This window comes from Myripristis murdjan, chromosome 12 (assembly GCF_902150065.1).
Source record: "Myripristis murdjan chromosome 12, fMyrMur1.1, whole genome shotgun sequence".
Taxonomy (NCBI): domain Eukaryota; kingdom Metazoa; phylum Chordata; class Actinopteri; order Holocentriformes; family Holocentridae; genus Myripristis; species Myripristis murdjan.
The window spans coordinates 10,264,838-10,336,926 of NC_043991.1; the positions used below are offsets into that span (position 1 = coordinate 10,264,838).

Sequence of the window (72,089 nt, forward strand, 5' to 3'; positions counted from 1 at the left end):
GTCATTAATTAAACAAAATGTTAAACAATTAAAAAGGGGCTCATTAAGTTTCCATTTTAATGCCGCTCACTTTTTTAATTTTTTAATTTTTTTACAATTTGCTAATTAGCATTTTCACCATATCTATGAATGAAATGAATTGAAATGTTCACACTGATGATTCATGCAGGCACAGGTATATTTGTATTTTCTGATCCACCATGCAGCATTCTTTTTTTTCGCTTAACTTTTCTAACTTAAATATTACCCACGGCTTTGCCTATTATTATTGCCACTTTCTTTTTTCCCCACCAAAATTACATCACAGTAGGATGCAGAGAGCAATGTGAGCCAGCTTTACAAGGTGACATTTTAATGATATAAGCAGCTGCTTGCAGGATTACAACTATGCCAAGTTAATGACTGGTTCCTGACAAAGTCCTGAGCCACATTTTATGCTGCATTTACTTTGAAAAAAAAAAAAAAAAAAAAAAAAAAATCAAAGGCAAAGTGAAATTGCCCGATTTTTTTTGATGGAGTTTGTTATGCACCAGGGCTAATTTGGCTCATGTTAAACAAAAAACTTACAAACAGTCTTGAAATTTCTGGTTAATGCTTGCTTCAAGCTGGCGAGTCAAGCTGCACATCATTCTTTATTAAGGTTTTAAGCAAAATGCCTGAGGTGGGCGGACGGTCCCAGCACTGCAGCGCCTCCTGTGTTGCGCCGTGGGCACTTCCGCCACGCAACAACAACATAATTTACTCTCTCCATCAGCTACCACTGCTGAAAACACTGGCTCCCTCACTTTTTGCACAGAGGGCAGCACTTTTTTTTGGAAATAAGCCAATCAAACAATTCTTATTCCAGCCACTTTCCACTTTAACTGAAAGAGTTTCCTTTTCTGGTACAATTCTCTCATTCACACTGCACCTTCACACATAAACCAGTGAAACATTCACACATACAGTACATTGTACAGTACTGAAATTATTGCAGTAGTGTGTACAATAGTGTTTCAGCAGTGTATCGCAAATGCAGGGATATTTTATTCGTGCGTATGAACAATCATTGCGGTAGTGTACGAGGGTTTCGGTGGTGTGAGAGGTTTTCAATACTGACTGGTGTTTACTGTGTGAGAGTTTCAGTGGTGTTAAAAGAATATTGAATTTCAGTAATGCTTATGAGAGTGTTTCGGGAGTGAAGGTGAGAGGTTTTCAATAGCTGGCCATACTGCCTACTTCTTTACATTCAAATGCGTAGAAGTGAGAGGTAAAATGTGTGTATGCACAAGGTAAAGTTTGAATAATGTCAAATATGGTGCCTCATATAAGGTTGGTTGTCCCAAGATACATAAAAGATAACAATAATTGTTAAAAAAGATACATGATTTTCAGGGAAAAAGTCACCAACTGAGTATGAAAGCAGATGTGAGACACTTCATCCAGTTCCGCTTCTCATCAATCCGGCCCAAAGTGAAACACTCCTGCTGTCTTCTAGTCTTCTTGTCTACCATCTTGTCTTTTTGAAAACTGTGCAGCTGACTGAGCAAAACTCAAACTGGGTGCAAAATTACACTTTAAAGCCATATTTATCTTAAACAAAATGGACTCAATAGACGCAGTATTTCTTCAGCCAGAGAGCATTGAGAAAATATGGGTGGAAAATAGGCCATTGAAGGGAAAAGCAGAAGAAATGCAACATGCTCAGCCATGACACAGCCTTGGAAAGGTGTGAGGCTGATGATGTACTAAATAGGGTGCACACTAATTGGGGTTAGACATTTCTATTTGCAAAGGCTAATTTTCCCATGGGTATGGGGAGGGGGAGTGGAGCTTTTGGAGAGCTGTGGGTAGCGGTGGTGCACCGCTATGGGGAAATGGGATTTTTTACAACATGAAAATATCTCCTCCTGAACTTTTAGAATGATATCCAATAAACGCTTTATAGCAAATATTTCCATGAGTTCTCTGAATATTGCAGATTACAAGGATCCATAGGTACCATTTATTACGTGTTTCAGTTTTAGATACTAAATCCTACATCTAACAAATGGGAACATTGTTATTTTGCATTTCAGTGGTGACTTTTTCATCGCTTGGGACTATCAGAATACGTTTGATAGTGGTCAGTGGTGGCAATCGATCTCCAAAGAGACACATATCAGGGTCACTTTTATTACATGCTAACAGAAATACACTGTTAAGAGAGCAATTGTTCCAACAAAGTCAAGTCGCCTATTTAAAGCCCCAGTAATGCACAATCACCACAGTTGCCTTTGGTTACCAGACTTGGCCTCCTCACTGCCTTTTATAACAAGACTTCATGAAAACCCAAGAAGTGAAGTTTTAGTGAGAATCACTGACAACGGGAAACGGGGAAATCACAGAATGATGCTGAAAGTCATCAAAAACACCTATCACTGAATCAACATGTCTAGAGGTGATGAAACATTTATTCAGTTTTCAGCTCACAGTCTTGTTTTTTTCCCCCATCAGTAAAGTCACCAAATCAGAATTATGGAAAGTTATACAGCATAGAGTGCAGTTTTATGGCAGTTATAAACGCTATTTCCACGTTTTATGTCCAGTGCTCCTCTTTATAAGCTGAAGTACCCTGAATGCATGCAATTTGAAAGCGCTTCTGTTTGGAGTTTGCTTTAAAATACATTTTATGTTGGGTTTGCCACCTCAAAGGGTACTAGTTAAACCAATCATGAGGGGTTTGCTGTTGATTAATACACTGTAACATTTCCTTTTAACCATAATCTATATGTTAAATAAACTCTGTATTTACATATTTGTGGAGCTGTTTAACTTACAGTACTTAGAAAAAATGATTTGCTCACATGATAGCTTATATTCATTTTTGTTCAGTTTCAACATGCATCCATTTTCATTTGTCAAGCAACAATGACTTTTTTTGCACATTTGTATTGTGCTACAAATGCTGTGCTAAATGCTCTCAAATGTTAAAACCATGGCAACCATTAGCCTACATAACCTAAGGTGACACATTTAAAAACAATCATCCTGCCTCTGTCTGCATCACAGGAACATTTACATTCCTGTAAGTAACTGCATATCTGTGACAGGTGACCCACATGTTTTTTTTTTTTCCTTTTCTTTTTCTTTTTTGTGTGCGAGCAAAGTGATGGTGACAAGAAACGTTATTATGTGGAAAATTCCATTGCTGCAAATGGTTTACTGCGCTCACAGTACAGACAGGCGACAATAACTGAGAGTCTGACCCAGTCATTTCACTAAAGCCTTCTCTCCGAAGACATAATGCCTCGAGAATGTCCTCGATGCATGCTGTAAACAGAAACACTCACAACGTGGGCACGCACACACACACACACACACACACACACACGCACGCAGCAATCCCATAAAATGAGGAGATGACAGCCTGCGTGTATGCTTTACTTCACATGTTACATGACTGAAAACGTCTTTTAAGGACAAGTGGCTTCAGGGTTGTCTGTCACTAATATGCACTGTTAAAGGACCTATAGAGACATACACAGTCTCATGATGGACTCCAGGGCACGGCTTTCACGAGCTCCAACTCTGTAGCCTATTACCAACCTCCAGATGCAGCATGAAGCAAAATCTAAAATAGAGTTGTTACACAGAGAAAACAATCATAATCAGTGGCACGCTTCCTGTTGACCTATTATTTCACGGTGCAGGAAAACACATACGATATCATTATTGCTTGGGAGGAAACACTAGTTCACATCAGAGTGCTGTTTCTTTGGGTAAAACAAAGAGGTTTTTGTGTACAGTGCTTCCCGGGTGCCAAAGACAATATTTTGATGTGGAAGCTGTACCTGTTTCCACACTTCCTGACTTGTGTAAAGCTAGTTTTATTTACAAGATAGGACCGGTCTGTAGTCGTTTTTGAGCAATGTGATTAATGCACCCGCAGGCTTCATCCAAGGGAGAACCGAATGACTAGCTTTAATTAAAAGGCTTCAACTGTAACTGGCCTCTGGCTATATTGTGGGGAGAAAAGTGAAGGGGTTTGTTTGGGTCTGTGACGTAAACTGTCTACAATGAAAGAGCCAACTGTGCGAGTGTTGAGGGGCATGAATTCACATGTGCTGCCTCGCATAGACACACATTCATATATCATACACAGGCCCACTTACAAGTAGATCACACTGTAAATCACACGTGCATGCATGTGAGCACGCATACACACACAAAGAGTTACGCTTTTTCTTTCAGTGTTTCTTGTAGCCACACACACACACACACATCCACGTGTGTATCACCACTTTTGCTGGAAAGCCTTGTAACTCCAAAATGTCAGCATCTCAGGAACGAAAAAGCCGCCTTGTCTTAAGCTTTACAGCCATTTTTAGCAATCATACATGAATGTGTACAAGGTCTAGTTTTTGTTTTCTGTCCACCACGATCTCCTTTTCTAATTTACTGGCACCATTTACATTTTACTGGTTATGTTTCTGCTGATTGTGTGTATTACTGAATCTTTCTCTAATCAGCTTACCTTCTATTCTTTGTTTATTTACTGTTTAAATCTCTTTTTTTTTTTTTTTTTTTTTTTTTTTTTACAAAAGCCCTTCTCGTCTTGTAGACAGGCATTGCAAATTAGCATCTGTCACAAACACTATGATAATTGCACTGGGTAGCTGTTCAGTTTGTCTGTGTACATTGTGGCAGTCCCTATCAAATAAACCATCGATAAATAAATAATCAGGTTTGAAAAGATTTCACAGATTTTTTTTTTTTTTTTTTTCTGAAACCATAGAGGAACCATATAATCATTCAATTGTAGATGACACATGAAAATCTGTAAATTTGGAGTTACAAAGTTTGCACATCACAACAGCATTATGCAGGAGCACATGCTGCCACCCACACACTCACACACAAACACACGCGTGTACGACGATACACAACCACAGAGCATATAGAAATATAACTGTAATCTATAAAATCACTACTTTCAGTGGTTGGGAAGCCAAAGTCTACCCGGAATCCCTTTGACAGACAGCTAACTTGGCTGGGCAGAACATTGCCTGTGAGTGGAAATACTCCAGTGCGTCATAACATTTACCTCAACTCATCATCAGGAAAGCGAAGGCACAATAGTTGGCAGAGCTCTCTCTGCGCGCTGTGCCTCACTCTGTTATTAAACATCATTAGACAGGCAAATATGACAGATGATGAGGAAGACAGCACAGCAAAGCCCACCCGAAAAGAAGCCTTTTAAAATCCCATCTCATTTTTTACCCACTCCACAAAAACAATTTTTGCAGCAGTATTAAGTTGTCAGTTGTGAGTATATGGCGCCACAGACTCACAGTCCGGCTCCAAAAAACGGGGCGGGGAGGGAAGTGGGAGGAGGAGGGACAGACTGTGGACCAGTGTGTTAAGCCCAAAGCACTGTTCACCACATTATGTCTTGCTGGGAATGGAAACATGAACATTTTACAATAAGTCACTCATAATTTTTACAGCGCTCTCAATTGATACATTTCCCACATGTCCCTGAGATTTATATTATTGTTGCAATTCTCCCAAGATCCTCTGTTCTTTGCTCAGTTGGCAGAAAGGGCTGCTGTCTATCAACACAATTCTCTCTATGCTCTCTTACATAAATAAATGAAACATTAATGAGGGCCCTATTTATCATTCTTTCTCTCTTCCTCCCTCTTTTTTCCTATCACATACCCTCCCCTCTCTGTCTTATTCACACTCTAACGTTCTCTCCTCCCTCCTACTCTGTTATCTTCTTTGGTGGGGATCAGTGAGAGGAGAGGCAGCAAGACAGGGCTGAGACAGCCTGCCACCGGGCTATGACCATGCCAGCAATTCATTCATTCATTCATTCATTCATTAAGCCTTGGAAATTCATACGCCTCAAAAAACAGCTGAGGATTGCTCCTCGTTCACAGTGGTATCATGTGAACAAAAGCAATTAAAACCAGTACAAGTATGAATAAAATGACACACATCAGATGAGGCGAATCTAAGACAGGAAATGAAGCAATGACAGAGAGAGAGAGAGAGAGAGAGAGAGAGAGAGAGAGAGAGAGAGAGAGTGAGAGAGAGTGAGAGAGAGAGAGAGAGAGAGAGAGAGAGAGAGAGAGGAAAAATAACTATCCTAATTACCAACTTATAATAAAATGTCTTAGTTTATTAAACTATGTCAACTGTCATCAAAATAAATGTTTCCTCTGCCAAGCAAGTAAGAAAAAGTACTGGGAGGGAGAAAAAAAAAAAAAAAAAAAAAAACATGCAAGGAAAGTTATTGTCGTTATTGTGGGAAACAGCGCCGCCTCCTGGGGATAAAAAGGAACCTCAGTGAGGGAGTGCAGTTTCAGGTCAATAGAAACTTAATCAGACACTGATTGGATAGTTATTGATTATGACGTGTTTTTAAACCCTTCAGCAGTCTCTTCAATCATACGCGAGCCTCTGGATGGGATGACTGACAGATATGAAAACCAATCAAAAAACAGTTCACCCAGCCTGAGCTGATTTGGAGCTGGACAACACAGCAGGCTGCAGCAGTATTTGTTGGATTTCATGCCCTGCGTTCCAATACTCATACTACCATACTATTTAGTAGGGGAAAAAAGAATTAGCATGCATATTACATACTAAACTACATACTTTGTAAGGGCAGCTGCAGTACATACTATAAGTAAAAAGTATAAGTATGCGATTTGGAACGCAGGGCTGGTGTTAGTTTTGTTAGTTTACATGCTGATTCACATTCATGTTGCAAACAGATAATTCTCAGTGGTTCTTTCTGAGCAGGATTCAATGAACTCCTAGTTAGCTAATACCTGATAGTTAGCTCAGGTTTATTATTATTTTTTTTTATTTATATATTTACAAAACTTTATTCAACAGTGAAAATATACATATTTCATCTGGTACAAGCAAGTATACACTGCAATACAATAATGATGTAACAACAAAAATAGCATATAAATGTGAAAATAGATAGAAATAGATACATATTTTAAATAAGTTGAAAATTAAAGAATCATAGTAATACAAAAAAATAGAAATAAATAAATAAGGACAAACATTAGAATAGAGCAATTCATTTGATTTCAGGGAGTTTTAGTAAATGTCTCTGTAATACTGATGAATGATGTGGAAAAAAAAAAAAAACAAAAAAACAAAACATTTTCTAAGAGTTTCCAATGTGAGTCTAGGTTAATACCTAGACTGTGGCCTTGCTTTTAGTAAGGCTGTGTATTGCCCTTTTACTTCTATTTAATTTACTAAATTAGTTAGTTAATTAATTAGATTCTTCATTCAGGTCATTAAGGTCATCTTCAACAGTCAAACCTTAAAATTCCTGCTTTCTCATTCAAATTCAAACCCCGATTCAAAATGCTGTTAAAGACTGATATCTTGTGGACATTTTGGGTAACTACAATGCTGTGAAAAGGCTTTGAGTCAAGTATACAAAAGCTACATGGGTGATAGAGAGAGCTGCTGATGGTGGATAGTCACCTGTATCTGCCATTCTGTGCTTACAGCGCCCCCTGCCCAAATTTACTGAAAATGTCAAATTATACTTCCATTTAAAATTGTGTGACAAATCTAGTTTCAGGTTCAGTTAAAGGTCAATCAGTTCTTTAATTAAATGACTGCTACTTCTGGACATCATAGTGGTTCAGAATACCATGCATACCATGTACTCATAACATCACGCAAGATTCAAGTACTGGACATCCTAGTGGTTATACAAAATTCCCAATGTTGTTTTTAACCTCCTCAGCGCACTAGACGGAAATTGCCTGATACAAGAATAAATGACTGACAGAAGTTAGATTATCATAAAAAGATATTTGAAAGCTGATTTATTAAATTACACTCTCTTATTACACAAACTATACCAGTGGTCAGGAGCCTAGAGCTCATAAACCATTTTTTGCCAGAAGTCATTTGCTAGAAGTCATTACTATTTAATTGTCACACTCTCTTTCTCTCTCCCTCTTGCTCTCTTCAAGACACATACACACACCACTCAGAAATGGCTGTTTCATGTCATTTTTTTACAGTTGTGACTCATCAGGCTATTTAACCTATTTTAACCCTGTTTGTTAACAGATTACAGCCTCTGACACTTTTTATAGTGTTTTTCCATGTTTGCTCATCTGTGCGTTTGATAAACTCACCCCAAAAATGCATTGCAGGTCCTGTTTTTTTTTTTCCACCTGTAATTGGAACGAACACTGCCACAGAAGGATGATGAAATGAGCGAGCTAGACAGTCAATGAGGTGAGGGACAGGCATAACAACCCAGCCTAGGTAGCAAAAACAAACGTTTTGCAAATGTTTTGAATGAGCGCAAGAGAGATTCTTCATATGTCATACCCCCAAAATTAGGCTGACCCAGTAGTTTCTGAGATTAGCTGCAGGCAGACAGACAAACATACTGGACCAAACTCATGATCTCCCCCAGGCTGCCACTTATTGGAGACAAACATGCATTGGAAATATGAAGTTCAAACTCTGCTAATGTTTTATGTCACCTGGATAGCTAATGTTGGCATGTAATTAGCTGTTCCATGGGAACAGTGCATGTTTTTTTTTTTCTTGTTTTTCTGAGCTGGAGCACATAGAGGTTTTAATTGTGGGGGCGTCAGGGATGGAAACGCGAAAAGTGGGCTGCCTCCGCTCCGCAATACCACTTAAAGCAATCAACTTTGTTGGCAGAAGCCATAATTTCCCTCAAAAGCTTATGGTCATTTTCATTCAGCCTCTCCTGCCTCCTTCACTGGTATGAAAAGGTTGTCGATACTGGAATGACATGACCTGCTTTTATCAATCACTCACATGACATGAAAATGATCAGAAGCAGCCGGGGGCGCCAATACATCACAAGCGGTAAAACAGAGGCAATAAACCCTGTTTATGGATAAGAAAATGCATACTGCCTCTCTTTACTGCTTGTAGTATATATTGGCACTGCTGCCCACCTCTGATCATTTTAGTGATTCATAGCTTTGCCATAAATAGCCTACCTACCATCCAGTGAAACCACTTAGTGACTAAACAATCTGATCCGGCTATTCAGGACAATGGACTTTTCATGTAGGCTCATGATATCTATACTAAACCAGGCTGCACCGGCTTGAATGCTGGACTCTGCTTTTTACCTTCCTCATAACAGCAGCTGACAACCAGCATTTATTATCAGCACCTACGGCTCTGCTGTGTGCATGTCCGCTGAATTATGGAAATCTCATAGCACAGTGCAACGGATGGGCCTCTTGCAAGATTTCCGTATTGCATAGGACAGACACACATTAGGATGTTTAGGGGCATAAGCAGACTGTTGCCCATACACATAAAACACCACTTAACATGACAAATATTGGTTAAGCCTACAAGACTACTTAAGCTATAGGTCAATGACTTACTGTAGCCTGCTTACCAATGCTGTCAGCAGCATCTTCTCAGCTTGCCACTTATCCTCCCCAAAATTCATAGGTTACCGCTCCACTTACCTCAGACCTATTTCTCAGCCATGTATTTTGCTTTAAAGGATTTACACTTATTGCAGGGTGTCTGCCAGGGCTTTTCCACACTGCTCTCAGACAAATTTTTGCTCATTTTTAGGAAAAGTGCTGTGGTCCATCCAGCTACAGTGGGCTACAGTGAAATTTAACTTGACTTTTTTTTCACTTTCTCAGCTTAATTTCCATATCATAAACATGATATAAATAAATACAAATACCTTCTTCTTTTTTTTTATTTTCTTGTGTTTGTATAGCAAAATCACATTAACCTCTGTTTCCTGGAGAACCACACATCTTTAAAGGTAACCTTATACTGTACCAGTAAAAAAAAAAAGAATATAAAACATCAAATTAAGGACACAATATGCTGTCAAAATGTTGCTTTTATAACTCACATCAGATAATCAGACAATCACCTTGCATTTTAATCTGCTTCTGTTAATCTGTGTCAATCTGACCTAAAGTCTCCAGTCACAGTTTTACAATGTGAACTCGGGTCCTCAGTTAAGACTTCTGAGCCAGGAGCGTGCTCAGTTTGATCTTCCCGTCCATGGAGGCGGTGAGGCAGGTCCCACAGTCCACCGCCGAGCACCAGTCGACCGTCACCACCGGCGCCTTGTGCCCGCCCAGCGACAGCACGCTCTCCAAGGCTGGATCCCCATTGGTCAGCTGGTGATTGACAGACAGGGTGGGGGGACAGGCAGATACATTAGCAAATACACTATTTAATTTCAAGTTTTGTTAGCAATGACAAGTTAATTTAAGTTACAGTTTATTACATTTTTGTTCACAAGTAACACTCCTGCTGCTTTCTGTCTCTATTCATCTTGGACTGATATCCGACAATATGGAACATCGCCATATTTATAGCCACATTTGATTCTCTCTTCATCATTGTTTCTTAAACAACTGCAGGTCATTATTTATTTATTTTTTACTATTATTTTTGCAGTGCCTCTTTCATTTCATATTTATTTGTTTCACACTGTTTTATATTGTTTTAATTTCTAACTAATTCATTGATTAAATTCATTACATTAAATTAACATAAATCAAAATTTATTATTCATTTTTGTTCATTCATTTGTTCATTCATTTTTGTTTCTGCCTGTTTCATATTATTAAATTTGAGTTTACTTTAGTTCTTACAGTAACATTTCTAATTCAAGGAGTTTTTTTTTTATTATGAGTTTTTAGAATAATTTAGAATAAAATATAAAATGGCTTTCATGAAATGGAGTGATAATATTGAATATTGTGATATATCAGATTGTGAATATTGCCCAAGCCTAGTCTTTACTGAGCCAAGCAAACCATCCACCCTGTTTTCTTTCTCTCAGCCTGATCTTTTGAAGAGATTGTCCTGTAACCTGAGAGTCACAGGTTTGATCCCTCCAGCAGTGGCTGCTGATCAAAACTGCAAAGCTGCAGTGACGTCACTTCACCTCTGGGTGTGATGATGATGGAAATGATGAAGATAGTTACCCGGTATATGAGTCCTCCGCTGCTCGAACATGTCAGTACGTGCTGTCCCTCTGAGTCGAAGGCGAACAGCCGACCTCGAGGAACCTGAACCTGGTGGGTCAATGGATCATATTATTGATAAACTCACTGACTGTGAACATGTTCTGAAAGTATGTTTTTAGAAACTTCACATTTGCTTCTTGATCATCCATGATTATTCATTATAATTCAAGCGTCACAGGAATATTTATTCCACTTACTGTCTATCTATTGACCTCTGACCTCCTTACTGCAGTATTTAAATTTGTTGTCAAAAATAAGAGTAAAAAATAATCTGCAAACATGTGGCATTTTTCCAACATAAATGACTAAAATAATTAACTGTCAAATTTATACTTTTGCTCGAATAATTGAATATTTGTTTCAGCACTAATTTGAGTCTCCTATTTTAGTGAGTTTTATTTTCATAGTTTTATCATGGAGAAATATGTGAAAAATTCATCATCTCAGTTTTCATAGTTTGTTTGCATGAACAAATTAAACATGAATTCCAGTCAGAGTGAAAATGTATCTCTGACGCTATCAAAGACATTGTTACCTGTTTGTAGCCACTGTAGCCAGACAGGATGAATGGACCAGTTGCATCCTGAGGTAAAAGCTGCTCGGACTGTTTCACTCCACATCGATGGATGTTCCACTGGATAAACTATAAATTAATACGAACACATGCATATAAAGAAGATTTATGATTTGAAAACTGGTGCAACGGCCTCCATGCAGATTGCTAAAAGGTTTTTATGTTGTTTTAAGCACCTTGAATCTCCCTTTGTGTATGAAATGTGCTTTATAAATAAAATTCCCTTGCGTAAACCTGAGTTTGCAGTTGAAATATAAGGCTTTTAAAAATTTTTAAAAAACAGTTAATAGAGTTAAAAGTCCACAGAGGATATGTATTATTTGAAACTATTCTTTTCTGTCCTATTATATAGAGATAAGCTGTTTTCTGGAAATAAGTCATCTGGAAATCTCAACCTGTTTTATCAAAATAAATTATGTGGAGATAAAAGTCCATTATTTCAAACACAGATGCCCTGCTGGGCCTGCTGGTGGCACTACAGGGCAGGTTACAGGGTCACCAACATGAACGCTGTCACCAACTTTCACGGCGATCCACCAAATCGATCTTTAGATATGCAGCTCTGGATTGAACTGCTGACAGACAGACTGATTGACAGGGTGACAGTTGGGCTCCTACTTAAAAGTTTGGGCATAAAAAACAATATATATATATATATATATATATATATATATATATAACCTTCCCTCTCTGGACTTCTGCACAAGTTGTTTTGTCAGTATAACAAAACATTTGGTTGATATCAATCAATCAAACTTTATATACTTGATATAAAGAAATGATAAGTATACATTTTAAAAACTAACAAAAACATGGAAACAAAAATGTACAAAAAAAGGTATTAAAATGTAAGATTTTAACATTTTAAGGACGCATTGATTGAGACACACACACACACACACACACACACACATATACCTTGCCATCCTCGCCTATGCTGAAGACAGTGTTCTCATCATAGCTGAACTCAACACTGTAAACCTCTCCTTCGTGAGCTCTCCAGCTCATTGCACTTTCATAACGCTGCATATCTACAGGACAGAGAGGGTGAGACAGAAAATAACAGAAAATCACATTCAGTTTATTAGTATTACAAGTTGACTTGTCTCATGGATATTAATCAGAGAATACATGTTCTAAAGTAAAACCATATTTATACATAGATAAAATATCTGCAGATATGCCATAAAACTTATAAAAACAATAAAACAATATTTTTAAAGGATTACAGTTTATTCTTCTCCAGTATGTAGTCTTACTGGTCGATTTTCATGTTTGTTATTCCTCTGTGGCAACATTAATTATACTGTCACAAACATTTACAACATGTACACCAGTGAAAAGGAAATGTACTGTATATCATCTTCAGGAACAGTCAGGAGACTTGCCTGAGGATCTCAGGATGCATCAAGCTGCGTCTTGTGGTTCACTGTTCATTTGTGTGCTAAATTTTATTTGTAGTCAGACAGATCCAATCTAAATCAGGTGAACACAAGCCTGTAGCTCTATATTGTTTAGTGAAATATCCTGTGCGTGACTGTATTTTGTGACCGAAATAGCCTGTGTGGAGCTATACTGTTCTAGTAAAGTATCTTGAATATGACTATACTGTTCTACTGAACTGTACTGCTTTAGTGAAATAGCCTGTGTTACCAGCCTTATCTTGGAAATACTGACCGAACAGCCTGATGACTCCATCAGCGGCTCCAGTAACCAGCAGGTTTCCGTTGTGGTTGAAGGCTGTGCAGTTAATAGCGACTGGTTCTGGCTCCAGAGAAAACTGCAACTGAGAGAGAGGGAGAGGGGGAGAGAGAGAGAGAGAGAGAGAGGGAGAGAGAGAGAGAGAGAGAGAGAGAGAGAGAGAGAGAGAGAGAGAGAGAGAGATGATGTTTCAATAGGGTGAATAGATTCATTGACTGTCACCACGAAAAACTTTATCAAAACTGATCAAAATGCTAAATTCAATGTATCAAGATTTCATTTACTAAGAAACTGAATTCCTATTGTTAGCACTTTCATTTCCGTAACTTAACTGTGGAGAAGTCAAGGCTTTCTCACTGAAGAGCACAAACACCAAAGAATGAGATCGCAACTTTCCAGATTGTTAGACAAATTACTACTAATGAAAGGATGAATGACAAAGATTTTTGAACAGCTGAGGAATCAGTCAAGGATGTCCACTGCCTCCTCTTTTATTCAGGTTTTACTGATGTTGAAAGGTGAAAACTTAAGAATTACTTAAAGTAAAAATAAATAAATAAATTATGAGGATTCTGAGTCAATTCAGTTTTTTGAAGACGACTGTGGTAACAACTGAACCATGGCCTAAAACTGATATAAAAACCAACTGTGGAAAATTTGAACCGTGAGTAAGTGTATATAAGTGAATGAATGAATAAATGTTATACTTATTAACTCACTAGATGAAAATTGGATGAATTATGATGAACTGGTTGATGGTGCTACCTGTTGTTTGACTGTCTTAGTGTCCCAGAGCAGCAGCTGTCCAGAAACAGGAATAGGGAGGCGAGGAACAGACTCCACGCTTCCTGACCGACTGAGAGCTGCGGCCGAACACACGAATGATGAACCGCTGGGGCTGCAGGCTAAAGACAAGATACTTGAGGAGGTGAAGAAGAGCAGACAAAGAGAGGGAAAGCCAGGAAAAAGTGAGAGGGGAGAAGGGGAGGTAAGGGCAGAACAAAGTGAGAGAGGGACAGGAAGATGAACGAGGAGGATGAGGTAAAGAAAAAAAACATGGAAAAGGAGAAGGTGGTGCTTTATTATGTTATATTATGTTGTTATATCATTTCCTCCACCAAGGAGGTAATGTAATCATCCTGTTTGCCTGTTACCAAGACATCTCAAAAAGTTCTGAATGGATTTACAAGAAACTTTGTAGAGAGATTGGTTCTGAGCCAAGGAAGAGATGATTAAATTTTCATGCTCTTCTGATGATTTTTAAGACGAAAAGTATCTCAACGTGATGACAGTAACAAGAAACAGAGAGGACGTGATGACTGTAAAGTAGGATCTTATTATTATAATGGCTGAGTTTTTCCCTTATCTTTCTTTGACTAGAAGTAAGGTGTGTTCATGGCTCAGCACTGCACTTGTTTGTTAGCGCGTTAGGCAATATACTGTGCTCCATATTGACAGTATTGTGACATTTTAAAGCTGATCTGTGATCTTGATGAATATCGCATCTGTTGAGTTAAAGGTGTTAATTCTTAGGCCAAGGTTACATTTGAAACTTTTTAATGCAATTTGTGTGCAACAGTCCATGTGTACAAGCCTCAGTGAGTTCTAAAAAGTTTTTTCTAATACTTAAGTCATTCTGAAAAAAAAAAAAAAAAAAGGCTCATATTTAAATATTTAAATATGGAAAGAACAGGCAACACCCCATTCAAACAGACAGGGGTTTGGTCTTGCTGGTTGTGATCGTGCTGCCTGGGTGTCTCTGGTTGTGAGTCAGCTCAGAAAAAAAACAAACCTGACAACAACAAACTGCTGGCTAGTGAACTTGTCAGCCGGCTAATGATATCCATGTTCACATGTTAACTCTGGAAGACACATTATCTACCATGTTAATTAGATGTGTTAACAAGACAGTGATAATTAACGGAGCAAACACTATGGCTAGGCAGCTAGCAAGCAGACACTGCTCAATCAGAAAATAAATCAGACGGATCACTGATGAAAACAAGCAGTGCCCAGTAAAAAGAAAAAAAAAAAAACAACAGCACAGAAATTAACCATGTCTGTTCACTCCTGTCGAAACATTTAGAAACACAATCAAGCGTTCACAGACGTCCAATATGGCTGCCAGAAAGTGCACATGCCATGTTAAAGCCTTTTATAATATTAATAGTACAATGCAGACAAAGACGTATACAGACAAGTGAGTCAGACAGACAGATGAGTAAACAGACAGGCTTACCGTGGGTGAGTCTCGTCGATGTTCATTTCATACAGATTCTTCTTGGCGTCGGTATCGTACAGTCGCACCGTGCCAACGCCGCTGCCAAGCAACAGCTGACCCCAAACACACACACACACAGACACACACATACACAGTGTGTGATAGTTTTAGTGTAATAATGTAATGAACTATGTACTGAAAGTTGTTAAACACAGTACGTTTTAGTATTCATGTTTTCCAGAGTTCCATTATACACACAAACACACACACAGACACACACACATTCTCTCTTTCTCTCTCTCTCTCTCTCTCTCCCTCTCTACCAGTCTGTCAGGCTTGGTCGCCCACTCCAGAGACAGCAAAGGGGACTTGGACATGATGGTGGCTTTGGTCTGCATGATGGGGTTAAACGACCACACCTGAGGAAGAGGAGGAGGACAGGTTCAATCCCTGACAAGTAGACAGTTACATTATGTATAGTTATGAGTTACGACAATCCGATATGAAGATCAATTCACCTTGATGACTCCATCTACATCCAAACTGGCAACTCTGCGACCTGAACAGTCAACCCTACAAAACACAAGAGGGAGGGAAAGAGGAGAGAGATGAGGGTTTCAGGTTTCACATTAAATCCTTTTTTGTGACTTTAAAATTAAGTTTATCATTGATAAAAACCATATACGATCACAGCGAGACAGACAAAGTTTCAAACATTTGATTAGCGGTGCCCGATATATTGTGCATGGTGTACACACAAACAAGCGTTGTAGCGCACCCTTTAGGCCAATCAGTGTAATTGTTAAAATGCTCAAATGGAGCGGTTGGGCATCTTTCCCCAAAGTTTCAACAATATCTGATCCGTGGTGCCTGAGATATTGTGCATGATGGACATATGACAGAATATTGGGTTGTGCTTGACATAACTGAACTGAACTGTAGGTCTGGTGAAGTCTGACCTGCAGTGCATGATGGACGAGTGGTGCTCTCCGTACTCTTCCTGGCTGAGTTTGATAAAAGGCTGCTCTGCTGACAGGCCTCCTCCCTCCCCTACTCCTCCAGAGGTCCTTGTGTGTGCAGAGGAGTCAGGGACATCGATGCAGGCCTCAGCTGGAGCCTCCGCGTCACTGGCCTCCCCTTTTTTCTCTGCTGTCTGAGGAAACTACACACAAAGGCACAGGTAAAACTATACTGCGCAATCTTACAATGTTACAGTGGAAGGGCAATAAATATGCTGTAGGGAGAGTTTGGTACCAAAATGTAAGCTCCACCATTTATTTTAAGTAACACCTGCTCTGGCGAAGCTGATTAAACAAAACCAAATCAAGGACAACTTAGGTACTTAGTTTACCAAGGTGGTGTTAATATGCAATGTTTGGCATCTGAGTTGGCAGTGAAAGTAAATCTAAAAGGCTGGCATATGGTTTCCACTGAGTATTGTTATAAATCTTATGAACTACATGATACAGCTCTGGTTAAGACAGAATGTAGTAGCTCCTCCATTTTTTCCCCAATAGTGCACAACAGCTGCTAATGGATGACATTAAACTCAAAACTTTTTTACACATCAATCATCCGTCAACATACAGATTCAAGCCAACTTCAAGTCAACTTCAGGCTGGTCGTGATTTTTTCCCACACCCTATCCATAACCTGAGCTGGCCAAACCAAATCTTAATCCCACCGCTAAACTGACATATAACGCAAACCATCCGATACCTGAGCAGGGGGTTTGGAGAAAAGCTCCTTCCTTTCTTTTTCATGATCCTGAATTCTCTTGTGTCTGAGATGTGTTGGCTGCTGCTGTGCTGGTTGGTGTCCCGCCTGGGACTGCGAGTTCACAGGTTCACTGGTTGACGACTGACAGGGAACAGGCTTCACCTCTTTGGGTGCGGCGGCCTCTTTGGACTTAGCAGCCTGGAATTCACACACAGATTATTTTAGTTCATAAACACAATGGTTCACACTTTTTAGGACTTCCAATATGGCCACCTTGTGAGGGGGGTGTGGGGGTTACGTCACCTATACTCTATTTCAAGCTCCTCACTCTCACCTGATTGGTCAGAGGCTCCTTCCTACCCAATGCTCCCTGGTTTGGCGATGACCCGGCAGTGCTCTGCGGTGTCTTCCCCGGAGTCCGCCGGCCCTGCGGCAGGAATGTCGAGAAGAAGTTTCTGGAAGGTGTGCTGGTGCTGACCACTCGCTGGCTCGATACCAAGTCACTGCAAGGGAAAAGAAAGAAAGGAAGAAAGAAAGAAAGAAAGAGAGAGAGATGGAGAGAGTGAGCGAGCCATGGGTAAGTACGCAACTAGATAAGTAAATGCAGAATTAATTAAAACAAAACTGGCAAATAAATAAAACAACACACTACAAATACATAGACTAGATAAATAATAGACATAGCCTGTATGGCTGGTAAGATGGATAATTTTGAAATTTATATGTTAAATATGTTTACTTGGTGATATGACTCCATATGCAACATGGGCTTCAGAATTTGATACAACCACATACGATACAATAAAGTTCAACAATAACAAACCATGACTATGAGGAAATATGTTTATTTCTGAGCCGAATGATGCTAACAATGATACTGCATTGCTAAAATGAAAATGATTTTAAAATTTATTCTTTACAAAGTAAAAATGTTGGAAAGGAGCTGGTGAAATTGTGATAGTTGAGCCATTTCACTTGTAACTAAAATAGCTGAATGAAATGTCGCTAATACCGCAATTCATTTTCTTGCCCCACAATACATAGTTACATTTTGGTACTGCAATTTGTTGAATTTTGATATGTTTTTGATATTATTTGAATTTTGTTATCCGATCCACATTGCATATTGTGGACAGAAAATGTGCACCATACTTATTGGACTGGCCTGCTACTACATTAGTAAAAGCCCAGCAATATCAACTGTGGAGCTGATATCAAGCTCTACAACTGACTGTTCATTTGATAAACAGTTTATCTCCATCAAATGTTGTATCTTCCCCCACAGTGTTTCTAAATTCGGAGTCAGACAGAGTAAAAGAGAGAGACTGATTCATCCAAATCTCATGTTATACAGAATAGCCATTTAGTGGGCTGTCAATCAGTGTAACAGTAATAAAGCCAAATAAGCTCAAGTAGTGGAAAGAGACTATTCAAAAGCGCTGCTGTGCAGTACTGCTTAGTGAGTGAACTGTTTGTTAACTCATAAAAAGATCAGGAAATCAACTTGGCCAGTGGCTGGGGGATTTAAGAAAATGATAAAAGGCATCATGTGGAAAACAGCTGATTCAAAAACTAGGCAAAAAGAGCACACTGGCCAGAGAAAATAAATTAAATGCTTTAACAAAAAAAAAAAAAAAAAAAAAAAAAAAAAAAATTCCGCACCTGCCCTTGTCATGTGTTTCCTCCCCTGACATTGACACAACACTACTCATAACCTGTTGACATGTTTAATGTTAGACTGCAATTCACATCTTTATGTATTCACATCCTCAGTAGATCAATAAATTGTGTGTGTGTTGGGTGCCAACAATACCACAGGTTAGTGGTTCAATGTCCTGTGTAGCTCAGTCATTAAAGGACTAAGTGTTTGGGGTTCAATTATTTTTCCAGAAATGTGATTGCCAGACCAAACTTGAAGATGTAACCTCCTGTTAGTGTTAAAATAGTCACAAAACAGGGTGTACAGGCGGAGAAGTGAGTCCTCATTTCGGACAATAATTCATTTAAACAGACAAATGTTAACAAACGTGAACTTGAGGTCCTCAACTTAAAGAAAATATATGGCTTAAGTGTTTGCTTTAATATTCCACTTAATTTTTTGACCATGTAAATATTTCTGGTATTCGATATTCGTCTCTACATTTTCCTGGCATTGAAGGAACTCAAGCCTTTAGTTTTAGCTGCTACTGGGCTACTTTACTGTACTGAGCTCCAAAAAATCTTGCCAGCCAAACTCAAAGGCAAAGCCAAAATCTCTAGAAGACTAGGTCTGTACATCATGATCAAGATGACTAATGCAAACTTCTATAACCGACAAGCAAAAGGTCTTTTGGGAACATTTTTCAACCATAGGTGTGTCCGAGATGGTTCCCTGAGGAACTCCTTAATCAAGACTTCATATACCCTAACTGTACTTTCAGGAACCTTGTACAGGGTAGCTCTTCAAAGAAACTTTTTGGAATGTGCTTGTTAGATCCCTTTGGAAGTCCAAAAATCCCAAATGAACCTACAGTTTTTAGAGCGAATATTTATGTCCGCCTGATGATCTACAGACCTGGGTCAAACTCTTAAATCCTCTGTGGGGTCGTGGTGAAAAGAAACAACAATTCATCAGCTGAATTGTTTATTTGGCAATATCAACCTCAATCCAGAGCACACATAATTAAAACAGTATAAATAATTTAGCACCACCAAAACGTTAGTGATATTTAAATACTTTAAATAATACTGGCAGTTCTGTCTGGTTTAAAGTGTCTCATATTAATTTAAGTTATTATAAAAGTGACCCTAATCTCTAAGGGAAATGGGATGAAGGCAAAAGAGGTTACTGATACCCTCTTAAATCTTGGCTTGTCTGAGATAACTGAATACAACTCCTTTTCCTTATCTTCTCTTCTCCCTCTTCCTCATTTGCTCATGTCATATCCCTGCTGTTTTCTTTTAAAACAACAACCATAACCTTAGCAACTTTAAAAAAACAACTTTAGCATGCTTCACTCACAAGAAGTCCTCAAACTCAGCTTACATACAATTAACTAATATTATTCACAATCGACACATTGAACTCATTGTATAAAATTAATAGTTCATAAAATACAACACCAGAAATTAAATGCAGTGAAATTCATCATATAACAGTGAAAGACATGAAATAAAATTTCATAACAGGCTGGAGTGCCATGACAGTCTAAGAGCTAACATAAAAAAAAAATCAAAGAAATGCATTATATGTCTCTATGGCTAACATGTTCAAAAATCAGAAAATAGAGAACAGGGGTAAGACAGGAAGAGTGTAGGAAAATTAATAGTATCAAAGACAATTTGGCTGAAACATTTATGATGGCTGCCATATGTAACGGACACCATATGATTTTGTTTTTTGGTTCAAATGCACGCAAGCTGCAAAACAGCAACACAGTAAATGTCCTATAATGTAATATCATCATTTTAGTTTTAGTAAAGTTGGTAAGAAAACTGAAAATTGGTAGGATAAATGTTTAATTTTATTAAGACTGCCTGCTTTAGTGGGCAACAGTCGAGCGATTTGTGGAGTAAAGTATTATCCTTTTAGCCATAATCCTGCAGCTGTGTCACTTGTGTCTCACTATATGAATGGATTCACTGGTGGGGTACCAAAGACCGAGTGTGTTTTGCTTCATAGATTAAATGTTAATATGTGCTTTACCTATTAAATCATACACTCAATGGCCACTTTATTAGGTACACCTGCACAATCTAGTACAATCCAATACAAATATTATGCCATAAAGTTTCCTTTCTGCTGCCTATAATGCTCAGGTTTTCTTTCTGTCACAGTAATAGCGGTGTTCATTCAGTTATATGTTTGGCATTGAGCTCATAGTTAGTGCTGCTGTTGTACTGGACTGCATTTTATTGAGAGCTGTTTCTACTATTCTGTCCCCTCCCCATGTGTGTAAATAGGGAAGACAAAAAATTGGAAACAGTTCTCAATATAATAGTAATTAGAACAGCATAATATTTTGTTGAAGTGATGACAGTTTTCAGCACCTGTGAGTATCTGATAGTTTAATAGTTTAGTACAGAAAGTGTTATTCTCTACTACCGTCTGGCTCAAAGGCATTTCAGCAGGGTGACGGGTTTGAACCGTGGACTTTAGTTGAAGGACGGATTCTCAAACCGTTATGAAACCCCGGTGTCCACCAAGGTACCATGGACAAGATTTGACCATTATCACAGTAAAGTTAACACGGAGAAGTTACCATAGGCAAGTTACCACAGGAAAATTAAAAAAGCAAAATCATTTTTACACTGGTTTGTCCAGCATCCCAGTGGCAGCTGTGCTGAACGTCACATCATTATACACTGCCCACAGCAATGCAGCGATCGTTACCATGACAACACTTCATAAAAAGCCAATGGCAGCCATCTTGGCGGTATCAACAATAGACACAGTCCAACAGGTCAGCCACATTAAAAATGCACTGACTCACGGTAAGATAAAGTGCTTTGGATAAAAGCATCCACCAAATGTTTCATGTTATTCAGTAAGTGTCCTTTTATGCATTACAAATCCATGAGCGACACATTGCACATCGTTTCCATGATGACATTTAAAAATGTACCCTATGGCAGCCATCTTAGTTGTACCAGAGGAGGTCAGCAATCTGTCCATTGCAGTTGTGTGTTAAAGCAGTACTGTTAGTGTCTCACAGCTCAGTGTCTTCCAGCCGGTCCATGTTCTGTACGTAGGCAGGAAGCTTGTGATGAACCATCTCGTCCCCGTCCTTCTGGTCCCGACTCTCCCCTTGCAGAGCGAACACCTGGAGATGAGGTGACATGAGTCGAGTTGGAGAATTTAGATACAGAGCAGACAGCAGGAAACCAACCAAATGATAAAACTTTCCAAATGAAATGATGGGACTTCCTAAAAGAAATTATGGTACTATGAACCAAACTATGGTACTTTATAAACCAAAAGAGGGGACTTTCTAAACAAAATCACAAGACTTCCTACATCAAATGATGGTAATTTCAAAAGCAATGATGTAATTTTTTAACCAAAGGATGTGATTTTATGAATGAAATGATGGGATTTTAGTCCCATGATTAGAATTTACTGAAGAGTGAAACAAGCAAGCATAATATTCATGAAGGGGTTTGCATGATTTTGGACAGGTCTGTGTCACTATGCCTTTGTCATATTATTCTTAAATAGAAAATGAGTAATTTTAGCCATAGTTTAGGCTGTACTTTTGTCAGATTTTTTTTTAGATCACAGTATAATTCTATGACATGGTCTAGGGACAGGATTCACAGACTCTGCATCTCATTTCCATCCATTCCAATCAAAAATTAACTGTTACCTTTGTAAATTATTTGTGAGGGCCTGTCTAAGAATATGAGGCTAACAAGCAATTGTATTTTCCAAAGTAACCTTTAACAACTCACATTTACGGAGTTTCTTTTAGTTAATCACATTTATTGAGTCATTTGTTCTAATATGTCCATGTATTTTCTTTCATCGTGCATAATCTTTTTTTTTTGTCTTTTTTTCTTGAGAAAAGTAAAGCTTCACATGACCAAAAATAAAAGTACTGAACTAATTGGCTTTAATCTCACCATTTGGCACAGCTGTTCATTCTCTTCTGTCAAACTGGTTGTCTTCTGGACTTCAGCGTCAAAACTCAGCAGGACAGGCTGGGGTGGAAACTGGTTAAGGACTGGAAACCACTGGGCAGAGAGTTAAACAATTAAACTTTATCTCCACAGGGAATGTGTAAATGGTACAATCGCAGTTTTCTACTCTTGGTCATGAGCAAATCTTCTAGTGCAGCTGGTGAGTTATATGAAGATTTCTCTTTCACTTTACCCATCTAGATTATTCCAGCTAGACTTCAATCAGGTAACTCCTTAGTAACAAGCTGATTTTTCTGACTAACCATTGGGCCGCAATAGTTTACAAGGTTGCTAACAAGAAGTGACACTATGGCAACAGCAGTCACTAAATTCACACCAAATGATTCAGGACTTCAAGGCAGAGCACTTACATAAAGCCCAACATTGTCCTTATAATCTACATTTGAACCAAATGGATAAAATATATATCATACTGTATATCAATACAGCAATGCTGCAAGAACTGGCTGCAATTTTGGTAATTTCATTCTTCCTTCTTTTTTTATTCATTTTTGGCCATGAAGGTGAAGACTGGGTGACCTCATAGAATCTGCAGAGAGACTGGCTGTCTCAGCTGATATGAGGCAACCTTCACCCAGACCATCCAGTCCTGAAGACAGAAGTTAAAGTCCATCAGGACAACCAGATCCTGCAAGCTGCTATGATGGACCATTGATTTAAAGTTGACCAGGATGTGGATCCCATTTAATATGAATGGGGAGCAACTAGCTGGCCTTGCAAGCCAGACAAATATTGTGGGTTGGTACCTCGAAATGGGAAAACCTGCATGATTCAGCTGACTTGCAGGTCCAGCAGCAACCACCTTTGTATCAGGGATGTCTGATCAAACTGTGCACCTCTGCCTGTAATTTAGCACTGGCAAAAAGGGCCAGTGGTCTGGCAGTTCAGACCACAAACACAATGCTCTGTATTTTGCCCAAGGTGAAGCACTCCCTACAGTGTACCACACCACAAGAAAGGAATAAACAAGAGACATGTTTTCTTTTCTTTTCAGACCATGCTGTGTTTCTGGTCTAAGAGAAAAAGAAAAACCTCTGTACAACTCCTTCTGCTGATAGGTTTCTGCTGATATTAGGATAGCCAAACAACCATTGTTCTTTCCTTTGGGCAAAAAAAAAACACTTGCACTGCGCACTGCCGTTCCTGCATGACTGGTCTGAAAAGCAAGTAAGGGGCATGCACCCAGAGCGCATATCAGATTTCTAGCGCTCTGTTTTCATCACAAAGAAAGTAAGCAAGTAAAAAGGCTTTCTTCTTCTGACCTTCTCTGTGTTCCAGATCCAGAAGAAAAAGAAAGACCTCTAGGTAGCTCCTTGTGCTGGTATTAGAATAACATATTAGGATGTTTTAATAAACTTCGGGATGGTTCACACTGTACTAATTCTGTCATCCTACAAATCCTCCATGTTCGCCACCATATCTGACAAAACAAACTTTGAAATGCCTCCTCGACACACAGCTCTGACTGAAAATTAAATGAGAATTATACAAACAGACACGGTAGATCAGTGTGGTGCCCCCAGTACATCAAAAGGTTCATTACAGGACCTCCACCAGTAAAACTAAAATGATTACAACAGGACATAAACTGTAACATAATAACTGTCACATTCAATAATTCAGCCAGAAGGATATGCATACACTGGAAGAGGACCGACAAGAAGTTGTGCAGCGACACCAGGAAGGTGTCAGACCACTGGCGGGAGAAATATGGAGAGAAGGCAGGGTTTTGCTCAGGGGCGGGGATAAACGGCAGGATGAACCAATCACGCCACTCGGCTTGACCCTGCAGCTCCAAGGCCTGCTTCTGGAAAAACTCTTGAGTCTTCTCCAAGTTTCCTTTCTGGATGGAAGGATGGATGATGGGAGAAAGGGAGAAAGAGAGCTTTTTGAGTTATTGCAAATCGTATGCCACTATCACAGAGGCTGAACTGAGAATTATTATATTTTTTTTATTAGTTATATATTGCATATTTGCCAGGATGTTACAGATGTCATAGCACTGACAACCTGGATGCTACTGAGTACATAGCACTGATTACCTGGATGGTATTGATCACATAGTATCTGTACAGGCTGGTTCGTAGTTTGTTGACGGTGGATCTGTAAACATCCTCTAGTCTACAGAACAGACGTCTGTCCAGATAAAGCCAGTACTCCTTCAGACCAGACAGGTCAAAACTCTGGATGAACTGCAGCAACTGGTCGATGATCTTATCCACCTGCAGAGAGACAGATGTTTTATATATGTTTTCTTAAAAACAGTATGCAAAATGAAATTCTCAATATTTTCTCTTTGAGATAAAGCATGACTGTATCTTGGAAAAACATTGCTTAATACAGATTAACCTGTGTACCCTTAAACATCCTCTAAAGAGTAAACACACAAAAAAACATCCTTTAAAAAGACATACTCCAAATCATCCCCTTTAAAAGGATGAGGTAGTCTAAACCATCCTTTTTAAAATTCATATCCTAAAACAAAAATATGCCCTAAATCATTCTTTGAAAAAAGTACCCTAAAGCAATTTAAAAAAGACATATGCTAAATAATTCCCTTGAGAAGCATATTCTTTATAAACGTTCTTGTATCCTAAAACATCTTGTTTAAAAACGAAACATACCCTAAATCCTTTCTCTTTGTCGGCCTTGATCTCGTTGTCGAGGTGTTTGAGTGTATTGGTGAAGCCACGATAGATCAGATATTCTCTAACGTGTTCGTCTGTCCGCTCCACTGCTGACCCCATGGTGACCTTTGACCCTGCGGGGGGAAAATCACATTACAATTCCCTCTGCACAATACTGAATGCAAAATAATCATTCAGTCAGAATAGGCGTCAGTTTTCTCCAGTGGCAGTAATCATACAAATGGTTTATTTCCAGAGCATCCAAGGGCAAAATTTTAACATTTGGCCTATTTTGTATTTTTCTTATCACATTCATGTTTGTTCAAACCTCCCTTGCAGATACAAGCAGGGTCCAACCTTCTTAATCTGGCTACGAGTTTACATTATCAAGTTTTTCAATGTTATTGATCCAACCAAAGACATTTTAAATATGTAAAAATTGTGGAAAATGTCATGACAGCCTAAAAGTAGGCTACTAGTGTTATGAGTACCATAACAGTACAAATCCAGTGTCTACCCTGCTGGTTGACTGCTATATTTTCTGAGAACATCAAAGTCTAACTTCTTTCAAGTTTCTAACACTCTTGGTTCTAAAAGGAGTCACTGTGTTTCTGATTCTTTATCAATTAACAGAGGAATCTGCACTTTTTTACATGCAGGAAGCTCAGGGAGAGACAACAATTACACCACTGTTTTTGGTTTATTCAACACAGCAAAACCATCACCACTGATTGATACAGCTAACTAACTACTATCTACAGGTGAAGTTAGGGAACATCCGTACTTTCACCAACCAACAACTTATTTAACGGCAGCAAATTATTTAGGTGCTACAACTAATTTTTCGACATGAGCAACCCCATTAGAGCTGAAAGAAACAAGTGCCTGTTGAATATTTAAATAACTCACATCAAACAGATAATGCATTTCATTGGAGGAATAGGAACTCAGTGTTGGTTATGGGTAGACAATGTCCTACCGCTGCATCACATAACCAAAACGTCTCATTAGTATCACTGAATTCTCTACAGCACACACCTTCGTCTGGTTTGTTTTATGTAAACAGTCAAACGGTACTTTTAAACTTTCAAGCAGCATGACCTGCACAAAAAAATCCTGGTTTCCAACTTCCAACAGTATAATGCCATACTCAAAACAGATTTCTGCAGCAGTTAGGTTTATGCACCAGTTTCCTCTGTAAACTGCAAATAGCCTAACTGTGGCTTGGGGTTTGTAAGCTGCTGCCCACCTCATATTAACGCCGACTATTAGCTACTCAGAAAAGTAGGAATGATACCTTTCATCCTCTGGCACTGAGCGATAACGCAGCCAAACCCCATTCAACACTATCGCAGATTAACAGCTCCGTGCTTACCAACAAATATTTTCAACAAATAAAACCTGAGATGAGGTCTATAACAAAGCAATGGATAGTGCTCTACATTTCGGCGTACATTGTGTACACGTGTAATGTAAATAAGCAGCACTAATTCAGACAAAACTTTAACCTTTGCAGTTGGTTTACGCTACTACGTTCGGCTGCGGTACTGTGAGTTTTAATAGAAAGAGAGGAGACTCACTTAAAAAAATACAGCAAATTATGTAAGCAAAGTAAGCCGAAATGACAAGCTGATACTCACACTTCAGCAGAATTTAAAGTCAGAGTTTATGACTCATGAATGTTTGCCATTAACTGAGAATACTTAGAAATAGGAGAATTTGTAAATAAAGATCTGTCTCAACGGCCAAGATAGCGGCATGTTATGTTTACCTGATTAGCAGCACCAGATAAAAGCCTGTGATGGACGTTAGAGAAATAAAGGCTCCATGTATTCACTTCACACACTGTCACACACGGCATGCGGCTAATACACCAAAGTAATGTTGCATTAATGTGATATTTTGTGCAGTAAAAATGGTAATTATAAACTTACCGAGCAGCAGCGAACAGACAACCAACCACTTCCTGTTCTCTTCCCCCTGACAGTCATGTGAGGAGTTTCATGTGACGTAGTGGGTTTGCTGTGAATGACTGCCCTCTAGTGGCCATAGTGGACAGGTGTAGATGTGTTGCACAGCAGGTGTGCTTGTTTTTCCTCATCGTTGAGGCTTCACGTCATTTCATTATTAAATTAAAAGCTGTTACAAGACGAAGTGCCATGAGCCTCCATACTACATTAGATCTGCTTTACTTTCTAGTGTCTGGCTGCTGCTACACACATTTCTATATATATTTTATAAAATAAAACCAGGAGTGATATACCGTAATTTTTGAATTAAAATAAAATTACTCCTGGTGCAGTGACATACCACTACAAGTACAACAACAACAACAACAACAACAACTACTACTACTACTACTACTACTACTACTACCACTACTACTACTACTACTACCACCACTACTACTACTACTACTACTAATAATGATAATAATAATAAGAATAGGCTAATAATAATAATAATAATAATAATGTTATTGTTATTGTTGCTGTTGTTGTTATGATCATTGTTATTATAGCATAATCAATATATATATATATATATATATATATATATATATATATATATTATGGCAAGCCGTTTAGGAAAATATTATATATATGGAATGAAAGTCTGAATATATGGAATGAAAGTCTGAATATATGGAATGAAACTTGAATATTTTGAATGAAAGTCTGAATATATGGAATGAAACTTGAATATATGGAATGAAACTTGAATATATGGAATGAAAGTCTGAATATATGGAATGAAACTTGAATATTTTGAATGAAAGTCTGAATATTTTGAATGAAACTTGAATATATGGAATGAAACTTGAATATATGGAATGAAACTTGAATATATGGAATGAAAGTCTGAATATATGGAATGAAACTCGAATATTTTGAATGAAAGTCTGAATATATGGAATGAAAGTCTGAATATATGGAATGAAAGTCTGAATATATGGAATGAAACTTGAATATTTTGAATGAAAGTCTGAATATATGGAATGAAACTCGAATATTTTGAATGAAAGTCTGAATATATGGAATGAAAGTCTGAATATATGGAATGAAACTTGAATATTTTGAATGAAAGTCTGAATATATGGAATGAAACTCGAATATTTTGAATGAAAGTCTGAATATATGGAATGAAAGTCTGAATATATGGAATGAAACTTGAATATTTTGAATGAAAGTCTGAATATATGGAATGAAACTCGAATATTTTGAATGAAAGTCTGAATTTATGGAATGAAACTTGAATGAAAGTCTACATGGAATGAAAGTCTGAATATGCTGGTGGGCCAAATGCAAACTGGAGTGCAGGTCGGCTATAAAGCAGCTGGTTAATGAATAAAAACACAAACTGTCTACCTGGAGGGTGGGAACGACAGGGGAGGCAGGAGGAGCTCATCTTCCCTTAGCCTAATAACACATGAACTCCGCTAAAAACATGATGCAATAAATTTTGGGAGGTCTCTAAAATATGTATTAACAGTATGCAGGATTTCTTCTTCCATATACAATTCGGAGGCGCCAGCTTTTCTTACATTTTGTGCCCCGGCGCGATTAAACGCATTCTTTCTATTCACTATAGACGCGATACAGTTATTATAGAAATATCATAGGCCACTACGTGAATGTTCGCGCTGCAGTTATAACAGGAACACCACAGAAATTTTACTGGTTGATTTATCCACCAAAACGGAGCTCGACCCTCTCGGACCCGCTGGAAAAATTAAATAATCTGTGCCTGAACGTGATCAGGTCAAGTATATAAAAGATGTGAGATACGTCTTCAGTGATTGACAGCTGCATTAAAATGAGGCTTGAATGTCCCCTTTGGTTAAATGTCATCTGCCTGTTAAATGGCTTTTTAGTTTTAGTTTTTGCGTGGAAGGAGGACTAGGCTAGCCAAGCCAGGTTCGAACCCAGGATATCGCAGTTCCGCTCTACTTTGTTGTACATGCGCTTATCCAGTCGGCCACCGGTGCGCCGTGGAAAAAAAATGTGGAAAGTCTGGAGTACTTTGAATGAAAGTCTGAATATATGGAATGAAACTTGAATATTTTGAATGAAAGTCTGAATTTATGGAATGAAACATGAATATATGGAATGAAAGTCTGAATTTATGGAATGAAACTTGAATATATGGAATGAAAATTTGAATCTATGGAATGATTCATTCCATATATTCAAGTTTCATTCCATATATTCAAGTTTCATTCAAAATATTCAAGTTTCATTCCATATATTCAGACTATCATTCCATATATTCAGACTTTCATTCCATATATTCAAGTTTCATTCAAAATATTCAGACTTTCATTCAAAATATTCAAGTTTCATTCCATATATTCAGACTTTCATTCCATATATTCAAGTGTCATTCAAAATATTCAGACTTTCATTCCATATATTCAAGTTTCATTCCAAATATTCAGACTTTAATTCAAAATATTCAAGTTTCATTCCATATATTCAGACTTTCATTCCATATATTCAGACTTTCATTCCATATATATAATATTTTCCTAAACGGCTTGCCATAATATATATATATATATATATATATTATGGCAAGCCGTTTAGGAAAATATTATATATATGGAATGAAAGTCTGAATATATGGAATGAAAGTCTGAATATATGGAATGAAACTTGAATATTTTGAATGAAAGTCTGAATATATGGAATGAAACTTGAATATATGGAATGAAACTTGAATATATGGAATGAAAGTCTGAATATATGGAATGAAACTTGAATATTTTGAATGAAAGTCTGAATATTTTGAATGAAACTTGAATATATGGAATGAAACTTGAATATATGGAATGAAAGTCTGAATATATGGAATGAAACTCGAATATTTTGAATGAAAGTCTGAATATATGGAATGAAAGTCTGAATATATGGAATGAAGCTTGAATATATGGAATGAAAGTCTGAATATATGGAATGAAACTTGAATATTTTGAATGAAAGTCTGAATATATGGAATGAAACTCGAATATTTTGAATGAAAGTCTGAATATATGGAATGAAAGTCTGAATATATGGAATGAAACTCGAATATTTTGAATGAAAGTCTGAATATATGGAATGAAAGTCTGAATATATGGAATGAAACTTGAATATATGGAATGAAAGTCTGAATATATGGAATGAAACTTGAATATTTTGAATGAAAGTCTGAATATATGGAATGAAACTCGAATATTTTGAATGAAAGTCTGAATATATGGAATGAAAGTCTGAATATATGGAATGAAACTTGAATATTTTGAATGAAAGTCTGAATATATGGAATGAAACTTGAATATTTTGAATGAAAGTCTGAATATATGGAATGAAACTCGAATATTTTGAATGAAAGTCTGAATATATGGAATGAAAGTCTGAATATATGGAATGAAACTTGAATATTTTGAATGAAAGTCTGAATATATGGAATGAAACTTGAATATTTTGAATGAAAGTCTGAATTTATGGAATGAAACTTGAATGAAAGTCTACATGGAATGAAAGTCTGAATATGCTGGTGGGCCAAATGCAAACTGGAGTGCAGGTCGGCTATAAAGCAGCTGGTTAATGAATAAAAACACAAACTGTCTACCTGGAGGGTGGGAACGACAGGGGAGGCAGGAGGAGCTCATCTTCCCTTAGCCTAATAACACATGAACTCCGCTAAAAACATGATGCAATAAATTTTGGGAGGTCTCTAAAATATGTATTAACAGTATGCAGGATTTCTTCTTCCATATACAATTCGGAGGCGCCAGCTTTTCTTACATTTTGTGCCCCGGCGCGATTAAACACATTCTTTCTATTCACTATAGACGCGATACAGTTATTATAGAAATATCATAGGCCACTACGTGAATGTTCGCGCTGCAGTTATAACAGGAACACCACAGAAATTTTACTGGTTGATTTATCCACCAAAACGGAGCTCGACCCTCTCGGACCCGCTGGAAAAATTAAATAATCTGTGCCTGAACGTGATCAGGTCAAGTATATAAAAGATGTGAGATACGTCTTCAGTGATTGACAGCTGCATTAAAATGAGGCTTGAATGTCCCCTTTGGTTAAATGTCATCTGCCTGTTAAATGGCTTTTTAGTTTTAGTTTTTGCGTGGAAGGAGGACTAGGCTAGCCAAGCCAGGTTCGAACCCAGGATATCGCAGTTCCGCTCTACTTTTTTGTACATGCGCTTATCCAGTCGGCCACCGGTGCGCCGTGGAAAAAAAAATGTGGAAAGTCTGGAGTACTTTGAATGGAAGTCTGAATATATGGAATGAAAGTCTGAATATATGGAATGAAACTTGAATATTTTGAATGAAAGTCTGAATTTATGGAATGAAACATGAATATATGGAATGAAAGTCTGAATTTATGGAATGAAACTTGAATATATGGAATGAAAATTTGAATCTATGGAATGATTCATTCCATATATTCAAGTTTCATTCCATATATTCAAGTTTCATTCAAAATATTCAAGTTTCATTCCATATATTCAGACTTTCATTCCATATATTCAGACTTTCATTCCATATATTCAAGTTTCATTCAAAATATTCAGACTTTCATTCAAAATATTCAAGTTTCATTCCATATATTCAGACTTTCATTCCATATATTCAGACTTTCATTCCATATATTCAAGTTTCATTCAAAATATTCAGACTTTCATTCAAAATATTCAAGTTTCATTCCATAAATTCAGACTTTCATTCCATATATTCAGACTTTCATTCCATATATTCAAGTTTCATTCAAAATATTCAGACTTTCATTCAAAATATTCAAGTTTCATTCCATATATTCAGACTTTCATTCCATATATTCAGACTTTCATTCCATATATATAATATTTTCCTAAACGGCTTGCCATAATATATATATATATATATATATATATATATATATATATATATATATATATATATGTTTTTCAACTATAGCCTATGGGAAAAAAAGAAAGAAAGAAAGAAAGAAATGTGACAAATAACTGCCATGGCAACATGTGGGCAGGACAGGTGGAAACAAACCATTGTGCGCGCGGTTACCATGGCAACCGGTTTAAACATAAAGTGCAGTGGATGCGGGGCTGAGAATGTCGGCGCGGCGGGGAAAGGAAACCGCAGGTAAACAGGAAAACGCCGCCGCCTCGTTTGCCTCGGAGAGCGCGTCGTGCTCGTCGGAGGAGGATTACCGGTACGAGGAGGTTTTCCCGGGGAAACAGAGGAGCGTAGAGGAGGGTGAAGAAGACCTGCAGGTGGCACTGACGGCGGCGAGGGAGGCCGAGGAGGAAACCAGAGCCACACAGCGCCGACACATCCCAAACATCCCGGAGGCGGTGGACGACTTCCTGCAAAACTTCCTGCAGAAGCTGGGCTTGAGCCGGACGCTGCGGAGCTTCCAGGCCGAATGGTACGGCTCGGTGCGGGACAGCGTTTTCATCCCAGACGCCCTCACACACAAGCGGCTGCTTCTCAGCGAGCTGGCGGCGGTCCGGACGGACACAGAGCGGCTCCAACAAACAGTGTTGGCAGCGGGAGAAAACCTAGGGAAAATGCGGAGGGAGAGGGACTTCCACCGTATGCAACACCTGCGCGTCTCCCAGGAAAAAAGCCGGCTGGTGGAGGACGTGGAGCGGCTGAGGAAACACTATGAGTCCTATGAACCGGCGCTGCTCCAGCTGAGGAAGAAACACCAGGCGGCTCTCAGGCAGAAGATGCTCCTCAGCCTGGACAGAGACAGGCTGAAAAGCACAACAAAGCCGGGGTTCACCGAGAAAAAGCACCAAAAGAAGACGGACAACAGCGCAACAAACATCAAGACCATTACCCTCCCTGCACATAAGGCGCCACCACCTGAAAGGACAGAGTGTCCTGTTTCCATCCGTGTGGGTCCTCACCTGGATCAGACCAGGTCTCCAATTCCCTGGGAGGACAAAAGCCCCGGCTCCTTCAGCATCTCCTGCTCAATCAAAGCTCATGAGCTTCCCATCAGCTGCCTGGATCTCCATCCACACAAACACATCCTGGCTTCAGCCAGTGATGACCACCTGTGGAGGCTGTGGGCTCTGCCTGAGCATGGAGAGAAGGAGAGTATTTAAGCCCACTGTGCAACCTGATACATGAGACATAAGTTTCATTTAACACAAGATATAATACTTGACAATCATTTCAGAGAAAGTAAGCTAATGTAAGATAAGACACCACAATTAACAAAACACGTTAAGGAGGATAAGGAGGAAATCATGTAAGACAGGGTAAAATAAAACAGAATAATGTAATATAATCTAATATTGTGTGATCTCATCTCAGCAAATCTCTAATATATGTGATCAAGTCTAATCTGATCTAATTAGGGCTTTAATGAACTCAGAATTTCCTCAGTCAAATTAGATTTTGCTGTTCAATATGACAATTCAAATGTTTGTTGCTTTTTTAAATGTATGCATTCATTTATATTTACTGGTAGTCTCTCTGTCAATCAGAAAATAAACTGCATGACTCAAGTTTCACTGTTGGCAATCAAAGCAATCATATTCAATCATAATCAAATGCAACAGAGTCATACAGATTTACGCATTTGCAGTCTGTGAGATAACCTTAAGACAGCTGCATAAAGATTATATTTGCTGGCAAATCTGAATGACCGCGCGGCTGGCTTTGTTAGAATAATGAGAGGTAACAATGCGAGAGAGCGTCAGTCTAGTTACACAGAGTTTGAATATCTTCTTCATTTTCTAAACTTTGGGAATTGCAAACAATTCCTAATTTAACCCATTTTAGATTAATATTGTCTAAACTAGTCTAATCTAGTGTAGTCTAGTCTGATTTGATCTAATCTAATCTTGTCTAATCTAATCAGATCTGATGTTTGCAGGTGGGGCAGATGTTGCTGACAGGTGAAGGTCACACTGACTGGCTGTCTGGCTGCAGTTTTCATCCTGATGGAGGACAAATAGCAACAACCAGTGGAGACACAACGGTAACCTACTGTTATAATAACATGTAAATAACATAAACACACAATAATGCTCTCTGTTATAGAAATACACATTAACACCGATTGATATAACAATTACAGAAACACTTGTGCATGTAAAAAGCTGTTAACCAGAAGGCAATGCGCTGAGTCAAGCCGATGTATTGAGACAAAGGCAGACTCACACCTCCAGTCTTTGGTGTGGATTTTCTGAACTTGTTGCAAAGTTGACAGTATTTTGACAGCTGTGAAAGGCTACATAGACTCCAGTGCACCGCAAACCTTTTCAAAAAGGTTTTTCCAAAAAATCAGACATCATATTTTGCTTTAAATCAAACTATGGTGCAGAGCAGTTTCAGAGTGAAAACATTTCAAAAAGTATGAAACATAACAAGCAAATAGCAACACTGACATGATGCATTTTGTTTCACTGTTTCCTGGCTGCAGGTCCGGCTGTGGGACTTCACCCATGGGTGCTGCCTGTTAACCCTGTCAGGTCACAGCCAGGCCACTTGGGGTTGCACCTTCCACTCATTTGGTGATGTCCTGGCCTCATGCTCGGCAGATGGCACAGTCCGGCTATGGGACCTGAGCAGCCAACGCTGCCGCCGCACGCTACGCCACCACTCTGCTTCCGTCAGTAGCGTTTCCTTCCTGCCGCTGTCTGACCTGCTGCTCACCTGCTCTGTCGACAGGACCGTCTGCCTCTTTGACACCCGGCTCGGCATCTGCACGCAGATGCTCCGCGGACACCAGCACCCCTGCAGCCACGCTGCCTTCAGCCCACAGGGCAATGCCGTGGCCTCCTGCGATGCCCATGGCGTGGTGAAGCTGTGGGACATCCGGAAACCATCTGTAGTGGTCAGCATGAACACTGGGCCAATGTCTGGAAACCAGGTGGCCTTCAGCCCATCTGGTGGGACGCTGGCAGTGGCTGGGGGTGATGGAGAAGTGAAACTGCTGGAACTGGTTTCCCGCAGCGTGTTGGGTCTGTCGGGCCACAGTGGGGCAGTGCAGAGTGTCCTGTTCAATTGCACGGGACAGTCTCTGATGTCCAGCGGGACAGATGGATTCATATTACTCTGGGAGTAAAATAAATCTGATCCAAAAACTGTATCGATGTCTCAGGTGCAGTTATCATGATTATTACTGATCATGATGCTGAGGAGCAAAATTATTTCACTGAGCTTTTGCTTTCTGCGTCCTGCAGCTCTTTACAAAGGTTTTTAATCACTTGAAATGACACCTTTTTTTTTTTTTTAATTAAAAAACATGGAATAAAGGGAATTTCATATAGTATATTTCATATGGGTTCATATAGTTAATGGTTTGACACTGTATACCTCTGTCAACACTATGCAATTCTCAGGGTATTCCATTTCCACATCAGATAGTTGACCAAATTAAATTTCTGTCACTTCTCACTTTAATTGAAGGTAATGCTGATTGTTTAATAAATGCAAACATTTAACAGCTATTTCTGTTAACCTGTTAGCCTGTGTCATGATACCTTTGTTAACTGTGAACAACATATCATAATATTATCATATTGTGAGTTGCTCTGTGTTTCCAATCCTTCCTTACTCCATGACCAAGCTTTCCCTAAAAGGTTTGCGATGTTACATGACTCCATTCTGAAGTTATATGTTTTTCTGCGCTCAGCGACGCCCATCGCCACGCCCTGTTTTGACCAATCAGCATGAAAAGTTAATCAGCTTTTTCTTTGCCCACAGCTAATCTTGCCACAAAGATCTGTGCAAATCCATTCATAAGTTTTTCATAACCATCTTGGTGGAGGTAATAATTAAATAAGACCAATAAAGTGCTTGTTCTGTTGTTTATCACTGATAAACTCCTGCAGAGTCAGGTTTGTGATGGAATGGGAAATCTGCGCCATCTACTGGTCACTCTCAGTTTGGTGTGTGCTTGGTCCACTGTCCTCTCAGTATAACGCTTGGGAAAAGACTGAACTCAGCTGAAGACTGAAAAGAATTAAGTGAATATTGTTATAGTATCTGGGCTACTGGCAGCTTTAATACAAAAAAAAAAATAAAATAAAAAAATACCATCAAAAGGCTACAAGCTCCTGTGTAATCACATAAAGTGCTGATGAGTGTTGCTATATTTAACATTTGTGTTTAAATAAATTAATATTGTTTGGTATGGTTGTGTATTGACAGATGAGACAGCTGGCTCTCATCCACAGTGTGGCGTATCTTAAAATACTCTCTATAACGTTTTATTTAGCTTTTGTTCCAGTAATAGTTTGAATCCTCTGCATGCTCTATGCCATGTGACAAGCTAGGGGAAAGGTAATGGGATCACCAAATTGGGCAGATTTCATCTTCCAGGAAACATGAATGTTATTACCAAGTGTCATTGGAGATATGCCCCTGTGGACCTAACTGCTGACCAAACGACAGAGTGGCAGATTGACCAGCGTGGTGATGAATAGCCCCTGTTTTCCCAGCGGGGCAAAGAAATCAAACTTCACATCCGACATGCTCCAGGTATTTGTCAGCTGGAAAATTGGTGGTGCCAATACCAGAGAGATCCCGCACAGCAACATTTGACTGGTCGGGATGGGGGTATGATGCAGCCTGCATGGTCGTTTCTAAACAACCAATAAGGACAGCCAGCTCCCTCATCCCTGTTGTCTGTGCTTCTGAAGCATCTCGAGCTCCATTAAAGCTCTTGAGCTTCCCATCAGCTGCCTGGATCTCCATCCACACAAACTCATCCTGGCTTCAACCAGTGATGCCAGCTGTGCTGACTGTGGGCTACGCCTGGGCACAGGGAGAATGAACGTGTAATCTGCAACCAAATATATAAAATACAAGATATAAGTTCAGTTAACACAATATCAGATATGTTGAAAAGTACAAAATAAAGTCAATCACGTTATTTGGCAACACAAGCAGAATATTTCATTGACATAGCCTACTGAGTAGATGGAAGACAGCAAAAATAATAATGATAATAATAATAATAATAATAATAATAATAATAATTTGTGTGCAACCTTAATATCAATATGCATCGTTTTACAGTGTTTATGCTTTGTTTTCCACTCCTCCTTATGCATTTTTCATTTGATACTCATTTATACTTAATAAAGGCAAAATGTACTAAAATATTGTAACTTATTTTTGTGTGTTTTTTTTTTTCAGAATTGCATGTTTCTGAAGCAATAAGGATTGCCATTCATTCCTAATGGCTCCTTTTTTGGCTTCATCCTGCTTCTTTTAATGATGTCTGCTTCTCTATCTCTGTATCAAGAGATAACATAGTTTGAGAAAGCAAATGGATCTCAAAATGTGCCTCAAGTTGAGTCATACATAACTCAAAACTTTGCTCCCAGAGATGGTTAAATGTTGCTCAAGCCTGAAGTTTGAACTGCTGAAATAATTCAGCAATGGCATTTCAAAGAGCAAGTTCCAGTTGTAGGCAGCGAGGTTGTGCAGTGAGTGAGGATGCTGACCGTATAAACTGCAAGGCCCATGTTCAAGCCGCTGTGACAGCAGGCATAAAGTCAGCTGAGGCTTGTATTTGTGCTTGCTCCATTTCATGTATTTCCATTTAAACAGTTTTCTCCAAATCCAATATGTGTTTTTTCCTTTAAAGCCTTCGAGCAGGGTAGTAGGGCTGCTCTTTCACTGTGGACTTTAAGGCGTATTGATGACGCCAAGGAAAATGTTGTTGAGCTACCTTTTGAATGCTTGGAGGAACGCCAAAAAATTTTCTATAATTTAACCTCTAGGAAATCTTTGAATGTAGACATTTTTGGTTCATACCAATCAATTCTCCCATTTCCCTTTGCCCTCTCAAATAAGCCCATTTGAACAAATTCATGAATTTCATTAAATTTGTTAAGTAACATTTGAAATGATGCAAACCTTAGTTCACCCATTCAGCATTTCCCCCTTGCACAAGCAAGGCTTTGATTTCATTCATTTTGCATGCACAAAACCAGTTTCCCTCCGCGGGACGCACTAAGAGCTTTTAGTTTATCTTCTGCCATGGGCAATATCAGCTTGAGATCTACCATCAGTGCTTGTCTTTTTTTAACACATTCATTTTCCCAGTTCCGTTCAATGGGTTGTGTAAAACAATCCCCTTTTATGCACAGGACCATTAAACATCCATTTTTGCAAAGCCTATCACATAATATCATATCACATTTACCATATGAACAGGGTAAATGCATGAAAACACTTAATGCCTTTTGTTCATTGTTTTAGCTTTAACATATTCAGGACACAACACTACCTGTCTGTCTGGTTTTATTTTTGAAGTCCGCTATAGTTTCAAAGGTCTCAAAATCCATTTTTATTTTTCACAAACTCCGTAACACCATAAACGTCAAGATTTAATATCTGATTTCCACCAGTACTATCATTGTTCAATCAAACAAACGCAAAAGATGAAGCATCTCATTTATAGGTTTGCTGGTTTAATGCTCAAGTACTAAAAACCTGAAGAGTCATGGTGATATGAAGCTGAAATCCTCCCCAGGCAGTGTCAGCATTGTCAGTGCTGTCTAATGATCCATGGAAATTTTGCGCTTGTCCAACAGAGTGTAATACATGAGGCCACAGCCAAATGACTGCAAAGTCTTCTGACCAACTGTTGTGGCTTCTCCTGACCAACCACGTCCAGGTGCCACCACTTTTGACCATCATTTATCTTTGACGGTGTGACGTCATTGTCCTTGTAAAGTGGAGTGATTGTTGCTGACTCATTTTGCTTCCAAACACTTTACCACGTAACTGCAGTAACAACATTTATTATTTTTCAGGTTTTTTTTTCTTTCAAAGGACCAACAAAGCTGAAAGCCCCAATGGACATGTGGTAAAAACAAGTTTTAGGTTGATTAAAAAAGAATTTACTGCATCCCATTTTTACCAGGTCCAAGCATCTGTGCTCACTGTGCACTTTCATCTACCATCACTGTGGAGGTTACTTCAGTCACATTACTTTTGTCCATATCTCATTACTGTTGTTAAATTCAGTCACATGGCAGTTAGTAATCAAACAATTATGTCTTTAGTTGCGTCGCATAAGTTCTTCAATTATCTGCATGATGGGCCAGTCAAAAATGAGTTATGAGTGCAAACGTGCCTTTCATGCACATTAGGTGATATACACATTGCTCTGAATTTGTTATGTGAAAGAACAAGAATGTGACAGGAAACAAGTATTGTGTAATACATTTTCTGAGTAACAAACCCAACACTGTCTACAATTCTTACAAGAAAGAAAAGAAAACTGTCGCTCCACAAATACTCATAAAAAGTTACATTTATATTTTCAAAACATTCAACACAAAAATTCTGTTAGCAAAATCAACAAAACAATGCTTCTAACACAGAGCCTGCCACTATAGATGGCATTAGAGAAACTGTCTCTGCCGCCCATTCAGCATCGGCTTCGAAACTCACCCACGGTTTTAGCTGCTTGGGCTCACTACAAATTCATTACACGTATTTGCTTTTCATTTCAGTCTTGACAGTTTCCCCCCATCTTGAATTTTAAAACTTTTTTTTTTTTTTCCCACAATTTCTCTTTTGCAAACAAACCCAGTCTCGACAATGCTGATGCCGTTTTTGAGGGCAATCACTGCTGAAAGAAAAACAGATGAGGACGTCGTATGTTAGCCATAATAAAACATTTCAACAGTAGCTGCTCTACAGCTTGTGGAATCAGGCTCTCATACCAGTTACAGTTTTATATACATACAGTTATACAGTTAAGTATAAAACATATATAATATATAGAAACTTGGTATTGAAAGAGAGACACTGTACCTTTTTGCCACTGGGTGATGATACCTCTCACAAACCCATTATGGGTTTGTGAGAGTTTAATAGTTTAATTTTCTCTTAAATAAATGTGTCCAGGTTACCAACTTGGCTCCTCCATGCCTAATTAATGAAATGACATAATCTACATTAACTACTGCACAGCTAAAAGTTCAGCACAGGATAAATGAATAATTCAGAATTATTAACATACATTTCCCAGATAGGTGTGATCCTGACACATTTTGTAGTGATGGGTAACATTTGCCTCAGCGTTGATCAGTGCAGGGTACTTATGTGGAGTGTTGGTGTGTTGGAGCCACCTGATATCACTGATCCCAGTGTACTCCACTGAAGCAAACACTCAATGTTTGGGGAACATACAAAATATTCCTGGCAATAAGAAGTAGTATCTGGAGGAGATCAAGAATCTGAGCTCCTGTGGAGTTTGCCAGATGGTCCATATCTGCAGCCACAGTAGCAAGGTGGTCTTTAGGAGAAAATGCTGCAATGTTAGCCCTAATGGAATTGATTCCTCCACTTTAAATGTGCTGGAGGGTTCAGCAGTGTTTTTGGCACGTATTCTTATATTTGTCTACTGTAGTTTTTATAAAGTTCATCCTGATGTCATGTGACTGGAAATATATCTGTCAATTGATTGTTTAAGACTTGCACAAACTTTGGATGCATAACTCACATGCTCACACACACACACACACACACACACAAACATGCATAGCCTTGCCTGAAGTCTAGATGAAAAATTGATAACTGTTATTATAAATTTTGTAATTTACAAGACAAAGAAATGTCCATTTTGAGAGAGCATTCTTTGAACAAATGTCTTGAAAAAAACTTGTCCAACTTCATGTCACGAGTCACAAAATCTCTAGGCATATGAACTTTGCATCTTAGAGTTAGACTTAGACTTAGTAAACTTTATTATCCCCATGAGGGGCAATTTGTTGTACAGCCAGCAGAAAAACAACACAGCCGTCACTTAGGACATCAGGTTTTCTCAAGATATTATTGATGGCTTGGTCGGTCGTGACAAGTATTGCTTAAAATTGCATTCTCCTCAACTAAAGCCAGACAAAGAGGTGACACAGAGGGCAGTTTGCATTCTGTGCTGGAGAAACATGTTTAATGCAAAGTGTAAATTTAATCTACTTAAGACACAGTTAAGATATGAGGTTCATTTGCATATCAATGTAAAGTGGGTTGAGTTAAGATCACAAATAGTATTGAGAAGTAATAAATCTAATGTTCCTGCTACACAAGAGTAGATAGCCTAAATCTTCATGCCAGCATTTTGAAACCAGTGATAAGTCAGCAGAGGCCCCGTGACACAGAAATCTGTCTCTGTTAAAAGACTGAATCATAGCAAGTGTGTTTAGATGTGTGTGTGGGATTATGCAAAGGTATTGTGCATTCATGTGTGGGTGGGAGTCTGGCATAGGTTTTTAATAAAAAAAGACACAGAGGGAAGTCAGCAGAGTCTTTGTGTTGGTATATTGTAAAGACTTGACCTCAGAGCTGTGCCTTCAGGTGTAACTATCGCTGTATAAACTGCAGTTTATCATTGTGATAGAACAGGAATAACTCAGTGGGACTGAAAACACAAACTCAGTTCCATATGTGTTTTACAGCAGGCTATCTGGGACCGCTTCCCCAAACAATCTCAGATGATAATTTGGCCTTTGTCGAGCAATACAGCAGAGAGAGATTTAGCACAAAGGGTACTTCAGGAAACAAGCAAACTGTGTATTACCGAACTGTCCAAATGGCAAGACCAGTTAATTGATTATGCACCTAAAAGGTCATTTATCCACCACAAACAGTGGAATATGTGCAAAAAGATTGATGCATCCTGGCTCTGTGTTATTTTGTCCTTCATCATCTAACAGCACAGTGTCCACCCTGCATTTACTCTGCCTCCTCCTGCCTGCCTGGCACAAGTGGATGTTGACATTTGTACAGTTTGCATTGTTTGATGATAGGCGGATAATAATTGATGTCAGTATTTTCCATGTGCACACCGAAACACTGCCAAATACAAAGTTTCTTAAACAGTGTTTCACCCTCAATTGCTTTATTTAACACATCGTTTAAGATTCAGATTTATTGAAATTCCTAATATACAGCATATATAATACATACACAAACAGCAGAACGAAATGTTGTTTCTGCAGGGCAAAACATATTGAAATGACATGTCTGTGCATTAAAAGTAAGAACAGAGTAAAAACAAGATAAAAACAACAATGAATAAATAAATACATAAATAAATAGTAAAGATAAAAAAAAATAGATATCAAAGCAGCAGAGTTTCTTTTTAATAATGAATACATGATAAATATATAATCATATTAGAGGAATAAATAAGAACAACATGAGGATTCAGGTTAGGGGTTGTCTTGTTTTTTTTTTTTTTTTTGTTTTTTTTTGTATGAGCTGTTTGCCTGTAAAACCCTTTGAGCCAGATTATAAATGAACTTGAACTTCAATAAAAAGTTGAAAAGTCACTAAAATATAGAGAAAATGGCTGTTGATCAGCTTAAAGTCACTGATTATGCTGTTTACTTAAGAGGAAAAAAAAAACTGTTGAATTTGCATCGACACCAGATGGCAATGTTGATCTTGCTTCTCTGTCTTTACTGGGAGAGATCATGTTGATGAAAAATAGAGAAGATCCCAGTGGGCAGTAGATGGCAGTCTGGCTTCATTACTCTGTTAGGTGGGTGATTGTGAAGACACTCCAGGGGCTGCGGAGGACTCCGTGGACAGATACATGGGCTGGCGACAGCAATGAGAAAATAATGTCATGACCAGAGATGGCAGCCTTGCCACACTGTTGATTAAAACTGAAGGAAAAATGAAAGGATTGAATGGGAAGAATAGGGTGTCGGATAGAAGAAATGGGGAGGGGGGTTGGAGGTCAGATTGAGGGGCAGAGTGTGTGAACGACAGAGATTAAGGGGGTTGGAACATATGAGAAGTGAGGGAGAGGAGCCGAGGACTGGTTTCATACAGAGGAGGATGCAGTAATGGTGGGCGGGCATGTTTGTGTGGCACTACTACGGTCTTGGACAGCCTCTCTATCTATGTGTTTACAAAATTATTCCTTTTAATTGCATTGTTAATGCCTTTTGATTACATTGTGAATGTCACACAATCATGCATTTACCCCCCAGTACTCTTTGCACAGGTGGCGTGCTTGACTGTTTACCAAAATCAAACCAGTCACTGTGAAAATGTGTGATAATATCTTATACTCCTCATCTTCTTCACATACACATGCACTCCCTTTGCCTCTCCATCTCTCTGTCCTTTTTTCCTCTTTCCTTCTTATTTCTTCTCTCTCTCTCTCTCTCTCTCTCTCTATGCTGCCTCCTTGGTCTCTGATGCACAGTAGATAGCATTTAAACCACTGCACTTTTTATGCACATTAATAATAATTTGCATAGAGACAGAGGACAGACAGAAAAAAAACAAAAGGCTAAAAGCAATCATAACTTGCTCTGGTTGTTTTTCATGATGTGACTCGCATGAATTACTGTGCCTCTGGCACCTATTTCTTTTCCAAGAATGAGACATACTGGCAGTATTGTACAATTAACCACATGACCCCTTAATCATGTCATCTCTCAGTCTGTATATCTCTGACGGAAATAGGCAAATCTGATCATTCACTCCAGTTGATCACCCAAAGCAAAATATGATAATGGAAACCTAATGATGTGTATGAAATGTCCTTATATTCTTTTCCCTCACATTAAACAGAGGCAGTTCCTCAGCATCACATTGCACAGCAAATAAACTGTATATATTCAATATGCATTCATTTAGTGCTGTGTACTGCTGTGCACAGTGGAAAAGTGTGTGTATACCCTTATGTGGAGCACTGTAGCATTGCAATTGAATCCTTATCATTTAAATTAGCATAACAATGTGGAATATCATTTTCCCGTGAGTATATGCCAGTTGAACAGCAGTAAACACACAATGATGTAGAGAGTAGCTTTCCTGTTTGTGTGCATGGTGTCTTTTAAGCTGGCCATTCATTTTCATTAAGTGCTGTCAGTAAGGACCATTAACCAGGCTAGAGAATAATCACCTCCCCAGAGTGGTGACCCGTTTATGGCACCGGGAAGGGTTAACAGAAACAGTCCACCTTCGATGTACCAACACAAGACTCACAACAGACACAACAGCAAGTACTCTATAATGACTCTTTTTACATCAACAATGCCAAACAGGCAAAACCCTTCAAAGGAAGGGCAAATGATTAGGGTCCATCTGTATCTGTGTGCATGTGTTAGGACTTAATGAAGGTGGTAAAAGGGTAGGGGAGGATTGTGCTTATCAAACAAATGAAAGGAATATAGACTTGAGTCCTGGTGATCAAAGTTTTTACAGATGAAAGGCAAGATAAACCTCAATAACTTTATTTCCAGGGAGAAGCGGTTATAATATCGCAGTGCTCACTTTGCTCCATCACGCCTGAAGTGTTCAAAAGAGACTGTCTGCCTGAGATGTGGTGACACAACATTGCAAACTCTCACCGGTTAGCAGATGTGCAAATACCAAATATACAAATAAACATGTAAATTAGTGAATATCAAAATGCACAATGCAATATTAAATAGGAGCAAGTGGACCAATAACTCCTGCCTGTTTACTAGCTGACAAAATAAAGTATTTTAGGTTGAATCCTTAGCAGGCCAATGTGTAGGGACTGGAGACAGGGGTGAGACAGAAGAACATATAAATCTTCCAAGATGAAGCCTCAGCAGAAGAAGATGTAACCAGAGACAAAGTCTTGGCCTGCCTCAGCTGAAGAGAGCCTCTGGCCAAAGTGAGACTGACCGTGATGGGAAATGCGATTTTGGAAACTCTCCAAAAGTATAAGAGCGATTGAGATGAGAAGAAAGGAAGACCTGGGAAGAAGAGAGGCCAGAAGACAGCAGCGGGAAGACCAAACATGCCCCATCAGCCTATGGTGAGAAGATGTCCCATCTCAAGCTTTCATCCAGTGGTGTAAAAACATATAATGCCCCTGGTGATCTGAGGAGTACAACCCATTTGTTGTACACATTGTGAGGTCTCTAGGCAAGGCTAGTCTTGATGATTGAGATAGATGATGAAAGACTCTAACTGCTTTGATTCATGTGCAAAAATCCTGTCTAACTGTTAGATTTTTTTTTGATATGTATTGATAAGGGTTGTTGACTGTCTCGCATGTAGTCAGCAAATTTACCCCTCAAACCACACAGCACCACAGCACGCTTTCTATTTTAAATATTTCCCTGGAAGGCACAGCCTGTCTAGACTGTGCAAAATGTTTAAATCATTTTACTCCTCTTTGAATAAGATAACGTCTTAATAAAATGATCTACTTACCTCAACCTTTGCTCTTTTTCTTCAGATCTCAGCACATATAGTATAAGTTATATGCCAGTAATATGAGAAAGTACGATATAATTCAAGAGCAGCATGATCAGCATCCAGGTGTAACATGAGAACTATAATGACACTATCATAACAGCCTATTATTCGGTGCCTCAGACAGCAAATGCCTATGCTGTGGTGATTAGAATAATAGCCTACTTGACACCCAGAATCTTTGTAGTTGCAGAAAATTCACTGTGGACTGGATTTGAGGGATTATGTTAGCTACTTTCTTCTCACTAGTCTGTGCATGGATTATCCTGTGTATATGACATGCTTCCCAAGTCATTTGGTGAGGGTTGAAAAAGGATTTAGGATTATATGGTCTAAATCTGCTCTGTATCTGCCATATGGGGACTATATCTATCCATTATCCATCAATGTGTCAGAAACACCGTGCAAGGGAGCAGCTGCCCATAGAAGGCCAGCCTATTGGTTTGATACAGGTGAAAAGTGATGTATGATTGCCTTAGTGAACCTATCACTCTGTGTCTGACAGAGGGCTTTGGCCTAGGGACACTGCAACCATATTAGACCTTGCTTTGTTCGCTCTCTGGGGGTTTCAGTACAGTGTTACTATCTTGGTTTGGCCTCCTTTTCAAGTGTGGATGGGTGGAGAGCGGAGGACCTAATAACCACTTGGCTTGTTCCTTATTTAAGAAAACATACAGTGATCTAATAAAGATGCGGTACTTACAGGCAGCAGCGTGATCCCTGCTCTGAGCTTTATGGCAAGTCTTCACTGACAGATCGAAGCAAATAGTGAAAGAAGTGCCCAGAATACACTTATGATCTGTGCAGAGGAGCAAAGAGAATAGAGACAATGCTCCAAGTGTTGAAAATGATCCACAGAAATCTCCTCTTAAAAAGACTAATCATTGGTCATTGATCATATGTATCAGCATGTCGAATCCACTCTGAGCATTAGGAGCTTTGCCCTCTATGCATATTCTCTCCAGTGGCCCTAAATGATATAAACACACATGTATCTATGTGCCAGAAACACCCTCATATCACTGTTATTATAATGAATAAAATAGGAACATTTACTGTTAATATTAACAGATTACATCAATTCGCATTTTTGGTGCATCTCCTGTTTTATGGATGGAAAGTATGGGCGCAGAGCCTTTTAACTTGCCGAGAAGCAAAACCTTACAAGCTGCTCTCTCTGTCTAGAATTGCATTCATTAAAAACTCAAACTTTTCTAAATGGAACATTGTGCTTCACTTTTATATATATATATATATATATATATATATATATATATATATATATAAATTATCATCTCAAGGGGATGGTAGGAAAAAAATGAACAAATTGGACTGATTATCGAGGATGTGTATTATGCCTCCTGAACAGAAACCCAAGGATACGTGCATTGTTTATTTTTCTTTGTAATATTTTGTGTCCATGTGTGGTTGCAGTGACAGAAAATGAAGGAGAGACTAATAAAAGCCCCTAAGTAATATAGTTTGATTGTTGTATTAATTATATTAACATGATGTTAAGAGGATGACAACTTTTTTTTTTTTTTTTTTTTTTAATGAAGGCTGTGTTTTGGTTGAAGACAACATGGCAGGGAGTGTATGGGCCTAATGATCAAACATACCACGGGACAAAAAGAGAAGAGAAAACCACAGAAAAAGCTTAGACAAGAAAAGGTCAGATTCTTTTGAGAGAATAAAGAGGCTGGCATTTCTCAATCTCACAGGGAGTGATAGCAGGCTTATCACTGGGAGAAGGTCTACATTCCCCTAACACTGGGTCAGAGGAATGAGTAAGTGAACTTCCTCACTGGCTCTCAATAACACATTGTTGTTGTTCTAAAAAAAAAAAAAAAAGACAAAGGTAATATACATTGTATTGTTCTCAGTACCCAGTAGCTTAACAGGCAGATTAAAGGGATGAGCACATTTTACATGATTTTACATGTAAATAAGCGAGGAAAAATGCAAGAGTTACATGAGCGTCTTGCTTGATTTGGTGTTGGAGTTCAAGATAAATGCCCTGCTATTTTTAGTTTTAATTCCTTTTACTGCAATTCAGTGTCTAATCTCTGTGTTGACAGGATGACTAATCCTGTAAACTGTAAACTGACCACCTTATCCTCAGCGGAGCCACAGTTAGTTGATAAAAGATATCAATCAGAACAAGATTATATAAGATCAAGTGTAACTCTTAGTCTTACATTAATATCCTTCATTTTCCCTCTCAGAATAAACCCATTCTTACATCCAGCGAGGTCACAGGATCACACTGGAGATGTTTTTCCATAAGATTAAAACGCATTATGTCATCTTTCAGATGCGTAATGCTCTGTGAGCTTGATTGAATCACATGTTCGTGCACACAAACACATGCTTATCTTTTTTTTTTTTTTTTTTCCAGCTCAGTGCAATAGGATCCCATTTTACCCCGGTGTGCTTCATCAAAGATGCTATTTCTCACCTTAAGATTTGTATTCTTTATCTGTCTGAAGGGAACGTTAAAGCAGGCAGAGCATAGAATTGCCTCTGTCATGTGTACGTCGTGTTTGTGTTTGAACAAGATGTAATGACACTGTCTGCTAGTTTCCATGGTGCTGGAGGAGAGCATGGAGTGTGTCTGTGTGTGTGTGTGTGTGTGTGTGTGTGTGTGTGTGTGTGTGTGTGTGTGTTTTCTCATTGTCTGAGAGAGCTTTTTGTAGTCCTTGCCCCTTCCTTTATTGTCAGTTTCCTATTTTTCTCTCCCTGCCCTTCTTGGTAACTGTGTTTGTTGTACCCCATTACGTCAAGGCTCACACAACCTTGTTGATGATATAAAGTCAAAGCAGTTGACATCAACTTTATCTGCAAGATATGTACTTTTGGGAGCCATATACAGTTCAGTCATTAGGGATATGCGACACGACACCCAGCAAGGACAAAGATGTATGAAAAGCAAAGTGGGAAGGACAAGATTTGAATCCATCTATTCCAACCAATAGCGACATGTCGAGATATCTTGTGCATGAACCCCTGTGCATGAAATATTATAAAATGCAGCAAAACAAGCACTTGCACAACTGTAGATACACGCATATAAGATCATATAAAAATCCTATATAACTGTTAACAATTATTAAACAAGGAATAACAACTGGTGTAGAGCATGTAGTTTGTGACTGTACAAAAGGCCAGTTGACTGTTTAGTGCCTATTGGATTTATTTATTTATTTTTTTTTTAAGGCAGGCGCCTTGTTTGCCACCTACAGCAGGGCCCATCTGAACTGAGGCTATAAATGACCCTTTAATTGCGTGCCATGTGCTCCTCAATTCACAATGTTTGCTCCTGTTGTCTTCCACTGCATTAGCCATGAATGAATGCAACTCTTCTGTGTTAAACTGGGCATGCAGCAAATAGTTAGTATCCCATGGCTCTCTTTCATTGTAATAGCAATGGTGAACTTTGATTTAGCTTGTAGACTGTGGCAATCGGTGTGCTGATTTGTTTGTGGCAATTGCATCATTATTCCTGAGTGTAAGATTTTTTTTTTTAATTCATCATGTTTATTGTATGTTTGAGCATTAGGCTAATTCATTGTTTGTTAATTGACCAATTGAATTTAAGATCTTGTTATACTGCAGAAGGTCATGTTGATGTTAACTAGTAGGCCATCAGCTAAGGAGGACATCCTAGGGCGAATAATCTGGCCTTAATAATTGGCCTTTCAAACAGCACAATGTGTGTTTTGTTTTAATGTGTACTAATTGCCTTTTGAAATCTCTCTCTTTTTTTTTTAAATGTTGTATTAATTTATTGTTTGTCTGATAGTTGTGTGGCACTGCTGGCTCCACAACAAATTGTCCCTCTGGGATAATAAATCCTCGGTCCTCGATCTTCGCCTTCTTATTCTTGCTGGACACCTGTAGAGGTGCAAATGATCTGTAACCAGCTACAAATTAATTATAGTAACACAATTTTACTAACGCTGTTTTCACCAACGCTATTTTAAGTTTCCATCCATTACCTCCTTTCATTTCAGCTAGCTGGCCTGAGAGCATTGTCTCCTCTCCGCACTTCTGAAAGAGAAAGAGCTACAAAACAAGGCTGTTTTTCCGCTTGCTTAAAAATACCTGTATGACTTCAAGCGTCTACACTCGCAGTGTATGAACATGAAGCTCTGAACACACCAGACCACATGCTACTCAAAGACTTGAAAATGGCCTCTAGTGCGGGGGAAATAATGACATCTTATTCAAGCGCTGGGAGCTGTCAGGCCTAAGGGTATGTGACAAAGGCAAGATGGAGGTCCAGGCGATCAATACTTCACTCTGTATGAAGCAATAGGCATTAAATACTCCTCCCTCTGCTCCCGTAGGGGGAGAGCAAACTTATCGCTCAAAACCCAATCACCCCAATCCCTTCCATACATACACTTAGGCGATATACAAGCCCACTCCTGAGTTAAAAGTTTTTTTTTTTTTTTTTTTTTTTTTTTTTTTAATTCAGATCCTTTTTGCTCGTGGGTGCTTCAATAACCTTAGTTAAAGGTCAGAGGGATAGGGACTGAATGTAATATGGATTCAGTAGGGAGGATTTTTGGCCTCCCTCTGAGGAGGAGTTTATGAGAAGAGATCCTGCAAATGACTGTTGACAGGGCAGGGGGCATTCATCAAGGAAACAAGCCACGAGAGCACCGAGACCAGAGTTAGGGCTGGAATGAATCTCATAGAAACAAATCTAATCTAAGCACTGCCAGAGAACCCATTTATAATGTTAAGATCACAACATGAATCCACAGAGAGGAGGGCGAGGGGGAGGGAGCGGGCGAGGGTGGGAGAGAGACGAAGAGAGGAGGGAAGACGGAGACAGAATGGTACCAATCGCTTGATGATAAATGAATGTATACACTTTGTAGTAGGAGTATAGTCTTAGGGGGCATTAGTCTGCTGGAGCATTTTTAAACAATGTGAGAAAGATTTTGAAAGTAAGTTTCCCACTGCTGTCGTTTCTGTACTTCAGCGTTGCTGGTGGGCCAGTGAAAACCAATCTGTCTGTAAAGCTCCAAGTGCCTGGTGGTTTTAGTCTATTTAAAAAACCAGCCTCACATCCTCTGCACCACCTTGTCTGCAGACAAGACTTCTCTTGGGGCATGTAGAGGAACAGAAGTGCACCCTGTCTACCATAGCAGGTTGGTCTCTGGCAGTCTTTCCCCCTCACCGTTTTTCGACTCAGTATCAACACTGAAAACGGCAAAGTGAAACAATAAATAAAAACACTGTTAAATTCATCCCTCAGACCATAATTTAATTGCGTTTCACAGACATAATGGCAAGAAACAAATAAGAAACACCGACTGGGTCTTTAACACTGATGAGAAAGCTTCACCGGGGGAAGGATGTACTGGTTCAAACAAGCAAATGAACAATGTTTCATTCAGGCTGTTTCAATGAAACTGATCACAAAGTCTATTCATGCCTCGGTGGTTGCTCACCAGGAAAGTTTGGATCACATCTTTTTTTTCCCCTCTTCTTTTCCTTTCTTCTCAACTAATGAAAATTTGCAATCATGTAATAATCCACTTACTTGTGTGCAGGCTTGCTTCACAGTAGACTCGGCACCAGTTTTCACTTCAGAGGCCAGGACCACCTCGGGCTGCTCTATCATGAGCTTTCCCAGGCCAAACGTAGAGCTCTCATCTTAGAGCTTCCTGTGTAATCCCAGATCAAAGGTCCCAAGGAAACGGGAATGGATTCTCCGCTCTAACAAGCGCACTTTCTCAGATGGGGGAAATTGAACCCATTTTTCTTTATCTTCCTTCTGCAGGTTAGCTCACTCAGTGCACTGAGAGATAGACCTTGCCACGATAGTGCAGGCCTTGCTCAAAGCAGAACACACAGGAAGATAGGATCCAATGCCTCTCTGGCCGTTTGATGTCTGTTTTCAAGCCCCTGTTTTCACGCTTCCCAGAGTAACAACTGACGATAAGCAAAATGGGAAAAAGTAATACAGTTCCCTCAAAGTATGCAATGAGTTCCAACAGAATGAGGTCTCACAAATACTCACCAAGACCTTTGAATGAAATCTGACTACCTGACTGATATGCATTTAATCATGAATGATAACACACACAGCACAACACTCTCCATAAAGCTTTTTGGCGCTGTGTTTGTTCCTGTTTGGAATGCAGTCCTATCTATCAACTTTGACACTGCAGTTTATCAATTTTAATAGGTGCTCAGTGTTTATTCAGCGATGCAGAAGAACTTTTTTGTTTTGATATGGCCTAATATTCTCATACACTCATCACCCTCTGTCTTGGATTCGCTCCCAATGTGTAAGAAGACGGCATGATTACTGATCAAGATAACACCTGACTTACAATTACGGGAGACTTATAAACCAAGGATTTTTAGAGGGAAGCAATCAAGCAGTAGTTTGCATGAGTGGATGCATTCAGAAATGTACTAAGATGATAACTTAATTTGGGCTCTTGAAGGATTCCTCGGTGGCTCCGAGCAGATGTGCTGTGTACAAGCCATGTCTCTCAACTCGGGGACAAAACAAGACACATGGCAGGCTGCATAATAAAATATTTAATTGATTCAACTTGTGTGTATGTATGGACTGCATTATGAAGTCAAATCATTATGGAGTCTCAAGTATTTTAAGCACCGCAAGAACTGTTCACACATGTTTTGAGAGTTATATTTTTGAATTACCATTTTCAAATGTGTGGAAGAGATTTGCACTGATACAGTTCTGTGTGTGAAGGTGACACTTTTCAGTTTATTTTAAATTCCTTTCATGGCTGATTGTTTTATTTTCATGTGATTTCACCCTCTTGTCTTACCTTTGAGTTTGTTTTTTCTTCATAATTATTGTAGCCTATTAATCGTGTAAAGCACTTTGCAAACTCTGTTTAAGAAAAATGCTAAATCATTTTCAGTGAGAGGCAAGCGGAGACACAATGTGGGGTGAGCAGTGTGGGTGGGATGAGTGGGATGTGGGCCAACAGAGGATATAACAATGCTCTCCTCCTCCCATGCAACAAAACTAAACTGACAGCCTAACACAACTGCTTTACAGCTCCTCTGTGCTGACTATCCATGAGCTCACAATTGGCTATAATGTTTGCTAGTAGGCAAATTTTACAACGCATTTCATCACGCAGGACATGGCGAGCCTAGCCGAGAGCCAGTGCAACGTACGGTGGGAGGAAATTGTCCAACAGTTAGTATTTCGTATTGAGGTCATCTCGCCAGGTACGGTTACCCAAAGCAAAACCACTGCTCTCAATTGAACATGCATGTTTATTAGAAAGACGTTTCGATTACATGTCTTCAGCACTTAGTTTAACGGTCCATGGCTGTGAGCGCCTTTCCTAAACACAAGAGGGGCTGAGGTGCGCTGGACAGAAATGGGCAAAAAGACCTCATAATCTAACCTTTTGCAAAATACAAATGCATCCTGATGAGATGTATCAAAATAAACTACAAAAAAAACAAAAAAAAAAACATCCATATGTGATGCATGTGTTGCATCCTTCAAAATGATTGTTCAGCTTTGTGTTGCCTCTCATGTTTGTTGTCCAGTCTACTTCATTCGTTGTAAAACAGCACACTCCTGGTGAAGCTCATGTTCTTGCAATAGGGAAGGATTTAATGGACCAAACTTGGTGGATGTATTACACTTGCATGGATTGGAAAATGCCATTTTAAAAACATCTCATGCATTAAAAATAAATAAATAAATGATAACTCTTAATACATTTCTGAACATTGGTTTAGGAGTTTAAACGGTTTTAGGCCAATTTATCACCCATAGTGTGTTTGCTGTGGTTTGGATCAATGGAATAAGTACTTTGCTGCATTGGGTGGGGTCAGACAAATATTGCCAGGATGAAAAGGGGAGAGAGGAAATGTTTTCTTTTGGGATGTCTTGTCCTCTCTCCCTTAACTGTATAAACACATTTGGGCAATCCAGAATCCAACATGGGCATCGAGCGCCCATGTTGTCCAAGGTTTGGTATTTCTTTATTATTGCAGGGCTACAACAAGAAGACACTTATTTCCTTGTTGCTCCATGTCAACCTTGGCTTCATTTTATTCCTGTGATGCTAAATGCTCATTGGTTACACCACCAGGTTACTTCTATCTATTATTAATTAAGTCTACTACATGCACCTAAGCTATAGGAGCTGCTTCAGAACAAAACACACAATGCTTCTGGTCGCTGGATCGAATCTAGGTCGCTTCACAGTCATACCACAAACACAACGGGCTCCAAATTTTGTTTGCAATGGCACCGAGGTCACCTCCTTAAAGAGAAGTAAGTCATACAAGCTATTTCTCACCTTAAGAAAACATCCTTAGACTCTAATTTGACTTAGAGGTGGAGTCAGTGATTTGATTCTGGAGAAACATTTGAAATCAACAGCCAGATTTACTGTCCCTATTGCTTCCCTTCCCCTTCCCTCTGTCCTGTACAGAAATACAAACAGGGGTGTGCATGCATGTATGACTGGGCTATGCAAATGCTTGGTTGCTATGCTAAGTCATTTGGTAACCAGGGAACAAGTTATCGATCTCCCTCATTATTTCTTGTTCATTTTTTGCAGCCTATGAATGCTATTATGAAGAGGCACTTAAATTAGCATGCAGATGGTGTTAACCATTTTCTATTAAAAAAGAAAAAAAAATGCCTTAAATGGTCTTTATTGTTATTACTGTTTTCTTGGAGGATACCATGGTGATTCAGTAATTGCTTGTTACATGCTTGTCTGGCACTATCTATCATTTACCATTCACCATTTATCTATCTATCTATCATGAAAAGACAAAAATGGAAAGGCTGACTGAGATACTGGGAAGTGAGAAGGGGAGATCAGAGAATGAATATCTGGCCCATGTTCAGAGTCTCTGTTTCATGCTCTGGAGCCTTTGAAAATCATAGGGGCTGACTGACAGCCAGATCTAAAGTGTTGGGGGGTATGAGGACAAAAAGAAACGCAACAGGAAACATCAGATGGAGTCAGACAAATCTGAAAGGCAAACAGACTCAATAAAACATCAGTCAAATTCCTCATGTTTTGTGCAGGCCCAAAACAGTCAAATATGAAAAATGCAAAATGATGTTGACAGCACATTTGAAGTACTCCCATATTTGCGTCAGGATCCCGTAGAAGAACTCGAATGTGGAAATTAAAGACTCCACCCCATTAGAGGATCAATTTTACAGCTGATTATGGTGTGGGATGCAGGCAAATTTGAAGTGATTATTCGATTCACATTCTTCATCGATGGAAATTTGTTTACTGTGTTTCAGTGTCCTTGCCTGGTTGTTTACAGAATTGAGAGCTCATTACAGTAGGGAACTATTTTCTGCTTCATGCCGACTAGATGCAAAAGTAAATTAGCACCCCTCCTGGAAATTTTACACTACAAAACATCTTCACTACAGCAGGGGGTATCACCTCCACCAGGCTGCTAACAACTTTGAGAGACACACTGTGCGCCCTAACAGTACGGACAAATTGGCCTCTGTCAGAAAGGATACTCCACTACATCAGAATGCCAATTCATCTTATAAATGTGATGTATGAAGCTTTATCCACTCAAATTTATTAAGAACACCGAACCATTGCTTTGCTTTTACTAGTTGTCACATTTATAGTTTGCTGTATAACACCCAGGATTCAGTGAGCCTCCTTTTTTTTTTTTTTTTTTTTTTTTATAACAAGACGTGCTAGGCAGCTGCCTGAGGGAAGTGCTGGCTGTGGCTGCTGCTGTAAAAGACCACATCAAGCACAAGCATCTTCTGCCAAAGATTTACAAATCTTTCAAACACACCTTTTTTTATCCTCTACATCTACATCTGCATCTATATAGGGAACAATTAATTCTCTTGGGAATGTGCAACAGTGCACACTTCATGTTGAAAGGGAATAAAAACTGTTGGACAGACTTAGGATGGGAAAACATGAGCGACCTGTGTGACTTTAAGCATCACATGGTAATGCCAGTATCCAGTATTACAGAAATCACCACCCTCCCCTGGGCTTTTCACATAACACAGCATCTAGGCAGCGATGGGCGTAATGCACAAACAAAACCCAGCAGCAGCAGCTCCTCTGGGTGAAAACACTTTATTGTTGACAGAAGCTGAAGTAAAATGACAAGAATCATGCAGACCACCCGGCAAAACATGTGCAGCACAACAGCGGCATACTGACCGGCGTCACTTAAACCACAACTCGTGGGTCCTTTTCCCAGCTGGGCTGTGGCAGCACAACATCACCCAAATACTTTGGCGTATCAAATCAACCGGTTAGCCTACTAAGTGTGCGCTGAAGACCCTGTTTGTATAATCGGAACTGATCAAACAGGATTTCTTCGAGCATCTCCGGACAGTTATCTAAGACTATAATCCTGTTGGCTGTACTACAGGACTCCAAATATCCTAAAGGATTAGTTCCCAAATATAATGGATTACAAATGGGTTCTTGAAGGAGTTTTGTGTTTTTACTCCAAGGGGAATTTGCCGACAGGTAGCTGCGGATATAATGGACAGCAACTTGACAGTCTTGTTCTTGGGCTTGCAAATAAAACTTGATTATTTCAACATCCTCTTCATATAAGCCAGTTATGTTGCAACAGTCAATGTAATAACTTAACACCAATGTAATAAACTATTAATGTATATCAATTTGTACTGTACAATAGAATAATCCAGTTCATGTAATAAATTTCCTGCAAAAACAGTTTTTCCTACTACTGCAATAATTATTACATAAATGGGACTTATAACATTAACATGAAACTTGACTTTTCACTTTTCAAAAATGTATTAACAGAACTGATAGTGTAATAATAGTCTAAATTCACCCAATCACTGATTTGCATGAAAATTGTGACTGGGAGTGCTTTAGCCTTATACTCAGTACTCGAGTTGAGGGGGGATGAGGGTGGATGGCATCCCCCGTGAAATAAAAATGGTCAAACTCATCACCCCTGTAAAACTGCCATCCTCCCTTTTCATCAAGTGAAGTTTCATCAAGCGAGTTTTTTTTACAACTCGACTACTGCTTATACTCAATTATTCTCAATAGGCTTTTTAAAGAAAACAAACATGTACTTATTATAAACAAAAATTTGGTCTCATTCACCATATTCTTTACAGGTTGGACATTGAAATATATAATCTAAGTTATTACATTTATTGTTCAGTTAGTACATTTTTGAAAACTTTACGTTAATGGTAGGTGGCTTTTATTACATTTGCAGGGAAATGTATTATGTTAACTGGATTATACAGTGCAAATTGTTGTAACATTAGTGGTTTCTTATGTTGGTAGAAAGTTATTACACTGACAGTTGCAATAAGGCAGCTTGAGTCATCATTTTCCCATAATCAACCGAGTGAAAGCACTTTAAAAGTAGATCAGGGAACTATTGCCACTCTAAGGCACATGCATCACTCACTGGTGAAGGGAAGGGGCTCGGATCGACCAAAATTGGATCTATTGGTTCCACAAACTAAGGCCATTCTTTACTTTCTTGAACCCGAGATCAGGGGAAGAGACTCTGAAAGACACATTTACAACAATTAGTGCCAAATCTAATGAAAACTTGGATCATTACTTGTGTTAAAAAAGTTTCTTTCCGAACCGAAAGTAGCCTGAAGGGTGTGGAGGGCTGCAGTGTTTAAACAAGCAGCATCATTATGCAGTTTAGGATGCCACGGCTGGCAGCTTCCGCCGCAGAGCAGTGACGGCTACAAGTGAGGTGATTCCAAGGAGAGGTCCTCACAATCATCATCCACCATCTCTCAGCCTTACGCTCCTCTTTTCTTTTCGTATGTGGGCAGATGGGACCCCCTGATGGAAATTTACCTGGTAAATCACTGCCTTCATTTGAATCATCAGCATGAGGTGGAGTGAAGTAGCACTGCAGGGTCGGTTGAGCTAAGGCTGTTTTTCTGCCCTGCTGCGTGGGAGGGAAACCAATAACGTGACAAAATGCACTCCCACACAAGAGGAGCAGCATTGTTCCCCTGCACGTATTTGTTGAAAGCCATCATTGTCAGACCTTTGACAGAGGACGGGTTGAAACTTTTAGAGCATCGCAGAGAAGAGGATTAAAAACAAGACAATGTGGAGTGCAGATTTTTTGTTTGTTTTGGTGACATTTTTGTACTGAAAAGCGCTTCTTGGACATACAGTGTTTTTTTTCTCCTTTTTTTTTTTTTTTTGATTGTCACAGTCACAGGGATGAATCCAGTAGCCACAGAATGGCAGATTTACTAAAATCAATCTGTAATGACTATAAGATCTGTCTTGGGTAATGCCTTATCATAAATAATAGCTTTTCTCTTTTAACAATGTGGTATATTTTCAGATTTTAGGAAAAAAAAAAAAAGAGCCGGTGCTGGGTAAAGACCTGATCAAAAACTGTTTATACTCCATGTGATAACACTGGTCATACGACCTCTGAAATCTTTCACGCAGATATTGTCACTATGTGTGCTAGCCAGAGCTTTAGAGGCTTTGATGTGGAAACAGCAGTTTGTATGCAATTATAAAATCTGACCATAAACTTGCCACCCTCGCTGCGATGGGATAAAATAAAAGCTCGGTCTGTTTCAAACAAACACATGAAAAGTTTTGTTGTGCCTGGGGTACCACTGGGAAATTAATGAAATATAGTTCCCTTGCAGCACTGTATATTACACTATATATTTTCTTTTCTAAATGTAAAACAAAAAAAAAACAAAAAACAAAACAAAAACAAACAAACAAACAAACAAAAAAAAAAGTATTAAGCTCATTTTCATGTCAGATACAAATGCATACATTTATGGCAGGATTCGAGTCACTTTCAACTCATCCAGGTAAAAATGTAAATTGAAACTAAAATTAAATCAAGGCACTTATGAAACTGTATGTGAACATGTATATTATTTATGAATATATCTATTTATTTATTAAATAGGTTTCATATCCGATAATAAAGAATCTTTCTACTTGTTTTTTTGGTTTGTCGTTCATTGAAGGTGAATGGCATCTTGAGCAAGGCAAATGACTCAGAGCAGCTGTTATTCTCATAATTACTCGGAAAAATCCAAAGGAATTTTCATAAGCTAGAGAAGTTACCCTGCAAAATGGTCATAACACTCCCAGTGGCCAGAATTATTATCATATCATGTAATGAATACAGAGCCTTAGGTATTCATGCATTGCATATAAGAACATTTTAATGACAAAAAGCTTCCTACTTTTTTTTTTTTTTTTCAAGTTCTGAAGCTAATCTAATTCCTGAATTGAAAATGAATCCATGGTTAATCTATTCCAACACACACACACACACACACACACACACACACACACACACATGCAAATACACATTACACGAGCCAGGCTGCACATAAAATGTGAGCTGGATTTAGTGCTGTGCTCCTTGGGGCAGAGTGATGCAATGTTTCATGTGTATTTGATGTCTTTAGTGCTCCTGAGGGCCAGTCTGAGAACCCCAGTCCCTCCATATTGTTCTTGGAAAGCTGAGATGAGGACATGATTCATAAAAGCAAAAGATAAAATGACAAACTATCAGGTAAAGGGATGATAAACCGGCACATGGGTTATGCATACATAGGGAGCAACATACAAATAGAAACATGACCTGGTGAATCGTGCTGTGAGCAGTCACTGTGTGCATATGTGTGTTTTTTATGAGCTCCATTATTTGGCTGGGTTCCTAGACACACCACAAACTCCAACTTTAGTCTCACAATAAAAGATAAGCTTAAACTTTATTAATCCCCCGTGGGGGGAAATTAGGTCATTACAACAGCAAAGGTAATTGGATTCAGAAGTGAAGAGGGAAATAGAATATTAGCACACAAACTGAATTTAAACTTGATAATAAAATAAGAGCAGAAGCAGTAAGAATTTGGGGGGAAAAAAATCTAAAACAACAAAAAATATAGCGCTTTAATTGGCAGTGTTGTAACTATGACATGTGGCGCCAGCAGGGGGAAAATATCTATAAAAGCATCAGTTGGATGACCTTCAATTATGAGCTACAGCTGCAACGTGACATGCGTCCTTTGTCCTGAAGTGACCTGAGAGGGAGGGCGGCTGGGTTTCCCTGACCTTGCTCTACAGCAGATATGAAATAATGCTCAGATGTGGGGATTAACCTCGCACTCTCACTGTTTCCTCCTCTGATGTTTATCTCATGTATTCTCCCTCCCCCTGCTGTCCTTTGAGTTTATTCATTGATTTAGCCCCGGAGTCATGATAAGACTGTTGTGGCGGCAGCGTGAAGCACTTGCTGAAGGATATGGATATGATTGTGTCTAAGAAGAGGACTTTACAGCTTGTACAATTTATGGAGAATGGTAACCTAAGTCCTTTTCTGCTCTGAATGCAAATGAATGAGTAGCACTTTCACTTTGGTCAACAACCGCCCATGAGCAAGGCACTTAACCCTTAATTTCTATCGTGGAGGAGGTTAGTGACCAACATTAGAGGTGTAAATGTGTGTGTACCAGGACACTGCTGTGTTCTCTACCAAGATCATCGTTTATTAAAGATCAGAAAAACAAAACAAAAAGTAAACACAGTCTGCAGACCCCTGTGATCAACTAGATGAGGGTTAGCAATCTCATCTGTAAAGATTTGAGCTACTCCCAGGATGTCATTGCCATCCATATGTGCAACGTGCCTTGCTGGTGATAAATAATGATAAATGTCCTACTGGGCTCAGTCAGTGAACCGGACTTGCATCCACAGGATGAAGACATGAACCACATTGCGCTGCCGCTCTCACACTGCTCAAACCGCACCACATATTGGTTTCCATACGGGCTGAGATGCAGCAGGAAAAATTAATTTGCGATGCTTTTCTTTACTGCATGCATGAGAGAAACCGGAAATGTCAGCTACACTGTGCATCGGTAGAAATACTATCCTGCATCAGCTACCTTGATCTCTAGCATATTTTTCTCTCATAAACGATTTCAAGACTGGAAGGGGATTCATTTATGTGAGAAGCTGGACCTGAGAGGAAGCTGATTAGCGCACATGATACCTGTAAAAATTGGTGTGCGAAAATTCAGGAACGAGGGATTAGAGATGATATCCATCCATCTATTCATGGACGGCAAATAAGATTCTGTCCTGCTGATTTACATTTCCTCCATCATGTTCTGGACACACTTGGCGCTATGATCCAACTGTAGTTACGTGGAGTAAGATTACCATTCAGAAATGAGCAAGACACTAAAGTCTTACTTGTTTCATAGGGCAGTGAACATCCCTTCTAGTGAAATTTGCATTTGATATAAACATATTCCTGTCCAACCAAAACCTTTTATCTCCACAATAACAACTTTTCAGAAACAAAGTAGTCTTGGTTTTGAATCTCTAGGTTGACTCCTGTAGATTTTTCAGTTTATATAATTACTTTTGGAATGGTTTCATAACCAAAGGAGCATGTAAATATATAATATAAAGGCAGAATGAGCAGGATTTGTCCGTTTCAGGGCAAAGGCCAACACCCAGAAGAGTCCCGAACTCAGGAAAACAATAAAATCCAGACAGAAGGCAGGGCCTCTACACATACACACACACACCAACACACACTTGCAGTGGCTCATAAGTGATGATTGAGAGGGATTATTTTGTATAAGTCTGTACATTTTTTTTTAGGAAAATCCTATTCATTCCGCATTTAATTTATTTGTTCCCTCTATTTTTGCTTACGAAGTGGATTTTCATCGTTGATTAATGTTAGCTTTGATGATATGAAACATTTATTACACATGATTATGATTGTGCAGTTCAATCAGCGCCTCTATCAGCGATAGATACTACTGTCTTGTACTGCATTAATTCTAGTGCATTTTTAATGAGCTGTGAGAAAACCCTGAAAATAAAGGGGAAAATCGCAGAAGGAGAGATGGGTGTAATCAGAAAACAATTAGGATTTGTCACTTTATCATGCACTGAGCCTGTGAGGAACTTGACAGTGCCATAATTACAATGTCACAAAACTGTGGAAGGGAGGGAGAGTTTAGTTGTTATCACATATCATTAGTTGATATCAAAAGTGATATATCTGTGCTTTTGTCTGCTTTTTGAAATAATACAGAAAAAAATACATGTTTAGCAGATGTGGTTTTTTAATAGCTAAACTGAAGCAAAATTTAAATAGACAAACAATTTAACATCATCCAGCTTAAATTTAAAACTGAACTCGTTACTTTGTGTATGATGATAGGTAACTTTGCACATCTCTCTTAGAGCAACTCATGTATGCATTTCACCAGTTCTAAGGTGGGAACAACAATGCTGGTGCAAGAAAAGCTTAATTTTGACATTGATTATGGTTTATCACCAAGGTAAAGCCCCACTTGAGACATGAAAAACTTGTGTACTTGTGTAAAAAAAAAAAAAAAAAAAACTAAACAAAGTCTTATTTGCTGTCTAGCTCAAATCACTGAGGACAGGAAGCATTTACTCAAAAAAGTCAGGCACATGACTGACATATTGTCAGTTCAAATCCTTAGTCGCATGGTTGGAAAGATCTGATTGGTGCATGACTCATGTTCCTCTCTCAGTCAGCTGACAGCAAGGAATCAAACTCTCAACTTCGCCAACCCAGTTCCTCATTGGCCAAGATTGTGATTCTGACGGCAGGTGCCAAGTGTGAATGTGTGCATCGGTCCTGCAACGAATTCAACAGTAACAAACTGAAATTACTGTAAGAAACTGGGGAAGACCAGTGCTTGAAAAGATAAGAAATTATCTTTCCTGTGATTGCAAGACAAGTCATTTCACCCCACACTGACTGGTTAAATGATGAACAACAATGACTTAAATGTTCTTTATTGTCTTACGGGAGGAATTAGTAATCATTACGACCGATTGAAGTTTGAGTGGGTGCAGGTTATTTTCTTAGTTGTTAAAATATTCATGATCATACCAGTCACTGTAATAAATGCTTGATAGCAACACCTCCATGTCAGCCAGGCTCTGTGTATTTGCTTGTTTGTCTACAACACATTTTGCAACGCTAAGAATTTGCAGTAAGCACTGTTCAGGCAGAGCCCACAGCCCTCCAGTTTGCACTTGTACACCAGCCAGTACAGCAGAAGTCACATAACCATTAGCCAGCTCCAGGTTGCTGCACAGAGCGTTTCTATACCACCAAGTAACTCGGAGATTTCCTGACTCTTATCGGCAAAGCATGACTTACTTTTTTGTTCAGGGATTCTCTTTTACAACATCACTGTGCTGCTGCAGCACTTTGCTGTAACTGGTGCAGTGTTTTTTTTTTTTTTTTTTTTAAATAAACCTGACAGGAACTCCGAAGCTGTCTTATTCATGAAACGCATCATGTGTATATGAAATATAAATCTTGGAATTTAAAAAAAGAATGAGGGTCATTTTAGGAGAAGTTAATTTGTGCCGTATCTATGGGCTACCTTCAGCGGTGCACAGATCACTGCGATAGACGGATGGGGGGATAAATGTGCTCAGCAGTTACAGTCCCATCCTATTTCAAATACACATGATAAACTGATAAAGACAGCTTCTGATTTACTGTAAGCTTTATTTTTTTTCCACTTTGACTGAGCTAGGCTAATGAGTCCCATAGTCTTTATGCTAAGCTGACATGAAATACAACCCATTGGAAACGAACCATTGGACGCACAGAGGTGAAAATGGCATCAAACATCTTGTCTCAGTTTGGGTAAGTAAGAAAAAATGGGTATTTTGCTGGATGTTGAATGTTGGAGTATTTCTTTAAAGCAATACTTCACTCAAAAACTATACAATATCATTATCACTCCAACTTCAGGTGAGTGGATGATACAAAATGTATAGTTTTTTAGGTGAAGTATTCCTTTAAAAAGAAAGTAGGTCACTCACTCTAGTCATGATTGCCACCCCTCCAGTCCAACCCTCCACTTGAGCTCCTGGAGAGCTTTACTCTTACATTATCAGAGCTTTCAAAAGTGATTTACTTATTGTATGTGTGTTTTGGTCTACAAGATTAAATTCTATTAGATATATGAATGGAGAGATTATCTTTGTATAGTTATTTTCTTGTCCATAGAGATACAGCCTTGCAAATTAAGAATTGCACCAGTTGTTAGCCTCCTAGTCTCAGTGGCCTTTCTAGTTTTGAACTCACATCGAGTAACTTCCATTTTTCCCCCATAATTGGTACATTGTTGTGTTTTATCCTCACCATTTGGCAATCTCATAATGCCTTGACTTTTAAAAACCCATAATTCTGATGAAAGATTGAATGACTCATGCCCAGGCAGAGCTGTTTTCCCCACACTGGCCTTTTGAAATTCAGCCAGGCAAAATCTCAGTTAATTAGAAGTGAACAAAGAGAGGGGAGTGAAGAAAGAACACAGAGGTTGACAGCGGTGTTTTTGCCCTGGAAGCAACAATGATGATCTGTTGAGGGTGGTGGGTGTGCGAATCCGCAAAAGATCTATAGACCACATGCAAGAACAACAGACAATCCGGCACAAAGTGTGTAATGTGAAGTGTTCGGCGATCCTCAGTCAGAAATCATCTTTATATAATCACATAATCTTTATGAATATGGAGCCGGATTTTGTAAATCCAGAGTATGTGTAGGAGAAAGGCTTCTGTAAACCAAAGCAGTGTGTCAGGAAGCAGTGAGGATATTTATTTGATATTGCAAGGAAAAATTACATTCCATCGAGGCAGATTAATAAATGAGCCAGCAGGGGTGACAGAGTAATTGGTCCTTGATTAGTACTCCTTCATGTGGAGGCTTCATAATGGTAGAATTTGAGTACCTTGCATGAACACAATAGTTTGCCATGTGTCTGATGAGCGAATCAATGTCAAATAAGGTTCTCTAATCATAAAGAAAGGGGAAAGTTACTCTTCGAATCTAGCGGTTATCTCTCCCGCTGGTCCTCCACAAGACTCTCCTAAGACTGTGGTTTTGTTGATTAATTTATTCTGTGGCACTATAAGGTACAAAAATCTGGGTAATGCTAAACAGGGCAGGCTGAAATCTCAGTGTCAGCTCAGTGTTAAATAGCAGAACCCTTGTTTCAGCACCACGGACAGAGGACATATTCAGCCCTTTGAAAAATGTGTGAAGAGAGGAAATCAACCTGACAGATCCTCTTGCTGCTCTGTTTTTGGCGTTTGTGTTTAAACATGACTGGAATTGTTGAATTAAAGAATAGCTTTCTTTAAAATTCGCTCCCTTTCATCCCTTTTATATGAAAAGACAAGCCGCTCCTTGGGAATTTAAGCTCAAATGTCAAATCTGATAGTCTTTCTTCAAACACAAACGGAAACATTACTTTTGGCTTGAAGGGAATGCATTGTCAGAGCGACTGTTTCGAGTACACCCCTCTGAATCTCACAAAATACTTGGCTCTTTGGTGTGTCTCCAGCCCACAAAAGAGACTGGATGCAAAGCAAACAATTTTGGTAGCTGATGACTGGTTTTCACAGGAGGAACATAAGCCCAGTATCTGCTCTGCTGTTTCTGGGAAGAAATACGCCACAGTGGGGTACCTGAAGTCGAGACCAAATTTCACCTTCATTGTGGCTTTGAGGGGACGGTCATTTATCACAAAGACTATTCACAAGGCTCCACTGCTCATTCACACATTACCTTAATTAGGATTTTATGAGAGGTCATTCCTCTTACTCTGCCACTTAAAGAAGTGCACTGTAGACATGAAAGGGGGCAAAACAAATCACATTTATTATCCGCGTTAACTCATCTAAATTCACATTGCTCCAGATAGCATCTTAAGAGATGTTTAGAGCAGTACTGTAAAATGGGACTGTAAATGTACTCTCTTGCAATTCAAGGATAATTTACAGTTTTGTGCCAGCATAGCACTACTACAACCATCCCCATCACCACCACCACCACCCTCCAACCACCACCACCATGACCACTCACTGCTTCCTCTATCATCAGACGTGCTCGCACGCAGCGAAGAGCTTAAAAGCTTTATGCAGAGTTCATCATGTTTATTAAGTCTGCGTGGCTTAATAATAACTTAGATTCATCTATGGTCCACGGGGATGGTGTGGTGTGAAGCTGACTTGATGTGAAATGTGCGCACAAGCTGTGGGCGAGATCCACTTCCTCTTTCTCTGTGGAGATGACAGGGAGACAGGAAGGCCTTCTGCACATTAGCCTGTTACTAATTCAAGATGGCAGCCAAGGTCAGAGGGCATGACAGGCTTATGTGTGCAAGAAGAACAGTGTTTGTCACCATAACAAAACATCTCATATTCTCTGTTTAGGATATCGTGTGAAGTTTGTTTACAGTAAAACATATGCCTGAATTTGCACGCTGTAATACATACATGCCCTTGACAATAACAATTTAATGAATCAACAAACTTCATATCCTGAATAATAACCTCTTCAACCCTGCCATTCCCGTGGGTGAGTTTATCGTTGCTGCCTGGCTGAGCTTTGTTTAAACCTGCTGAACTTTACTTATCAAGTCTAGTTGATATCCCAAGCTTTATAAAGATACCAAATATGTCCTGCAGAATTACAGGGGAATGTGTATAATATGAAATATTTTCTATCTGATGGCAATGGTACCAAAAAAAACCCAGTTTTTTGGGTAAATCGGCAATTTGGGTTTGAATATTGCACTCGATTTAAGTGTGATGTAGCTTCAGTGAATTGCTGCAGCCAGCAGATATTAAATATATATGTGCCATTTTCATACAATATGGAAGAAATGTCTATAAATTTGAAGGAGCTTCATGGTAAATTTAAGGGAAAATCAGAGTTGCAGGCGTTAAATGACTAACCGGCATCTAGCCCCGATCCATATACACTGTCGATGAATGAAGACTTGACCATCGATTTGACCGTTCACCCACTTCTCGAGATGTAGGGATTCGAAAAAATCTCTAAGTGGCATCCTGTTAGTCAAGAAGCGCCTTAGCATGAGTCATTAGGGTGTGTGACAGTCAATACGAAGTCAGCGTCACTCACCTGAAAACAAGTGAAGTCCTGTTTTGTGACACCGGCCTTGCAATCAGGCTGGATCAAATTTGGAGGTGTCCTGCTTCATCACTCTCCTGTGTAACTCTGGGAAGAGCCCTGTCCTATTACATGATCAGTGGTCTGGTAATTGAGTGGATTGGCAAGGTGATGGCAGGAGAGGAGAGGAGAGGAGAGGAGAAGAGAGGAGAGGAAAGCCTACTGATGATCTGATGGTTCATTTCCTCTCATTAGTCAAATCCAGAATCCAGGACACAGGAGCAGGAGCCCAACGTACAGTCACTGACAGCTAATCAACTTCTCATTCATATCAAATGTCAAATCACGGCAGTCTCTGGGCTCCTCATCCATTTAATATTGTGTTATGGCCAGATTTGTCTTCTGTTCAAACAATTGAATCCTCAGAATGTCAGATCTCTATCATCCTTGTCATTTATGAAATGAGCCAATATCCCCTAATAAAAGAGAAATGAATAATCTAATCTGCAGATATTAGATCTGCCCTATTTTGAGGGAGCTGAGAGAAATTCCAGAGGAGAGACCGGTGTACTTTTCCTGGGCAAAGAAAGTGGAGCAAACCGTTCCCTTTTACAGGTATGGTTTCTCTGTTCACATCATTAATCAGGAGAGATAGAAATGGAGTTTTTTTTTTCCACTGTTTTGCTTATAGCATTTCAAAAGGAACACTCAACATCCACAGCAGCAACAGAGGATGGCAATATCTTATCAGCATATTGTGTGGGAGTGCATGGCAGTGTGTCTTTGTTCACTGTGTACATACACCTGCAGAGATTCCCAAATAGATTTCAGTCTCATGCATTTACAAAGCACATTGTCATGAGTGAGAGGAGATATGTCAGAGAGAGAGAGAGAGGGAGAGAAAGAGAGAGAGAGATGGGATTAAAGTGGTCTCTGCGGTAAAGAACCTCTATCTTTCCGTTCCACAATGAGGTTTACAGTATCATAGCGTAGAGGAGGCCACACAGCGACATTTTTATCAGTGTTTGTGCTGACTCGGCTGAACTCTCCCTCTGAGAGGCTGATGAGGAGGAATGGCCTTGTGGAGGAACCGACCGGGTGCATCCATAGCTGTCATTATCGTCTGCTGAGTCCGCAACCTCGGCCCCCTGCATGGATGGGAAATGACCTGTCTGTATCCATCTGACACCCTCTTTGTCTTCACCTGGCTCTGCAGACCCTCCCTCAACATAAACTATTGCGACCCTTTGACCTTTTGCGCGCAAAGCCTCAGTCGCTGGAAACCATCCGAGAAGACTTTCATTGTCTCGTGACCTGTTGTTCCTGATCCATGGTGCTATCAGGAACCCAGTAGGTGTGTATCCATGGAAGCCTCCACTTCCATCTGCTGTGGGCTGCCAAACTGGCAAGGTCTTGTGTGGTAGTTAGGAGGAAGTTATCATGTAAGGTTGCTCTGGGCATTGTGCCTGTCAGTGATTCAGTATTTTTGGCCTGGCCTTTCAATGCTCGCGTGAAGGGGGAAAATGCCCTCTGCATGAGGGAAAGTGTGACCAAATGTGTGAAAGTAATCAGAGGTTTGTTAATCGTTTTGACCTGCCTTTGAAATGTGCCCCTCACATGCCAAGATTTTCAGTGAGTAAACACACATGACAATTTATATGTTCAAGGGGTATGCAGGAAGATTTGGGCCTTGCAAATACTCTGATAGCAGTTAGTGTGGGCCAAATCCATATTTATAAGCGACAGCCAGGCGACATTCTTTGCCTTCAGCAGGCTGTGCAGAGCAGTAAATTGAATTCTGCCACGCAGCTCTCCCTGACAGAATGCTGAATAAGTGAAAGGATCTGTATTTTAGAGAAATGCATGACTGGTGGCCCGCATACACTTTAGAATAAAAATGATATGTTGGGCTGAAAACTCTCATGGCAGTTGACAGACAGTGCAACTGCGCAATAGCAGCAATTTTTAAACTGGACATGACGGAGGAACTGTTTTTAGATTCTCTCAGTGAAAGAGTAAGGGTAATAGTTTTAGGAATCTTTCTGTCTTGGGGCTACAAACCTTATGCAATAAGATCCTGGAAGACATCCAGAATAGATTAGTGCAATCTAAATAAATATTTCATTCACTCCCTTGTCTAGTTTGGCCAAAAACTTCACAGACTGAATTTCTTGCAGCCTGGAAGACAGACAATGATTCCATGGGGCTTTTAGTCCAGTAGAGTTGTCTGCCTTTTTCTCTCTCATTTTAATTCTGATATCATTGCAATGTCCCTTAATATGCATCAATGCATAATTAATAACAGCCACAGCACTATCATTTATTTAGTCAGAAAAATACAAATTTAAATTTATATGAATGGAAATCAAACAAGAAAAATGTTTTATCCAGAAACATAAATTGCTGGCATCCATCTATTATTTTGCTTCATATATTCACCCAATAAAACTTTTGCAAGAAGGCTTTCTTTTTTTTTTTTTTTTTTTACAGCAAATCTGTTGATTCTTATCTTTTACCGCCTAATATTTTTACTGTATTTATGTTACAACTTTTTTTTTTTTTTTTTAACTGTTCATGTATTTATTGTACGCTTTATTTTATCAGGTCCTGTGGTCTGTGTTTTATTATGTTTACTTTTTGTTTCTGATTTCCTTTGCTCTTATCTTGACAGTGTGCATTATTTTAAGTTGTTTTAAAATGGGCTGTACAAATAAAGTTTATTATTATTGTTGTTGTTCTTTGTCCAGATGAATTTCTGTTGTTGGGTATGGACACTTCTTCACTTGAACAGACCTTTCTTGAATTGTCACTTCACAGGCTCTGGCAATTCAAAACTTTACAAAATACAAACTGTCTCTTAAACATTGATGCGTTAGGGCTCCACTGAGAGAAAACTGGACTCGGCAACGTTAGATCTTTTATGTATCCACTGACATAATGCAATCGCAGACCCACAGCAGTGTGTGTTATGTACAGTTCACTAAAGTTTCATCATGTGACTTCTGGGTACTAAAGTTACAGTTTCACAGTTAATTCTTGCTGTTATATGGAGCCACCAACATGTGAAGATGATTAGTGCAGCTCTACCTTCTTTCCTGTTGAAAAATTTAATGAACTGGGTGTGGAGACCAGAGATGGAGAGGGAGGGTCAGGGTCAGGACGAGCAGCCGCCAAATGAATTTGATCATACGGAGTGGAGTTAAAGCAGGAAAGTATGAAACATCTGGTGATGTTCGCCGTCGTTTTGATTCACAACCCCAGAAACAAGATAATTTCTCATTTAACATCTACAATTATTTAATCAGATATCATGCCAAAGTGTGTAATAGACCCGCTGGTCCACCACAGGAAAGTGTGTCAGTGTCATGTTTGGTTTAAGGTAAAGGTTAATTTAAGGTAAGGTTAAGGTTAAAGTTAGGGTTAAAGTTACCTGGCAAGCTAACATTAGTAACTGACACTGACACATTTCCCTGTGGTGGACACTTTGCCTTGATACTGGGCTGAGTTATTTCTCAAACAACGCCTGTATATTGGTTCATATCTCTTTATGTTTCTGTTCCCTTAAAAACATATATTAACAGCATTAAACAAAGCTTTTGCTTTTAGATGCACAAAATGCATGCACAACAGTCAAGTAAGTGTTTAACTCCCACAAACTCTCGGCTGCTGTATCAAAAGCCCTTTAAGGAAGGGTCGCGACCCTTCTCAGCCGAATGAATCAAAACATAAGCAAAAACAAAAGCATCCGGAAGACAAGAGTCACACACTGTACTGTATTCACACATTGGTATTTTAGTTACACATTTTGCTATTCCATGTCCTATTTTGAAATTGGTGCCAAGTTGGGTTTTTCTTCTGTCATGTCTCTTATTCAGTGATCTGCCGCTGCGACTCTATTTACATGTCACAACGAGATGACGCATGCACCCTTCCCTCCAGAGCTCCCTTTTAATCTTTTTGGTTATAAGAACATTATACTTCACACACACACACACACACACACACACACACATACACAGAGAGAGAGAGAGAGAGAGAGAGAGAGAGAGAGAGAGAGAGAGAGAGAGAGTGTTCTGTAAATACAACCTTGCAGAGGCAAAATTGATTGGCAGAGATAGCATCAGTGAGTGTGAGCCAAAGGAAACCCACCCATGCTGGAACACCCACACAACTTGCAGAGCTCTGCTATTTGTCAGAGTGCTAAGCATGGTGGTGGATACGGGTGACAGAACTTGGTTTGAAGACAAAACTGTGTTTTGACAGTATAGAAAAAACGCTTCGCTCAAAGACATGAATGGCACATTTCTCTTTAATCCACTGGAAGAGTTTTGTGTGTGTGTGTGTGTGTGTGTAGTTTTGGGACAGGGGCTTTATTTGCGTGGCGATGTGATTTCTGCCCCTCACACTTCATCAGATCGCACACGTCAAAGCGCAGTCAGCTCATCCCAGCTTTTTCAAACGGAAAGACAGCTAGATGGATAGATACACAGACAGAGAGACAGGAAGACAAAGATAAAAAAGAAAAATAGAGAACATTTACAGCAATATTCATCATTAATACATTCCTTGATCTCCATCGATGGGGTACTTCATTTAAACATAAAAAGCCTAACATCCAGTTTAACCAGTCAAATGTTGAGTATAACATGTTTAATCTGTGAATTATGCATGATACTGTCATGTCAAGTGAAGGGAGGATCATGTATAATAACTGCAAATGGTACTGCAGATCATAAATTGTGTCAGTGGAGCCGGTCTCGCCGCACACCACGGCAACTTTAAATGCGTGACAGTTAGTTGAGCACAAAATTCTTCTTCTTTTTTTTTTTTCTTTCATTTTCTCATTAGCATTTGGAGTCACGTTAATCATAAAGAGACAGTTGTTATGCTGATGCATGAATGTGAATAAACAAAACAGTGAGACTATTAAAATACCAGGGACAGAAAGGGAAACAGATCCATGACTAAATGCAGTTGAAAAAAAGTAAGTTAATTCAAGAGCGGGCTACATTGTTTTGAAGTGCTATTTAAATTCTGTTTTGTTTTTTGTTTTTTCTGGACTGACAAAAGCATCACTGAATTTATTTGCATTATATATACTGCAAGTTCAGACTTTCTCTGTAAAGGGACAAATTACTCACTGGGCCTATGGCACTTAAACTCACAGTCTGCGAGGCTGCGGGGGCTCTGACCACTGAACTGAATTTCTATTACACATTATTCTCTCTCGAAATAGATTTCTGACCATCAGTAGCCACCATCTACAAGATAAGACCAACCATATTCTCCA

The 72,089-nt window shown here is 39.1% G+C and overlaps 2 protein-coding genes across 3 annotated transcripts; one reads left to right on the forward strand and one right to left on the reverse strand.

Annotated features, from left to right (window-relative positions):
• Nucleotides 1-9,740: 9,740 nt before the first annotated feature.
• On the reverse strand, nucleotides 9,741-27,575 carry wdr91 (WD repeat domain 91). 2 transcript variants are annotated; one of them, XM_030065697.1, is made up of 18 exons: nucleotides 27,483-27,575; nucleotides 25,546-25,682; nucleotides 24,964-25,143; nucleotides 24,557-24,764; nucleotides 22,844-22,926; nucleotides 21,935-22,044; nucleotides 17,577-17,745; nucleotides 17,243-17,440; nucleotides 16,483-16,685; nucleotides 16,042-16,096; nucleotides 15,847-15,942; nucleotides 15,542-15,636; nucleotides 14,068-14,221; nucleotides 13,279-13,387; nucleotides 12,520-12,632; nucleotides 11,563-11,670; nucleotides 10,986-11,075; nucleotides 9,741-10,169 (listed from the first exon to the last, which is right to left on the reverse strand). In XM_030065697.1, the coding sequence occupies exons 2-18, from the start codon at nucleotides 25,666-25,668 to the stop codon at nucleotides 10,005-10,007; spliced, it is 2,259 nt and encodes a 752-aa protein (XP_029921557.1). In that variant the 5' UTR covers nucleotides 25,669-25,682; nucleotides 27,483-27,575; the 3' UTR covers nucleotides 9,741-10,004. The 2 variants fall into 2 exon arrangements, with proteins under 2 accessions (XP_029921557.1, XP_029921558.1); XM_030065698.1 differs by lacking the exon at nucleotides 27,483-27,575 and adding an exon at nucleotides 27,320-27,428.
• Nucleotides 27,576-32,664: 5,089 nt separating this feature from the next.
• Nucleotides 32,665-35,766, forward strand: spag16 (sperm associated antigen 16). Its single transcript, XM_030065824.1, has 3 exons — nucleotides 32,665-33,657; nucleotides 34,446-34,550; nucleotides 34,995-35,766. The coding sequence occupies exons 1-3, from the start codon at nucleotides 32,665-32,667 to the stop codon at nucleotides 35,637-35,639; spliced, it is 1,743 nt and encodes a 580-aa protein (XP_029921684.1). The 3' UTR covers nucleotides 35,640-35,766.
• Nucleotides 35,767-72,089: the final 36,323 nt, after the last annotated feature.

Bases quoted from the DNA above. Each gene is read 5' to 3' on its own strand.
- wdr91 (XM_030065697.1), bottom strand. From the start codon at position 25,668: ATGGGGTCAGCAGTGGAGCGGACAGACGAACACGTTAGAGAATATCTG. The intron at 24,765-24,963 runs GTAATCAGTGCT...CCTTCCATCCAG, and splicing joins ATGTGATCAATACCATCCAG to AAAGGAAACTTGGAGAAGAC. The intron at 15,637-15,846 runs GTAGAGAGGGAG...GTTTGGGGTCAG, and splicing joins CGACCAAGCCTGACAGACTG to CTGTTGCTTGGCAGCGGCGT.
- spag16 (XM_030065824.1), top strand. From the start codon at position 32,665: ATGTCGGCGCGGCGGGGAAAGGAAACCGCAGGTAAACAGGAAAACGCC. The intron at 33,658-34,445 runs GAGAGTATTTAA...TGATGTTTGCAG, and splicing joins TGCCTGAGCATGGAGAGAAG to GTGGGGCAGATGTTGCTGAC. The intron at 34,551-34,994 runs GTAACCTACTGT...TCCTGGCTGCAG, and splicing joins CAACCAGTGGAGACACAACG to GTCCGGCTGTGGGACTTCAC.